Raw genomic sequence first — 61,148 nt, 5'->3', positions numbered from 1 at the left:
TCGTTAAAAAAAAGTTTACGGTTAAGCCACTTATTAGTGCTTTATTTACCAATTAATTTATTGTATAAACAATACTTTCAGCTCTCGAATTTGAATCCAGGAATGAGATATGCGTTGTTAAAAAATGGTGTTAAATCATTCAAAATAGAAGTTGCTAACGTAAATCTAAATTAGTCAAATCCAAATTAATATCCAACATGAGGTGGGGGGAAAAATTACTTCGAACGTGCTATTTACCCAAGATCAGAGGTTGAAGGACGAAGGAAGGGAGAAATACAAGAAAATGAAATTACAAATGTAGACTTCAACAAGTTTTTTCTAATGTGATAAATATTTCTACCATAAAGTGAAAATGATTTCTTTCTCTTTTGTATCAAAGTGATTTTCCTTCACAACTGTCTTCAACTCTTAACTTCATATTAATACTCCATCTATTTGGGGTGAGAGATAAAAATTAATAATTCAAAAATAAAATTTTAATATTTTATTTGGTGGCCAAGTTTGAAATAACTTATCACACCATTTATAAGTGATAAAATAAGTTATTCCATCAGTTATCTCATATACATGGTGGAATAACTTGTTTTCAACCAAACGACCTCTAGATATTAATATAAATATTTAGTGCTCAATTTTTTTATAAACAACACTTTTTGATTTGCAAATCCTTATTATCAATAACAAATCCTTTTTTGAAGAATTTGTTTTCTATTATCCAATGAAACACTTGGAAACTTTTTTCAGAAGAATATATTTTAAAAAGAAGTCATTTTTTAAATGTATTTCAAAAAAGTTGTAATTTTGTTACCAGAACAATAAGGGTCTTTTGGTACAGAAATAAGGTATAATAATTTCTGAATAAAATACAGAATTAATTTATTCTATATTGGATTAAAAATATTAATTATTTGTCTCACCGTTTTAGTTACCGTGGTCACGTTATACAGTATCTAACTTACTAGATTGTCTTTTATGATTGGCGCCAAAGACCTTTGAGTTTTAGGTCTTTTATATCAATTTCTTGAAAGAGAGATATGTTTTCAAAATTTCAATTATTATACCTTTATCATGTAAAAGATACAATTAATTTGATTCTTTTCTGTGAAAATTGAATTTTATTTCTCTTAAAATGTTGACATAATAATAGAAATCAAAAACTTTATTGATTAGCAAGTGATCTAATGTTGAATTTTTTCTACAAAACCAGTATATATATCCAAAGCAAAAGAAAAACAAACAATGAAGATAAGAACATGTGATGAGTGAGTTAACTGCACATCATGATTCACGAGTTTAAATTTTGTCACACACAAAATTGGTATTTAACTAGAGAAGAATGAAAGGTTGGTTTCGTTATTCATCAAATTTTAAATTATGGAATTTTCATAATAGCTTACTCCTAAAATTTAATAGGTCGAAATACCTACAGTTAGGTAATTACATTTTGTAACTGTAACTATAACAACTATTTGTATAATTCGCATATCCGTTTGTAAAATTCGTTGCGAATATACAAATTCGTTTGTATAATTCGCTGGCAATATACAAATAAGGTAAGTATATACAAATTCTATAAGAAATTTTTAGAACTTATACAAATCAAATGTATCAATATTAAAACTATATACATGCTTGGGTAAACATATACAAATTCTGATAAAGCAAACCTCGAATGACCATGAGTTAGAAGACAAGCGAAAAATATACCAAAAGAGACACAAATATTTAACGTGGTTCGGTCAACCGACCTACATCCACAAGTGGAGATGAGCAATTCACTATAAATATGAGAGTTCAAAATATTGAGAGAAATAACCTCACACAATTTACTCGGAATAAAAAGAGGTTCACACAAGTGATAACGTATCACTTGTGTCTCACAAATTCTTCCCATACACAATACTTTCAAAGGCCTTTAGGACTACATTGTAAATGCTACTATTTAGAAAGAATGAGCCTCTATTTATAGAGTCATAAATATTTTCCTACAATAAAAAAAGACCTAGCAAATATAGAAACTTTGTATTTTACTTTTAGAAAAAAAAAATTCAATTATACTAAGAAAATCAGGATAAGGATCCCAACATGTAGAAAAAAAATACATTTTGAAGGAGATAAAATTATACTAAAATACTACTTTTTCTAGCAAAAGCATCTTCATTTCAGTAATGAATAGATTGAAGAAGACATAAATATCTTTTTGCTTTGAAATTTGATGATGCCAAAATCATATGTTATTTTTAAAGTTTTATCAGAATCTTTTCGGAAAGTCTATCATATTTTATTTTTCTTCATGAGAAAGAACAAAGTAATGCACTGTCCATGCGATAGCCAATAATGAGACACAAGTGGCTGCTAATAGTCAAGCATGAAATTCCTATAGTATCAAAATCAAAAAGCTCTTTTTCCAATGAAAAGGAGCTAGAGCACTATAATTAAAAATCTGAAAGACTACTTTGGATTAGATGTTGAAGTTTGTCACAATCATTTTAAGCGGCTAGAGAAAGGATATTTTTATTACGTAATTACTCTATATTTTAAACATATTTTCTTTAATACAATTAGAAACTAATTTTTTTTTGTCTGATATGACTGTTTTATCTAGAAATTTAATGAGTTAATAAAAAAAAATATTTTTATTCATTTAATTATAAGACTTGAGACGACAAGCCATTGGTATCTACTTTAGCATATATATATATATATATATATATCAGTTGGAATCATATTGAAAGGTGTAGATTTTTCTGCGGACGAAAACAAAGGTGTTTATGTACCTTCTACAATTATTAGGTCCATACTGTAATGCTGCATTTTATCTTTCTTCTTTTATTTTTTCCTACTCAAATATATATCTAATGTATTCTCACTTAAGCAGGTCATACACCTGTTAAATGACCTGAGGGTTGGGGTTGAAGGATATATTAATCATCTTTTCAAATTATGTGAAAGAACTATGGCTAGAGCTTGACGTTTGCCTCTATCTAAAAACTTTTTGATTGTTTTGACTAGTATATTAAAATTTATAATAATGTTTAGCTAGCTTAATTATTAGGAAAATCTCCATCGATGGTATTTTTGTATAGTTTTTGATATATAAATTTTAATTGTAATAAAAGCAACAACGTAGTCTGACATAATTTTAGAATATAATCATTAATCACATTAGGAATATGGACAAAGAGCTAGCTGACATGATAAGAAGTATATATCTTATCTTCTAATTAATATTCTCCTTGCCTATGGCATATATAAGGGGTAAATCCAGTTGTAGTTAATTTATTACCCACCTTTCACAAAATTCAACAAAAGTTTCCTTAGTACCAAAGAATAAATCCAGTTAGTTTGTTATTCTGTTTGAGAACAGTATGTTTGTCACAATAGTTGCTATCCGTACTACAATAATCAACTTTTTCCATTTTCATATTTTCTGACCCATTTGTACTATGTTCTTTTGTCTTGCCTATTTTATGAATATAGACGCCTGTTAGGGTCATGTTCGACGGATTCGGGTCATCCCAGCCCATCAATCACTTGTGTCTCACCATAGGTTGGATATTGACGCTACCCAATAATTTCTATGGCATCCTAGGAAAGAAATAAAAACCTACTTGATCATAAATTTAACAAAATTTAAAATCTTATTCAATTAAATCAAAAGCTGAATTATATTACACCTATAGCGTTTGCTATCATTCACTAGAAAATGAAGCATTACTAAAATGGTTTAATAGAGTTCAGGGTGCTTTTATTAAAATACATAAGCCTTATTGCTTTAACCAGATGTTTGTTACAGGTTGTCATTGTCCAACATGTGATAAAATACTAACTTTAATGGGAATCATGAAATGTTGAATCACGAATAATGTTGGAAACGTCTTCGGATTCCGAATGAATGGCTCCTAAGACCTTGGGCTCACGGTCTGGTTACATGATCTGAAGGAATTGGCAGGGTATGAAGAAGAGTATGTCTTAACAAGAGGTACTAAGGATTGCACAACATCCGTCATTAACGGACGATAATCTGCTTCTGTTTGCACGCACATTGCTGCTATAGCAGCTACCTGTTTTAGGAAAGAAACATGAAACATTAGATTTGGTTTCATATATAGGACTATTACAAAGAATGAGGATTAAAAAGTACTATAATGTTATAATATTCACCTGGATTAGATCCTTCTTGGTGTATTGTCCTTGTAATGTTGGATCTACCATTTCAACTACTTTTTCTCTGTTTGTCAATCTTGGAAGAGCCTAAAATAACAGAGAAAATGGATTTGGGCATTGTATCAATTAAACGCCTGAATCTTGTATGGGGTAACAGTTTCCCCGATGATACTATCTTATATACGCTAGCAATATCAAGGACAAATTCTATACTATTAGGTCAGGAAGTAGGACACATAACGGCTACAAATTGTTAAGATGCATTAATGGGTGTAATGTATGGATTTCATTATTAGTTACTGACCCATGAGACAAGCACATGTTCTCCAGGAGGCCTCTTTGTGTCGATTGGTACACGGCCTGTCAATAGCTCTAGAAGAACCACACCATAACTGTATACGTCTGATTTTGTTGTAAGTTTGCCAGTTGAAGCATACCTGTTTTACGAAATTGAGTTGGTTAATGGTCACAAAATCTAAAAACGTTAGCTGTAGGTTGGAACAACTGAGGTGTGGATGGAGGACCACATTTGGTGGATTTTTACTTTAGGAAAGTATGTTAGTGTCAGCTGTAAGTCTTGAAGAAATAACAGAAAGTGACAATGTTTTAAGATAGAAACTGAAGCCTCCCCATGTGCAAGATTGTCTTATTTTCTCATTGATTGAGAAAGCATAGAGATGTAATACTCACTCTGGGGCCAAATATCCCGTGGTCCCTAATACTCGCGTTGAGATCAGACCGTTCAATTTGTCTGAGCCAATTTTAGCTAAACCAAAATCAGAAACCTTAGCTCTGAAATTTTGATCAAGTAGAACATTACTGCACTTCAAATCTCTGTGGATAACTGATGGGGTTGTGTGCTCATGCAGATACTCCAAAGCTCTAGCACAATCAAGGGCTATTCTCAATCTAACTCCCCAGTTTAATGAGTTTTTGGATTGTTTATGCGCGCTGTGGAGATGCTGCTGGAGTGAACCATTAGGCATATAGTCAAAAATTAGGAGCCTATGATGTTGGTCTGCGCAGTAGCCAAGAAGTTCAACCAAGTAAGGAGAGTGTAAGCGACTTAATAAATCCACCTGCCAAAATAGAGAACTAATCTCTCAAAAATTGAGATAAATTACAACAACAATTATCCATTCATTCAATCACGAACAAGTTAGAGTCAGTTATATGAATCCGTATTATCCATGTTAATACAATTAAAACATATTCATGTTTGTAAACAATGATAAAATTCCAACTTGTATTTTTGCTACAGTAGTGCAAACATAATATGGTTTAGTTACATTGTGATATTTATTTAGATAGTGAACATGGTTCTGATTGGTTTGACAATTGACATTCCTTAAATGCTTTAATAATTACTCTAGAAGCTGCCAAAGTACCATCACATGTGTGTATATGCTGTGCATGTTATCCTAGGGCCTTTTTCTATTGTCTTTTCCAAGTGATAAAAGATTTTATTACTATAAAAAGGAAAAAAAGTCAACACCTTTCGGAAAAAAAAATTTCACCCTCGAGTGATTTTTATAGACAACTTTAAAATCTACACCTTTTGTATATAATACATAGACCCTGTTTGAATTGAATTATAAAAAGTGTTTATAAGCCAAGTCAATTTTCTGCATGCAACTATTCTATCCCAGCTCCACAACCCCAACCCCCACATAAAACACAGTGAATGAATAAAAAGTTACTTTATATTAAAGTGTGAATTGGAAACAATGTAAGTGGATGAAGAAAGGGAAAGAAGAGGCTATAAATGAAGCGATGACTGACCTCCAATCTAAAAGAACGTTCCCATTGCTTGCCTTCCCTTTGCAGAACTTTAATTGCAGCCACAGTCCCATCAATGAGTACTCCTCTGAAGACAACCCCATAACCGCCATTCCCAATCACATTTGCCTCACTGAATTTGTCTGTAGACATCTCCAGCTGCTTGTATGTAAATACTTGAACTCCTCTCAATTTAGTTTCTGGCATCCGCCCTGAACTTCCTCCATGTCCAGGCAGACATCCACCCTTTACATCTGCCCATTACATTTTCGTATATACAATAAAATCAACCAAAAAATAAAATAAAATCAGACAACATTTCTTAAAAATTCATTTGTACTTTGAGCTGATACTTAAAATCTTGAAACATTTGCCAGTACTACTATGTGAACATGTGTACTTGAAGAAGTTAAAGTCATTTTCTGCACAGAGTAGTCGAATTCAGGATTTAAATTAGATGAATTTAGTTTTTTCAACATCTATGCTCTATGTAAAAATACTTGAACCCGAACATCACATTCACATTCACACCAAATAGAAAAGCTATGAATGAATGATATGAAGTTTGAATTCTTGTTACCTGGGCTTGAATGGATGTCGATGGTGCTGTGTGCAACGAACATACAATTGCTGTTGTTGCTTACACTTTTTGAACTATTCATTCCATTGTGTTTAGCGGATTTTATCCGCTTAAGCATCACAATGAGAAGAGATATTGCAATAAGCAAGATTATAATTATGATTGGAACAATAATCAACAGAACAGATGTTGAAGGGAGCATGTCATTATGCTGGTGGTTTTTATGACTTTGAGAGTCCAATTGATGATGGCTATGGCTATAGTTATCTTCCATGATCACAGAAAGAAAGAAAGAAAAATAAAAAATGGACTTTTTTTTGTGTGTGAGGAAAGAATTATGAGGGTGCAATATGAGAATATATGGAATTTGGTTTATGGGATTTGTAGATCATGATGTTGCACTTAGAGCCACATGATGAAGATGATTGCTTGAAATTTTACCTTCATAGGAGGTCATATTGCCCTACATACAATAGCCACATGATGACTCATTCACTCACATATAATGGTTTCTCTGTACTTCATTGTGTCCCTTCTTTTGTTATTATATAGAGGTCTAGTCTCTGTCTTGCTTTCACAGTAACTACTTTTTGGAAGGTCTAGCACCCAATTTCATTTTTGGGTCTCAAATTATTAGTAGCTGATAAATCAACTTGATGTCTGCCCATGTTTTGTTATCTCCATTGTGCAATCATCGAGGACCGTGGTAAAGATGGTTGTAATCTCTCCACCCTTAAAATAGAGAAGCTTTAGATAGAAATTGTTTTATCTCTGTCAGTGGATTTGCTCGATTCAAATCTGAATTGATCGAACTAGTAAATTCTGAACCCGAGGAATAAATTGACATATATTTTACCTATGGTATAGGGTGATGGATGTGCTAGTTAGAATTGCATGTTGACCGGGGAATACTTAAAAAGTTGTTAAAAGCTATGGGATCCGCAATTAGTGTTCATTTTAAGGTCAAATTATGCCCTGGATTTCAGGGTAACCTTAATAGGGATCTACACAGGACCTCTCTCTAGTCTCAATTGTATTTCATATTTAGTGAATAGCTGCAATTCTAGTATTCTACCACCTAACGATTACTCCTATTTACCTAATCGAAAGACCCGGATGACTAGTATTCTTCAGTATGCAAGATACATATGTATTATGTAACCACCATACATTAAAAATATATATATATATCACAAACCTTGTGGTTGTACACATTCCATTCAGAAAAATCTTTTTCACTAATTAAACCAACCCCTCAACTCAGTGTTGTAGGAATATGGAAATCCAAAACCTGTCACTTAAAAAAGTTCATATGTACAAATTACAATAATAGTAGTAGCACTTTACAACTTGAGTTGCACCATAGATTTGGTTCAGGTACGCCCAGATCTTAGCTAATTATCCTTCTTTTAGGCACAAAGCATATTTTTCCAAAATTCTATTCGCTCCAAAATTTGATATACTTTTTAAAGTACCCATTTATTGAATTTTGATGAGTATAACAAAGATCTGCAATAGCCCTTGAGTTTGAGAAGCATACCTATTAAAGGGTTCAATTTTCTTTTCTATGCCAACGAACTGATCTTCCCTTGTCTAACCCAACATTAATTATTTTCCTTTTTTGGGTGTGTGTTTTAATTGTTGTTTTTCATCTCTGGAGAAGAGTGGGAGCATATAATTTTGGTTCACATATTAATCACTTGTGTGTTGATGGAGGAACCGGTTGGCTTGCATGAAGGATGGGGTTGGCTATCTCTTGGAATATTCTTTAAACATAACTTGGGGTACTGTTTGCGGGTTTCCATGTTCTTTAAACATAAGCTAAACCAATAATAATAAACAATGAACAGTGTTATTTAATAAAATGGGCCAGTTTGGGTGACTAAAAGATGTGAAAAGGTACATAAGAAATGGGCCTGTTATGGTCTAAGACATGTCTAGAGGGTAGAATGGATCATATATAAGTTAGACCTAAGTTGGGTTGTCAAATTAAAGTGTAAAATAGGCCTACTACAAGACATGAAATATTCTAAGAAGATGGACCTAAAACAGGCTCTAAGAAAAACTTTGCCACAAATGGATTTAGTATTGTCCAAACTTCAATTTCAAAAGCTTCTTTTTTAATTGGAAAAATTACTTAATTGAATGCGTTTTCAAAAATATTTATCATTTTTAAACAAATTTTTATTTTATTATCATTTTTAACGATCAGTAACAATATTTTAATTAAATAAGACATTGTATACACTTTTTTATTTGGGTAAAGGAAAAGGGCGTTCATTATCTCTCTCTTTCTCTAAGGGTTTTTCTTCAGTTTTCTGCGTTTCTCTTCTCTTATTTCTTCATTCTTCCCTTATTCCTTATTTCTGCAAATCAATCTCCAGAAGAAGTTGGTGGTGAGGTTAATCAAAAATTTCAAGCATTGCATGTGAAGAAAAAATGCGGTAGAAGTAAGAAAAAAAATAGTGAGTTGAGTTCTAAATCTAAATTGAAAAGAAAACGAGTTGATATTGCATCGGCATCTAAGAAATTTGTTGACAGTGATGATGATTTTGAGGATTTACCTCCTCAATTTCAGTCAAAGAAAGTGACACTTACAGTTGCTCAGGAGAAAAATTCAAAAAGTCGAAATCGATTGTGCAAAAATACGATTCTGCCGAAGAGTCTATATCCAATATGTCATTCTACCAATACATTATTTAACTGATAGCATTTTCAATCTGTTTATGTGTATTTTCTTAGTTTGTTGTTATTTTGAACTTGTGTGCTAGATGTTGAAGAAAAAAATTGTGTATTTGATACTTTTATTATAGTCTAAATTTATTTGCTCAAGTTTATTATATCAGTGATTGTTGGGAGTTTTGCCAGGAATTGTTAGATTTTTTGTGTTGCAATTTATTTTTTTAAAAAATAAATAAATATAAATGAATTAAATTTTGAACTAAAATGTATTACACATATATTAAAGTTGAATTAGAAGAGAATTAGAGAGGAATGAAACATGTAGCTAATGAAAAAAGTCTTCAGTGATCTGTACACCACAAAAATGAATTAAACTTTGAACTAAAATGTGTATTACACACATATTAAAGTTGAATTAGAAGAGAATTAGAGACAGTGATTTGTAAAGAACAAAAGTAAAATTTTTTGTGTATTTGATACTTTCATTATAGTCTATTTTATTTTAATTTGTATATTATACTTATGTAGTCTTGACTGTGTAGGCATTTGTTCCGCATTAAACAAATCCTAATTATCTTGCTGTTTTGAAATCAGGTTGTTGTATCTTCCTACATTTTTCTGTGTACCAATTACTATCTTTTCTATGTTATGATACAATCAGTAAATTCTAACAATTATTAAGATAATTTTTGGATAAGCTCTGTCTTATCCTTGATTGATGAATGCTGATATTATCATTTGTTTGTTTGCTTGGTGAGATTTGTATGAAGCTGGATAGTAATTACCTTTTTCTCTGGCTGAATGTGCTTAGTTTTCTGGTTAAAGACAAGTCTGTTCCTTATTATCATTTTTCTTATAAAATGATTGGGTTGGATATTTTCGTTTTGATAGATTTATTGGTAGGTTAGATTAGAACAAGATTAGAGGCATGTTCTGGACAGAACTTTATAACGTGTCTATACTTTTATTGAACTAATCAAGAAACAATATTCTAAACTTCAATTAAGAGTATAAGGAAGAAGCCAAGGAAGAGTAAGAAAGATTTAGAGCCGAGAGGCCGGTCTAGAATAGATTTCCAGCGATATTCAAGTCAACAACAGAGGCGAAAACTTGCTCTTCTTCATAGTCATAGTTGGGTAGGATGTTTCACTAAAGGTCTGTCTTGTTTTATTTCCAAAGATAGTATTGGAATCTAGTTTGACTGTATAATCATCCTTCTGATATTTCTAAATAACATGCTCATATGATATTAAGATTCTACAAGTATACTGATTCTATTATCACGAGTATAGAGGAATGTATTCAGTTTTTGCTCTGAGGCGTAGTTGACAAATTGATTGAAATGTGGCTCCACTCGGTCTGTATTCAGTTAAAATTATGCATGTTTATGAGTTGCAAGCCTGTACTCCACAAAGTAGCCACATATATCTATTAGTCTTGCCGAACATTGTCACTAGTTTTGCTTCTGTTCGATTTGGTGCAAATCACAGACAACACATCTAGTATTTGATTGCTACAATGAGGGAATGAATTCATTCTTCTCAAATATATCATTTTTTCTTTATTTAAGCCGAGGGTCTATCAGTTACAATCTCTTGATCTTCAAAAGGTAGGGTAAGATTGTGTACACACCACCCTGTCGGATTACATTGGGTATATATTGTTGGTTTAATTTTTACTAGGATTTTCTCTAAGTATGAGCTGATATTTGATAAATCACTTCTATTATATACCCAATTGTAGTTTTTTCTTATAAAAGGAAATAAAAAGAAACAAAATGGTCCTTACTTTTGTTTGTCTGTTCTTTCTTGGCATGCATATTGTTTTCTAAAGGTATAAACTTATTTTTACTATTTTGTTAATGAATTAAACTTTGAATTATATGTATTACACACACATTAAACTTGAATTAGAAGATAATTAGAGACTAATGAAACCTGTAGCTAATGAAAAAAATCTTCAGTGATCTGTACACCACAAAAAAGAATTAAACTTTAAACTAAAATATGTATTACACATACAATAAAGTTGAATTAGAAGAGAATTAGAGACAGTGAATTGTAAAGAACAAAGTGAAAAAATTTGTGTATTTGAGTGTGATCAAGTTCTATGATAAGCGTCCTGAATTGAAGGCATCACCTAAATACAATGGAAAAAATGAGTTTGAGCTCATTGAATCTAAGTTCATAACTGAAGGGATTCCTAGACAACAAGAAGATTCATTGTAAGTTTAATTGTTTATCAAATAATTATTATCTTTTGTATTGGTCTTATTAAACTCAATAGTATTTTTATATTTTAAATTTTGTAGGGGCTGTGGAGTTTTTGTAGTTGCATTTGCGGAGTTATTAAGCAATGGTCAGGATATTGCAAATCAACAACTAAGTGCAGACAGTCTCCGAAAGAGGTTTGGGGCTCTACTATGGAATATGCAGTGAAGAAGCAAAAGAGTAACATTCAAAGTAAAGACGAAAAAACACATAAATAAAGAAATGTAGTTATATTAGTTAAAATGTCTATGAAAACTATATTGTCTAAAAATATTTTATAGCTGGTGTATTAGTTAGGCTTTGAAGATTGTTTTGTGTTAACTTTTTAAAAATAATTTTTGTTTATGTAAAATACACTTTTAATATAGTTTTTTGTTCATGTAAAATATATCTTTTTTTATATAATGTAATACATAGCTACGTTAATATTAAAGTGTTTCAGTAGTGTTATCAAGCTGAAATCTGCATTATGAATTAATGTTGTATTGAAAACGCCTTCAGTGTTCTATAGACCACAAAAATGAAACTTGAAGTAAAAATGAATTAAACTTGAATGAAAAATGAATTACATACATAGTAAAGTTGAATTAGAAGAGAATTCGATACGAATGAAAAGTGTAGCTAATGAAAAAGCTTTCAATCATCTATATACGACAATAATGAATTAGTCTTGAACTAAAATTATTATATACATATTAAACTTGAATTAGAAAAGAATTAGATACGGATGAAAAATGTAGCTATTAAAAAGGTCTTCAGTAATTCATAGAACACAAAAATGAATTAGACTTGAACTAAAAATGAATTACATACACACTAAAGTTGAATTAGAAGAGAATTAGATACGAATGAAAAATGTAGCTATTGAAAAAGTCTCGAGTAATCCATAAAACTCAAAATGAATTAGACTTGAACTAAAAATGAATTACATACACACTAAAGTTGAATTAGAAGAGAATTAGGCACGAATAAAAATTGTAGCTAATGAAAAAACATTCAGTGATCTGTAGAAACACAAAATTGAATTAAACTTGAACTAAAAATGAATTACATACACACTAAAATTGAATTAGAAGACAATTAGTCGCGAATGAAAATTGTATCTAGTGAAAAAATCTTCATTAATCTATGGACCACAAAAAAATGAATTAAACTTGAACTAATATGTTAATAATCTAATTTTGAATGTCAATTATTTTAATTTTGATCCTGAATTCAAAAATAAATTTAGAATCCTTAAGGTATGTGGATCTTGGATTCACTAATCTGTGAGGTGTTCTCCTAGAGAGCCTTTTCCTTCTGCCACACTTGGAAAATCTCAAATTCAATGGGAGTGATCTTCTCAAAGGAGTTTTACCAAAGCTCCACTGGAGAAACACTCTATTAATGGAGTTGGATATTTCTTCCATGGAAATCTCTGATCGCTTTTCTGATTCAATTGGCAACCTAACCTAAATTAGGCAGTTAGATTTAGGTAATAATTATTTCACTGGCCTCATTCCTTCAACAATTTTAAACTTGACATATCTTGAAATCTTGTGCTTGTCAAGTAATTCCCTATCCACTGAATACACATCACTTAATTCCAAAATTGAAGTATTAATGTTGTAGAAAGTTGTGGTTGAGAAGCTATGAAGGTAAGTATTGCCCTAATTTTGGAGAAAATTATGGGTGAGAAGATTGGAGAGAATATTGGTGTAGCAAATTTGGAGAGAAACAGGGGAAGAGAAAATAGCGGGTGAGAGTTTTAGAAGAGTAAGAACCTTACTTAATTTAATTCAAACAAATTGCTATATATGGTTAAAATAATTATGTTGCTTTATGTGGTAAATATTTTTTAAATATTGTACATTTAGGTGATTTACCCTTTTTAATTTTAGTCAATTGTCAAATATTATACAATCCCGTTTAAGGTAGATGTAAAGCTTCCTACACAACATCCTCTCTAGATCCACTTGTAATTATACTAAATCTGTTGTTATTGTGTCAAATATTATTCAAATGTCAATATTTTTCTGACATTTTGATAGATTTAATAATTTATACAACAACATCATGAATATAATAGGAAACAAAATTGTGGAAATCGTGATTATTAATTATTAATTTACGATATTAGTAAAATTAAATGAGAAGTAAACAAGGGATAATTATTGTTATATCCCAAAAAAGAAAATTATTTACCATTGGATACCCCATTACTTTCTTACCCCTTGTTTTTAACTATCTCGCGCATTGGATACCTCATTACTTTCAAAAAGTTTCGCTGAATCACTGTCTCTTCCTTCATGATACCATCAGAGTATAAATATACTCTGATAGTATCAAGAAGAAACTGCTTGATAAATTGCTTGATACCATCAAAGTATAATATACTCTAATGGTATCAAAGAGGAACAGGGAAAGGGGCACTGACATAAATACACGTTTGATACCATAAGAGTAAATACATATTTTGATGGTATCAAAAAAGAAGAGACAATGTTTCAGCGAAACTGGTTGATACCATCAAAGTACGTTAGCATGACGTCATATGCGAAATTAAAAAAAGAGAGAGTGGATAAGAGGGTAAATAGTTTGGACTTTTGGTCCAATTAGAATAAATAAGTTGGACTAAGTCTATTTTAAGTAAATAATTTACGATCTATTTTGTGTAAAAATACCAGTAAACAATGTATTTATTTGGGACCAGAAGGCTTCGAGACCCTCAATTTGCCGTCAAACTATTTTATTTGACGTTGATCAAGATGGTATTATGACATTTGACTATATAAGTTTAATCTCTTTTCTTTTTTCGTGAAGAAAACAAGCCAATAATCATCGTTAAAAAATTCATAACATAAGATAATCTATATCTTTAACGGAATGCTTCCTCTTTTTGAATAAGCTAAATGTTTTTCTGTTTTGTTTAGAAAAAGTCTTTATTATTTATTATTATATTTATAAAAGTAAACTGTATTCTAATAAGATCACACGGTTTTATTAATAAAATTGTGAAATCTCTTATAAAAACAAATATACTTCTAAACTTGGAACTTAAAAATAAAATAAAAAATTACAACTATAACTTATATTCTACTCGTAGAATCAAAACAATATAAAGTCAATTACTATACAAAGATTTCTTAACATAAAAGTAATGATTTTTGACATCAAATCATGGGGAAAAGTAAAAGAAAAGGCTGAGGAAACATCAAAACTATTTCTGAAGTTTTAATTTAACTTGGTGCCTTCAATAGCCAAACAAATTAACCTTTTGTATGCTTTGTGTTTGAAAGAGCAAAAAGGAAGGTTCATTGAGTTTGAATCTTAACAAATATAGTACAACAATAACATATAAATATTCCTTCACAAATAAGGATAGTGAATATAGCCAACATAACGACAATTTTTGATATACTTCTTTTATTTATTTTTACTTACTTTGAACTTTAGGCATATTTAAGAAAGAATAATTAATACTATGATAATAAGCCATTAATGTTAAAAGTAAAACAAATTGTAAATTGATTTCTTTAGTAAAACTCAATTTAAAAAAAAATATTTTTTCAACCACTTAACTTCCTAATCACGTCCCCTTAACCGCGTGGGTCCCACATTTTCATCATTTTCTCTTCTAATTCTTGCGCTGATTTCTTCAAAACTCTTCTTGTGCTGTTTCTCTCTACTTCTTCTAAGAAAGAAAAAAAAATATGGGAATTTCATGGAGTAAAAGGCATCAAAATCATCACATCCACCACCCACCTCCTCAGCCGCCGCCGCCGTCTTCTTCTATTGCTCCGCCCTTTCCTTCTCATTCTCCACCACCACCACCTCCCCACCCAACCTACTCCTTTCCTGCAACTTCAACAACTCCTCCCCCCTCCCGAAACCCTTATCCTTTACTAACCCCTCCTCCCCAACCCAACTACCCGCCTCCGTCCAATTCTTACTACCATTTTAATTTTAGTCAGTCCAGTTATGGTACTAGGCCTGTAGTCTGTCATAATCATTATCCTCCTTATTATCATCCTCAAAGTAATAACGGATGGGGTGGGTTTCGGCCTCCGCCGCCTCCTCCACCGCCAATCCCGGCGGTGCCGTATGTCGATCACCAAAATGCAAAGAAGATTAAGAATGATGTTAATGTTCATAAGGATACTATAAGGGTTCAAGTTGATGAGTTCAATAAGGATTTCCATTTGGTTTCTTTTACTTTCGATGCTCTTGTTGATGGAAGGTACTTGATCATGTTTCTCCTTGTTCCTTTTCATTTCTTTTGATTTCATTTCATTCTTCATTTTTTTTAGTTAATTATTATGTCATTGAGCTGAAGAACCTGCAATGGGGGATTAAAAGTGTATTTAATTGAAAATGACTTGAGTAATCTGTAACTGATCTTATGAAGTGAGCTGGCATGTTTATAAATTATCTGTTGTTAACTTGTTTTGATAGATTGCTGTGGTATGGTTAGAATTATGATCCCTTTCATAGTAACAGCTTTTGGTTCTATTGTGTGAATTTAGAACTCAGGGATAGAAATTGATGAAGCTGCCTGAGCGTTTAGAATATATGTGATGTTGAGTCATCTATTCTCTCTTAGGATCGGATAAACAATTTCCTTTCGTGCTGTTATTTGCATTTCTTTCCTAAGTACCTGACCAATCTTTTATTGGGTATATCAACAATAACCATGCAAATATTTGATTGCTTGTAGTGTTGGAGTTAACTATTGAACTTCCTTTACGTTGTATGGGAACTTGCAGTATATGCACTTTTGGGGCTTCCTTGTGTTCAACACTTCCCCTCAAGCTAGAGAGTGGAGGAACGGTTACTCCTAGCTTGCTTTGAAACCCAGCAAAGACTTGTTTTGTCAATGCTTCGGAATGAATAACTGCATAGTTAATTCTTGGATCTTACAAAAAAAACTGGCAAAGACTTGTTTTGTCAATGCTTCAGTATGAATAACAGCCTAGTTGTTGTTGATCTTGCGCAAGCACATACCAAACCAATTCAGTGTTCACTCCAGAAGTTGTATACCAACTATTGTTATTTCACCTGTGTAATAAATTTGTGGTAGTTGTTCAAGTTGAGGAAGATAATCTTCAGAGGCATTCAATAATGACATTGAATTTGCTTCTCTCCAGTTTTCTTGTAGTTTCTTCTTTGTGTTGTTGTCTCTTCCTTCATAGTTGAAGTTGTTGTTTCTTCTTCTCCTGCCTTTTTGGGTAGAGAATGCCATGTTAGAATTCCGTTGTGACACCTCTTCTTCATCTTCTCTTATATCAAAACCTGTGAGAGTATTAACAAATTGAATAAGAGTGGATATAGTGCCTTACCTAGCATGACAGTCATGGAGGTCTTGTATTAGAGACTTAAACCTCTAGCAAAATTGATTACTTTGCTATCTTTATCCAATGGTTTGTGTATGGCTACAAGGCCATCACATATGCCTTTGAATTTCTTAATATATTTATTAATCTTTTTGGTTCCTAGCCTAACACTTCGATGGTGGTATTTGAACTGAAACTCTTTATCTTTTGTTACTTGAAGATAAGTTTCTTCCAAGCATACCTACATCTCCTTGGCAGTTGAGCAGCCCACAATCACGTATATGCTTTCTTCTGTCAAGGTGCCTGAGATCCTACCCCTTGGCAACATATCTTTCTCCTCCCAAGCCACAACTTTCTCAGCAACTTTTCCAGTGGAATAACTACTTTTAGTTGGTTTATTCTCTGTAATGAAACAAGTTAGTCTCATCACGTGAATCAATTGCATAATCCATATAAGATAGTTTATTGATTTAAGTTTAATTGAGCAAGAGGCAATGAGGTGGTGAAGCGAGGAGATGGACAAAGTGTTGGTGGAGGTGGTCATTGCAGTTTGAACATGCGGAAGAGCTTTAATGCTCTGATACCATGTAGAATTCTCAACGTAAGAATGAGAGAAATCAAGGTTGTATTGATGACTAAAACTATAGAGTACATACTCTTTATATAGAAGTGAATTGTAGAGTCATAAGTTAGCTATAATTAGAGTCCTACTACAATAACTATTACTACTATGATAATATTGCAATTTATAAATAATATAATCCTAGTCGACTTCAGCTAGTACAAGAAGTAGTAGCCTAGTCGATATAGGAGTCTAGTCCTAGTGTGACTCGAACTCCAGTTGTACGTTGATTGGATCAGGTTGTTCAACCTGTTCCATATATATCTTCAGCTTCTTGTTCCATATATATCTTTAACTTCTTGTTCCATATATATCTTCAGCTTCTTGTTCCATATATATCTTCAGCTTCCCTTATCTTCAACAATTAGATACCAATGAGTATGGACTGGTCTTTGATTAGTAAAAAAGTTAATTATATTTTGTTGTTAAGTTGAAATTCCAAAGTTAAAATGGTCAATGGGAAAATATCAGACCTGTATTGCCTATTGTTGGTGGCATTTAGTGCTTTCTGTCAGGGTGATTGTAAGGTCTCTTCACAACCAGCTATTCTTTACTCGAATTTCATGATGTGCAGCAAATACAATCCTTGATGAAGACTAGATTCAAAGGAATACAAAAGATAATCAAATGAAAAAATAATTTAATTAGGAATTGTGGCATTTACAATATACTTCTTGACCAACTGAGATTACGTCAACTCATTTTCTTTTCCTTAGTTTCTTTTGTTTAAGGCTTAATTTATTTGGTTGGTTATTATATCAGTGAGTTGAAGATGATCATTGAAGCAAGTTGCACTACCAAGATGCTTAATATGGTTGGTTTGTATGTAGTTGAAAAAGATTATGTGAAGCTCAATCTCCCCACCAGATGTACCATATAGCCAAGAGAAATCAGGAACCAGAAGAGAAGACCTTGCCTCACCCATGAGTAAATATTTCATAGTAGCCTCATTAGACCATATATCTTTCTTTGTATATCTAGATAATAGGTAGGAGCATAAACTGAAAAACTTTGGGGCTACAATAATAGTTATAAATTGTTAGCACCACATAAAAACATCTGATTCAACTTTGCAAGATATACCTTCATGAAAAAATTTGTTGGATGTACTGCTTCATTGTATGATAAAACCACATTGTTTCCTTCGTTTTTTAAAAGCCCATGTTTCAGGGACAAAACCCACAAAAGATAGATGTTTCCAGTAGGCAGTTCCATTTTTTTTAGGTAAGGGTAACTGTGTATTCATAAAAGTCTCATCATCAAATAAACGATGAGCATAGATCACTTACAATCTCATCAGAGCATATCAAAACTACCCCTAGGGAGATTACAAATTGCCTATGAAATCAACAAAAAGTTCTATATCCCCCATCATATCCTAGTTACACCAAAAATACAAAAGGCTAAGGCTATTCATTCTAATCTTCTGAATGTTGTTACTCTTAAAGATCAGATACCTGGATAGCAAAATACTCGTTCGTATTTTGATTAACTATAACTGTATATCTCTATCGAAAACAACCTCTCTACCCCACAAAGGTAGAGATAAGATCTGCGTACATCCTACCCTCCCCAGACACCACTTGTGGGATTACACCGAGTTTGTTATTGTTTGTTGTTTATATCTCAAAGAGGTCATATTTTTTTGGGTTGGTAGTAACGGAATGCGTTCATTGTCTAAAATAAAGAGCATCTCCCATTAAAAGATCAATCTGATAGACTGATATCCTTTTTGTATTTCTATGAGAAGCTGGATGGAATGCAGTAAGTCATCAGCATGTCGCGCGAAACAAATCCTTAATAAGTACTCCCTCCGTTCTAATTTATGTGGCAAACTTTCCTTTTTGGTCTGTCCCAAAAAGAGTTTCACCTTTCTACAATCAGAAACGATTTAAGTTTAAAATTCCTTGATGATTTATAGTCTCACAAATGTTACAAATTTTAAAAATCTTCCTTAAATTTTGTGCCTATTTAAACTGTGTCGCATAAAATGGGACACAGGGATTAGTTTTTAAGGGCTGGGCCTCTCTGACCTTTTAGTAGACTACTTTTTTGGAGTCACGAATAGCATTTCAAAAGAAAAGTAGCCTTATCTCTTCAAGGTTTATATGGTCCTGAAGTTTCTCTTCTTTTTTTTTCCCCATGTTCTTGATGGGGCTTTGTGCAATAGAAATGAGTATATTTTGTTTATTTTTCTGTGATGAATCAGTTCATTGGGTCTGGCAGAACTGAATATAAATCTCTCTCCTGTCAAACTCCTAAGCTCCAGTTTTGCCATAGAATTTGAAACTGAAACTTGGAAATTTGAGTTTTTGAAGTTGTGATTTTTGGAACTTGTGTTTGGACATGTATTTTACTTGGAAAAAAATTGAAGTTTTGCGAGTAGAAGTGAAATTTATCCCAAAAACTGATCTGGGAACTTGAAAATATTTGATAATAAATTTTTAAAATCTTATCCAATATATATGGCCTAACGATAGCTAAATTTGCATGACTATATTTGATTGAGGTTTGGGCAATAAGTTTGTGTTTGTGTACCTGTATATAATATCATAGTTCTCCTGCATTTGCTGTCATGTTTTTTTTTATAACTTAGAAATCCCTGAGGACCAGTGGCACACTGTTCGAAACTCGATGGAATATCGGCCATTTTGTTGTCATGTTTGTAAACCCTTTTACTTAATTTTTGCAGAATATGCTCTCTTAGTTTATTGTCGTGTTGCATGGACTCTTCAAAATCCCTGTCCCTCCCATGTCAACACGACTTGGGTGTGGGTGCAGATCCATACTTGATTTGGTCAACTTATCTTGAGTACTTTGACCACATTATATGGCCGAGAAGTAAAGATTGATTGCGTATTTGGTTTGATTTTTGGGTTTATGTGATATATATATGTGTGTGTGTGTGTGTATACACACATAGTTATATAAAGTATGAGAATGCTTTTCTATTACGCTAGATAAGAATAAAATCGTTTCTAAAGAATGAAGTTTTATTAGTTTAGTTCAATAACTTAAATTCATCGAAATATTTACTTTATATGTCATTATGTACATTTATTGGTTGTACCCCAACATCTGATCCGCACTCGGATCCATATCTCCCGAATCCTAAAATTTGTGTGATGAAGAATCCGATCTTTAAATCCGAACCTGAGCTGAGTAACATAGGTTTCTTGGTTCCAATGATTGCTTCTTCATACTTATGTTAGTGGTGCTGGTGCTATGCTATCCTAGGTTGGCACTCATTTGATGTTTCATGGAATAACAATTGTTATTTTGACAAAATGAAAGAATAAAATTCATTTATTTCTTTTGTTCTTTGACTGCAGTATCACCATTTTCTACTTTGCTAAGGAAGGGGCCAACTGCAAATTCAGTCCAATATATCCTGAAATGAAGCCTGTTCAAATACCATTTAAAAAAGGACTAGGCCAAAAGTTTTGCCAGCCTTCTGGAACTGGAATTGACCTGGGCTTTTTTGATGTCAATGACCTATCAAAGCCACTCCAAGGAGAAGAAATTTTCCCTCTTGTTATATCAGCAGAGTCATGTCTTCCATCTACACCACCGGATGAGAAGTATGATGGGCAATCACTGGATAAATCTCTCCATTCACAGATAACTGAAGCTGTGCTAGTGAAGAATAATGAGGATCATTTTCAAGTGAAAGTGATCAAGCAGATTTTGTGGATTGAAGGAGTTCGCTACGAGTTGCGAGAGATTTATGGGATCAGCAATTCGGAGGAAACTAACGTCAATGATGAGGAGTCAGGAAAAGAATGTGTAATTTGCATGACTGAGCCGAAAGACACGGCAGTTTTGCCATGTAGACATATGGTATGATCATTTACTTTGACAGTTGCTTTATTTCTTCAATATCTCAAGGTAAAAATATATGACAAGTCTAGATAATTTGGTACATATTATTCTTGGCCCGTACTTTTATCAGTAGCCTGTTGAAAAATAACATTGGATTTCACACTCGTGTAAAGCTGTTCCTCTTAAAAATAAAAAGATAAGGAAAAACTGAAGGCTCTTTTCCTGATAGAGTTTGCAGGTGCATATTATGGGCTATAGGTTTTAGAGGATATTGATAACATAGAAGACTTCTAGAATACTTGGCCATTTCTGATGTCTCTGGTATTCACCAAAGCACATCCACTGATTGTTGTCTTTCATCTAGTATTAAAACTTTTGTATGAATCTCTTAGGTTATAGATGTTGCTTCAATACTTAATAACAGCACTAAATGCTGTTGCAATTTGGCAGACTTGGTACTCCCAGTAACGTACTGGAATCCAGACTTTATTGGAGGTTGACATTGTGGAATATATTGACCTCTAGAGCTGAAGTTTGGGATAAGGGCCTGAGATTTTAGAGGGGTCCAAATGTTTTTGATAAGTTTGAGAAGATGTTGCCTATACGTTTATTTCTCATTGAAAAAGCTTTAAAAAGATTTCACTACTAATAGGCTAATATGTGTTTAGAATGGTAAAATAATTCAAAGATAATAATTTGTTAAAATTTTCTTTTTTGATATATTATGTGGGATAAGTGGGAGGGAAGTCTTCCCTCTCAATAGAAAGAAAAGAAATAGACTTCATGTTTTATGACCATTAGATATTCACAAGAAGTGGAAAGGATATATTGTGTTTTTAGTCCCAGAGAGACTGAAAGCTAGCTGCTGACTGTTCAATGTCCTCCTGAAGCTATGTATGTAGTTTCTGAGAATGCTCTAAATTGTCCTTATATTAGTTAAAAAATGAAAAAGAAGAAACATACGAAAACAAGAGAATGAAGTGTTAAGTATACTATCCTAGCAGGAATTCTCGTTTTATAGTTGTGACCTCTCTTTAATGCTCACTTTCTTTCCTCTTTAGCGTCTATTAAGTATGGTATTTCAATTTTGCAGTGTTTGTGCGGTGAGTGCGCCAAAGAACTGAGGCATCAATCAAATAAGTGCCCCATATGCCGCCAACCCATTGAGGAACTTCTGGAGATTAAGGTCAACAAAGGTATACGTAGATGATGGAATTCATTGTTTAATGGCGTCAAACCCAATCTAAATATTTCTTATAAACAGGGAAATTTTATGTTTCTTCTGTTTTCAACTTTGACCTATTTTTTCCCTTTCTGCTTTGTAGCGGCATCATAAGCTGGGATATTGACAAGCCAGAATTGTATCAAGTCCAAGGTTTGTGTTTTTGGTCTACTATTCAGCTTGTGATTTTATAGCACAGAGATTGTACATAATGCAGTGAATAATACCAAGTTTTTGTCAACATTTTCACCTTTTTGTTAAAGGAAAGCTGTAGACTAATTATCTCTTCCCTTTATTTGTTGAGTTAAATTGCTTGAGGACAGAGGACCCCATTGTCTTTCCTCTTTTTATTTTCTTTTGCATTTCCCGTTTTCATATGTGATGGAGAAAAAGTGGGTGGGAATATTTGTACTGCAAGTAAAGTGGAGAAAAAAGCAGATGAAGAATCTAGGCTTTGGCTCTACTAGGATTTTGAGAAGACAAAAGGCTGAAATGTTGTCTGAAAGTATATATTTGAATAGGAAGAGATTGGTCTCTTGTGTAGAAGGGGAGACAATTTTGAATGACGTTAAAGCAAAAGTGTCTACGCTGATCCCAAGGTTTGAACTTTGACGCATCACTGGATCATGTTTCTCATGTTCTTGACACCAAAGGAGAAAAAAGTGTGCTTTGGACATAGTAGTAGCAACTTTAATTCCTGAATTCCTTTCTTTTTTCCACTTCCCTTTTTTGGGGGTTTTCGCAGAGTCAAATATAACTAGTGTGGAAAAGACATTGAAAAGAACCAAAAGGTTATATTTTCCTCTTTCATCCTTGTTAAATGTAAGCTTCCGATAGATATTTTTGATTCTTATTTTTATGGAAAACTACTCTTTCAGAGAATTAACAACTTAGAATCTTATACCAACTTGAAAAGAGATTAGGTAGTCATTCATTCGAAAAAAAGAAAGAAAGTGATTTCTTATTGATAGAGTTGCTACTTCGAATTTTATACGTGTGCGCTTTGTTTTCTCCAAACAATGTAAAAAAATTGGGTTGCAAGTGCATCTAAGTAATATCCATATATGTCATATTATTATGGCCTTTCATGAGTTACCAGTGAATAGTTTTTACATATTAATATGTTAAAACATATGGGGTGTCTGAATTAGGTTATGGCTTATCCACGCACTTTTCGTTAAAGAGTACGACTAAATATAAGGAAAACACTCAAATTTGTCCTATACTATGAACTGTTTAGCTTTATCCTCTGTTATACTTTTGATTTATTCATACTGATCTCGTTGAAAAAGCATCTCATGGTTTGGCCTTGCCATCAATGGAGCTCCAACGTACAACAAGTGGAAAAGGTCTAAATTTATCCTCTAGTTTTGACTATATGCTTCAACTTGGAGTTCTGTTTGGGGTCAAGCGCAGAAATCAGCTATTTTCTAACATATGTAACATTAGAATATAATCAATAATAGAAACTAAAGTTGCTCAATAGGAAAATTGATTGGGGGAATAAAAATGATGATAGAGATGATAACGAGAAACAGAAGAATTATGTTCAATCTGAACGAAGTGAAAAGATAATTAAATAGAACATGAAAAAAATATACTTTTCCCCATGTAAATTTTATTATTTGTAGAGAAAAAAAACTTTGTACTTGGGCAAAATTAGATATAAAATGGAACTATGTGCTTAAGCAAAATTGTGTAACGATAAAATAATATAAAATGGATTCCAGATTGATAGTGATAGAAAACCTAATCCAAAAGGACTGGCGTGAAGTTGGAACTGGCAACAGTGAGGCAAACAGGGATGTCTGTCCCCCGACAACAGTAGACGCGTCTCCTCCTACATCATTTGTCCACAAACATTAGTTGCGTTAAATTCTTATTCAGCTGAATTCAATATTTTTGATTTGAAAATTAATAAAATAATATATTTGAGCTCATAATTTTAAAAGTAAATGAATTAAGTGATAAATATTATAGATCAGCCTATCAAATTAAAATTTTGGATTTCCTTTTATCTCTTTATTAGTTTTGATCCATTGTTCTTTCTCTTTTGTTTTTATTTCAAACTCAATTATATTGCATAAATAAAAGTTAGAATGCGGATCCCACAAAACAAAGAACAGGATACTGAGCTTTCAAGTACCAAAAGTACCATCAATATTTTACGTCAAATATTATTTTATTGCACATGGCTACTATGTCAATTATTGATGGAGGAATAGCTGGCTTTTATTTTTTAAAATTTTTTCTGATTTGTTTTAATTGTAAATCCAAAGGAAAGAATTGGACTGTAGGTTGTTCTCTAGTCTCTTCAATGGGGGCCTCTCTCCTTCACTTTCTTATCTGCTATAATAATGAAGTGCAAATGAACATGATTAGTACCCATACTAGCTACATTTGCACCACATTATTGTGATAACAACAATATAATTTATTAATGGTGATTCCCTTTAATATGGGTCAAAGAAATGTCAAATTTGGTGGGCATAATGCTCAATTGATTTGAAATCTGTAGAGTAATTATTGAAAAGTGAAAAACAAAAATAATATAAAGTTGAGATCGATGGTGGTAGTAACTTCCAAACTTGCTTGAATTAAAGAAATCAATTAGAAGTTGTTTTTTAAATCTATGATGAGGTTCAAGATGGCATGATTCAGGTTGAATTGGAAATATGCATGGATTTAGAATTTTCACTAATTACTGTAATTTTTCTTTTTTTCAATTTAGCCCTCTGGTATTCGAACCTCACTCATTCGATTAATTCATATTTGAGCTGGACAAATCGTTCTCTATCGGAAAGTTTTTTTCTTTTCATGGCTCAAAGTAAAAATCTTTGATTAAGGGTAGCCTTAATTATATGTAATTGTCTCTAATTACTATAACTTTAACCATGAGACAAATTTAAGGAAATAGTTATTTGCAATTAATAGGAGTTTGTGGTTTTTTTTTTCCAATATACACATTGAAATCCGACTAAATTTGAATTCGCATTCCATAATCAAGGTAACTCATTTTAGGTGGACCTGAATACGATAATCCAAATTAAGAATGAATGGTATTACCATTCCACTCCAACTTCTTATTGTTTATAACATTTTGTTCGTGATATTGTCTCTGCGCTATTGATGTGAAGTGAAACAAATACAATTGTCCTTCAGGAAACAAGATGCTGAAAGCAGACTAAGACCTTTTCGTCTTAATATCTGGTGATTGATTGGACAAATAAAACTAGGATTCAAATTCTATAGATTTTAGATTTTGGGTTAGTAGCTTTAAAATTAATACTTTATATATATTCAATGAATTTTAAGATATATAGTCAAAATTATTGAATTCTTGCTGATACTATAGCTCAAAAATGGACTGATTGTGCACAGAATTTTGCAAAAAACAATAAAATATTCTTAACATGAAAGTCCAATATATGCAAACTATCAAAAAATTTCTTTTAATAAGTGGTGATTAAAGTATCATGTATTTTTCCATTTTAAATAATGAGCTAGTTTAGCTAATATATATAGCACTACTATCCTTTTTACAAAAAGAAAAGAAGATAAAATAAAAATAATGTTGAATGTCCTAACAAATTATGTTTTATTATTATTAAACACTAATGAGAATGTTAAGCATACAGGTTTAGTAGGAGTACTCTTTTATCCTTTTTTGCACTTGGACAATAAATCACATTTCTCTTAATATAGTAATTTATCACTCATGCCCTAGATTAAATTGATTTCCTCTTTTGGAACCACTCCAATAAATTTAACCTTTTCCCTAACATAGAAAACTTTATTCTTTCCTAGTATTCAAACCAAATTATGTTAATGCTTCACGGGTCCTAAGAAAAATGATCAAACTTGAGTATGAAAGTGAATGCACCAAATTTTTTCTGCATGAAATTGCATATTTAATTACTTATATTTCTTTACTTTTCTACTAAAAAGTAAAATTGAATGAAAGGAGTAATTGCAAATTAGTCACTCTACACCTAAATTTTGGCTTGATTCGATAACCTAGAGCATCTGCTTTTAATAATTTTATCAAAATAATTGATCAACTCCATTAAGTACTTTGACTAGTTGATGGCAAAAAATTATTGAGTGCTAAATATTTGGTCAATTAACAAAAAAAATAGCCGAATTTATTACCCAATACTGTTTCTTAGTCAAATGATTAATTTAGTAACATATAAGGTTGATTAATTTACAATACCTTCTTTAGGTTCGATTGATTCAATTATATGGCAGAAAATCCCAATTTAAAGATAAACTATTCTCTGTAAAAGACAATTTTATATTACTTTACTACAATTTTTGATGATACATAGAAATACTTGTCTATGCATATCTAATAAGACAAGCCATTATCGGGGGCGGACCCACTTGGTAATTAAGGGTTCATCTAAATTCTATTTGGCGTAATATTATATTATTTATATATGGTTAAAATATTTTTTATGGATAAATAGTAGATGTCGAACCTCCTTCGACTAATTTCTGTATTTATTTTTTTAGATTTTGAACCTCTATATTAAAAATCATGACTCCGCCACCGACCATTATGGTGCCTAAACCACTTTCTTATCATGCTTTAAATTGTTCTCAAAAACATGGCAATGGCATGTTTATGTTGTTGGATGCCAATTTGTTATCGCTATAATTTTTTTAAAATAATTAGTTGTATAATTGTAGAAGTAATTTAATATTTGATTTACTTAAAATCTTTAGTTTCTTAATTTTAGGAAGAGTTCATCACTTTATTTATGTGGGCTACTTAATTAATAAAATTCATGAGACATATTTCATTCATATTTTTCTAACTTTATTGCTTGAATCTTCTATATTGCTACTCTCGTTTCAATTTGTTTTATTTTATTTTTTAAAAAAATTATTTTAAAAGAAATATTTTATAAAAAAACTTCTTAATTTTAACTTTTAACGTGACATGTTAACATCATAAGATTGATTTTTCTCTTACTTTCTTAAATTACACATCAAATGAAACCAAATAAACAAATTGAAAGAGAGTGAGTAACTAATACTCCCTCTAATCCATATTAAGTAAATTATTGAGTTTTTTTTTCATACTTGAAAATAAGTGAAATCTTCAAACTTCAAACTTCCAGAAAATTGTTGGGACTTTTTTCATATTTATCTTTCTTTTTGACGAGGTTTTAAATTAATTTATATTTTCTAGAAGAATAATTAAAAGAATATTAATAAAAAGTATCCTTTAATTTTTATCTTTAATATTATTTTTTTAAAGTGCGTCATACCTCAACAATTACGATGGTCAGTCTCTTTTTTCTGTTAATTGTTTCTATTTCACGTTTGGCATACTCTGTATCACACGAAATAGGACAACCGGCGGCAGACTTGTATTTTTTTCTTGCCTATGTCTCAACACTTACGACACCGAATTTGTAACGTTAGGCGATACTTTTTTTTTATTATTATTATATTTTATATTTTAAAAAGGAATTATTCTTTTAGTCAAATTATGTCGAATCACGGGTTTTACTCGTGATTATTAGGATAAAATGTGATTAAAAAAGAAAATAAATATATATTTATGAAGAACAGGCTATTTTTGATCTATTAAATAATAATAAGGATATTTTTAAATTAATTATTAACGAAATTTTTTTTAGACTAAACTATTAATTGATGATACTTTTTTTTTCTATTTTGCACCATTCAAAGATAGTTTTGATTATTTTTTATTTTAAAAATAATTGACAAGTAAAAATAAAGGATATTTTAAATACTCACTCGATCTCATCTCATCTCTCACCCCCCACATCAGACCAAAGATGGTTTTCCAAGTGCCAAATGTCATGGGGATCGACGATATTATCCTAGGTAGGGGTGTACATATACCGGGTTGGTTCGAATTTTTTATAAACCAAAACAAATCATTTATGTCGGGTTATTAAATCTATAAACCAAATCAAACCTAAGTCGGGGTTTTCGATATTAATTTTTCTCCGATTTTCGGATTTTTTTGGGTTATTCGGGTTTTTTTTGGGTTTCTCGGATTTTCATAGTATCTAATAAAAAATAAAGAGTGGTGCTTCTTAAAAAGAATTCTAGTACAAAATATCAACATATAAGATGGAGGCAGAACACTGTTTGAAATTTTAACTTTATAATATAACTTTATAAGATGAGTTTTTTTTGTATATTATTTAGATGGGTTTCTCAAGTCCAAAACTAAATGTAAGAAAGAAAAAACAATTATGAAAAATTTTAAAAAAATATTTATAAATTACATTTTAATAAATATTTTTATGTATGACATAATTTAAGAGTACAACAACAACAACCCAGTGAAATCCCACATCGTGGGGTCTGGGGAGGGTAGAGTGTACGCAGACCTGACTCCTACCAATGTAGGACGACTGTTTCTGATATGACATAATTTAAGCGTAGTATATCTATAATCGGGTCGGTTTGGGTTCGGTTTGACTTTTTTTAGTTAAAATCAAATCAACCCTATAATGGTCGGATTTTTTTTCCAAACACCAAACCAAGTCAAACCAAACCATTAGTCGGTTTTTTTTTTCGGTTTGGTTTGGTTTATCGATTTGATGCGGTTTATCGATTTGCCCTGTACAACCCTAATCCTAGGATTGCTCTCCTAAGCCTAGTAAAGGATTAAAGTAAAGGCAATGTTTCAAATTCATCATAATTCAGTCTACAGGAAGTTGTTGCCCCTCACTTTTTCATCCATATAAAGCTTACCTTTAACACTTAATTATCTACTAATAATTCCTTCTTTGCTTTGAAATTAAATATAGTAATAGAACTATCATGAACTTATGGCGTACATCAAAATATTGGTTATGAATCCATCCTTTCTGTCATCTTAATTCTTTTCTTTGTCTATTATAAGCTAATATTCCATGTATAAGATCGATAAAGCAAATTGCCTTCATGATGTATTTTTTTGAAAGAGAGTTAACTTGAATCCAGTGTGCTAACAGTTTTAAACTTTTGTCACAACGCATATTTAATCCACTTTTACTATTCAATTTGATAATATTTCTTGGGAATATGTTTACCTATTTTTTGTTACATGTTGAACAGATATTTACATATAAACATGTCCGTTCTGCATCAAAATATTAAGTTTAGGTGAATTGGGTATGCAACGTCTGCATTGGCTTATGTTCATAACTCAAAGTGTTTGCATTTTATGTCAAAAACTAAAAATAAAATTAGAAGGCCGATTATATCAAAAGAAAGAAGTAATTTCAAGTTAACGAATAATTCAAATTTTGCCTAATAAGTTCTTCGATAGGTCGATGAACACCAGCACTTTTCTCCTCCGATCCTTCTACACAGCCAAGTGTAGAAAAGAAAATTTATAATAAACAATAAAACGACAAACTAAAATATATCTTCTCGTGATTGTTTAATCCATTAACCGTTGAAGACTTATCAATATCATACCACTCTCTCCGTCCAAATATCTTAATTAATTAAACTGAATACGAAATTTAAAAAATAAATAATTTTTTTTATTTGACTTCACCTTACATCTATGCTTCAACTTTAGTGTGTACAAGTAAGTATTTAAATTTATATAAAGTTGAATAAATAGACACTTGCATCTTATTACACGATATAATACAAATCAATTTGAGTGTATCTCTCACGAATTGACATATAGGAGACATGTGTCTATTTTATTTAATTTTATATAAATTTAAATATCTATTTATACCATTATACATATTTAAATTATAATAAATAAATATCAATTAAAATTAAATTATACATTTATATATAATACCTAAAAAAAATGTTAGGAATTACAAAACCATACGTCTCGATCAATATAAGAAAGATTTCCAAAATCACGATTTTAGGATATACTAGCAAAAGACGTTTTACAAACAACCAATAGTTGGAAAAAGCACAAATTCAATAAAGAAAGATTTTTAGGGTTTTGGGGTGAAAGTGTCCAAGTGAGTGGGTAGTTCTCTTTTGGCACCATTCAAACCTTCTTTATTTTTTGACAGAAAAAAGCGGTGCTTTCAAAGGGGGGCAATTAGGCAAAAAGATACCAAAATTTCTTCTCGGGGTTAGGCTTTCAAGGGAAGAAGAACAATAATTTTGGTAAATTATAAGAAAGTAGGTCCAAACCCAAGCCCAAGGCCAAGGGTATGATTTAATTGTGGAAAATCATCACATTTCAAACTCAAATTTTAACAAAGAAAGAAAAATTACTAGGTAAGTTTTTTCTATTTATTCGAATTTTACTAATCAAGTCACTATATATTTATACTGATAAAAGATAACATATATCATATGAAACTAATCGAGATGTATCTAATTCGATTCGAACAACACGGAGAAAATATATCCAAGCCTAAGAAAAACATATCATTGTCGAAACCAACCCTAAAACTCTTTTTTATGTCTCGACTCATAGTGGTTGTCTATATCAGACAAGGTATGGAGATTGGTTTTTGGATTTGGTGCCTCATTTTAATTACGTCTCTTTAAATTTAACAAGATATATTTTCTATAATGTTCGATCTTTCTTTTTGTTTTTCCTATTTTTAAAACTTATCTTCCACTCAAGTTACAATAAATATTAGAGTACTCCCTACATGAAACTTCTGAAATTTGCATAATATGTCCAACAGTTATAAACTGATGTCTCTCTGCCTTTTCTTGTATGTGGCTTCTTTATTCTATTTGTACAAAATACAATGTACAATTTTAGCTGTAAATTGTAACCTTATTATTAAGTGTGAATCATTTATACCAAAACTAGTCAATACTATATTAATAATATTGGAATAAGCTGCACTGGCTCTGACAGAATAATTTCTGCGGACAAAATTCATTTCAATTCACTGCATTTATCCCCCAAACCTTATCTCTTTCTACCTAGCTAGGTCCTCTAGTTAATTACTATAGACAAAATTTCGTGAATAATAATGACAAAACTTAATATAGAAACATGACCATCGTCTGATTTTAATAATAAGAAAAAGCATATAGTACTTTATTTTTCCCTGTCCAGTGAACATTTTTGTGATTTGCAATAGTAATCATATGCAGTAATAGAAGGATCAAAAGAAAGATGAACAAATTCATGTTATTATTTGTCCACATTCTGTAGTTTCAACAAAAAGTCAATTTGTTGTAATAAAGAGAAGTTTATTATGAAGAGGGCATAATGCAATTTAAGTTAGAAAGAAAATTCAGAATAGGAAATTACTTTAAGATATGCTTAGCCTTCTTACATATGTAAGCAACTTAAACACATCTAATTTAAATAATTTAGAAACTAAGACTCGTATTCTTATATTTTTGATAATACTGTTCAATTGGAGCATAAAAATGTGTATTCTTGGATACGACGTAAAAAAAGAAAAAGATTCTCGAACGCATAAAATGATCCAATGAATGAGTGGAAAGGCATGAGGTAGAATTACTATATGCTTAGGAGCTGGGAATGAATAAATAAGTTTGACTAGTGTAAGGGATAGTAAGATCTACCTGCTTTATTGAGCATTTTTATTCACTGAAGCAACTTAAACAAAAATAAAAGTAAAGAAGGAAATTCATTGACTTACGTGATAAACTGACAAGTTGATCACCAATTGTTATATCATGGTCCCATTAAAGTTAGGTTATATGTCAATAAAATTATAATACAATGCGTTTAATAGAAAGTGGTTCCATCGTTCTTTTTTTTTTTTTGGTTGAAAATATTGACACCATAATGAATATGAGAGTTGATATCGTATCATGTAGGTCAAAGTGTAACACTTTGAGGTTGACGAAAAAAGAAAAAGTGTAACACGTCCATTGATTCGTAATGGTCCTGTTCAAGCTAAAAAAATAATCTGTATTTCAATAATTTTAATTATCATATATCCAATGGGAACAAAAAGACTTTCTATTTGAACTTTATGCCACACGAGTAAAACGGCAACATTGGTCTCTTTATGAAAGTAATTGTCTTGCTGCAATGCGTTACTTCTCTGTCAATAATAAAGAAAATTCATGGAGAAGAGTTGAAGAGAAGAGAAAAGATTGAAGAGAAAAATATGAAATTTAGAATGAACTGCCTTGTATTCATTGGTGTTAGTTTTGATATTTATACAAGTCTCTAACCAATTATTGTTAATTATAATAACCAACTAACAAACTAGCTTAACTAACCTCTAATAAACTATTATAACTAACTGATGTACAAGTCAAGCTTGACTAACTATGTACAACCATGTGAAGCTATTATTTCTACACTCCCCCTCAACTTGGATGCTGAAATATATCTAATAAGCCCAACTTGGATAGCATCTCAGTATGCAATTGCTTGCCCAATGTCTTTGTAAATATGTCTGCCAATTATTCTCTACTAATAATGTATGTTGTTGTGATCGAATCTTCCTGCAATCTTTCTCTAATGAAGTGACAGTCAATCTCTATGTATTTTATCCTCTCGTGATACATAGGATTTGAGGCTATCTGTAATGCTTCTTTATTATCACAATGTAGCTCCATTGGCAACTCAACACTTGCATCTAACTCTTTGAACAATCATTGTAACCATACTAGTTTTGCCACTTTTGTTGCCATGCTTCTGTACTCAGCTTCTGCTGAGCTCCTTGACACTGTACTTTGTTTCTTTTGACTTCCACGAGATTAGAGAATCACCATACTTGATTTCAAAACCTGTTACTGACTTCTTAGACAACAAGCAAGATGCCCAATCTGTATCACAAATTAAAGTGACCTTTCTTGAACTGCTACTAATCATTAGAAGTCCAAGTGCATGCTGCTTCTTGATATATTTGACTACATGTAGAGTTTCTTCATAGTGTGATTTCTTAGGTGCATGCATAAATTGACTCAGATGATGTACTGCATAAGAAACATCCGGTCTTGTCATTGCTAAGTACAATAATCTTTCTATAAGTTTTTGATATTTCCTCCTATCTTCTAGTTCTGGATCATTGTCAATGGTTTCAAATGTTTTGTCATACTCTAAGCTAGTCAGTTTTTGATTATGTTCTAAAGGTGTAGCAACAGGTTTTCCTCTCCCTAAACCACATTCTGAAATTAACTCCAATGCATATCTCTCTTTGATTCATTAAAATTCCTTTTGATGATCTTGCAAATTCTATCTCAAGAAAATACCTTAGTTCACCTAGGTCATTCATCTTGAAGTTATGATTCAGAATTCCTTTTGCTTCCTGAATGAGATTTTTGTCACTTCCTATAATCAATAGGTCATCAACATACACAAGTATAATAAAAATTCCTCCTATAATCCTTTTAGTGAATAATGAGTAATCCAGTTTGCTTTGTGTAAAACTAGACTGAACAAGAGATGTAGTAAGCTTCAAATTCCATTGTCTGCTAGCTTGTTTTAAATCATACAGGAATTTGAGTAGCCTACACACTTTGGTCTCCCCTGACTACCAAAACCTGGTGGCAAATACGTATAACCTCCTCCAAAAGATCACCTTGAAGAAAGGCATTGTAAACATCTATTTGAGACAATGGCCAATGAGACTGAACAGCTATAGAAATCACTGTCTTAACAGTTACCATTTTAACAACTGGAGAAAAACTATTATGGTAATGCAAACCTTCCTTTTGGGTGAAGCCTTTGGTAACTAGCCTAGCTTTGTACCTTTTAATGGAGCCATCAGCTTGATACTTCACTTTGTAAACCCATTTACAACCAATGGGAGTTTTACCTGTAGGAAGATCCACAACTTTCCAAGTATGATTATCAGTGAGAGATTCAATCTCTTGGTCCATAGCTTGGATCCATTGCTTATCTTGGGCAGCCTGAGAGTAGGTAGTAAGTTCTGAGATAGATGAAGAAAAGGCTGTGATATAGGGTTTGTAGGAAGGGGATATATTATAGTAATAAAGATAGTTAAATATAAGATGATGAGTAGTAGGTTTGATGATGTAATCAGTATGCCATATAGATGGCTTAGTGGCTCTAGAGGATTTCCTGCAAAAAGGAAGAGTAAAAGGTTGAATAAGTGGAGAAGTAGATGGAGATGAGGAAGGAAGATCGATAATAGTTGGAGAAGAACTGATATCTGAAATAGGTGCAGGTGCATGAGTAATATTTGGTATAAAACTTATGTCTGAGATAGGTGGATGATTAGGTGGAGAAGAAGAGAATGGCAAAGATTTATTTAAAAGATGAGGAACTGCTGAATGAGATGGAAAAGTAGATGTATGAGAGGGTGCCAGAAATGTATGTTTGGGGTGTTCGAAAGAAAAAATATGTTCTTTAAAAATGACATTCCTGCTCACAAAGAATGTGTCAGTAGATATATTGTAAAATTTGTATTCCTTTTGGGTATCTAAATATCCCAGAAAAATGGAAGAAATAACTGTAGAAGAAAATTTGTCATGGAAGTTAGGCTTAGTAGCATAGCATAAACAACCAAAAACTTTAATATGTTCTAGATTAGGCTGATGACCATAGAAAAGTTCATAAGGTGATTTGTTGGACGAAGTGACAGAGGGTAGTCTATTAATGATAAAAGTTGTTGTAAGGACACATTTACCTCAAAAATTCAAAGGTACATGGGCCTGAAATCTAAGAGCTCTTGCCATCTCAAAAAGCTGTCTGTGTTTTCTTTCAGCAATCCCATTTTGCTGAGAAAAGTGGATACATGAGCTTTGATGTATAATACTAAGAGAAGTAAAAAGGCTATGGGCCTGTGACATTGAGCATTAAAAAACTTCAGACCATTGTATGATCTAACAATTTTAACATGCCCTAAGAATTGATTTTTAATGAGATTAAGAAAGAAAATAATGTTCATAATAACATCACTCTTTAATCTTAGTAAGTAAACCCAAGTCATTCTTGAATGATCATCAGTAATTATTAGAAAATATTTATAGTCATTGTAAGTACATTACTTATAAGGACCCCAAACATCCATGTGAAGAAGTTCAAAAGGTAAAACAGATTTGATAGTATTAGTAGGAAAAGAAAATCTAGTTTGTCTAACAAGAGGGCATGAGAGGCAGAAGCTAAACTCTTTATTCTAAATGGAGGATGTAATGGACTAAATCTTCTGAAGAACAGCAGCAGTGGCATGTCCAAGTATGAGATGCCAAAGTGAAAAATCAGAATAGAAAGTGGTGAAACATTATTGCGTAGCTGGAGTATAAGAGGAGAAATATGAAGATTGAATAAGAGCTTTCATAGGTGATGGCATGTTGGTAATTGGAAATAGATAGAGTCCTTCCTTTCCTTTACCAATCCCTTTCGCCTTGCCGGTGTAAAGGTCCTGAAAGAGGCAAAAATAAGGATAAAAAGAAACACAACATTGAAGTTCTTTGGTAAATTTAGAAATGGATAAAGGTTATATTCAAAATGAGGCACATAAAAGACATTGTAAAAAATACAATTGTCAAAAAGTGTTACTGTCCCTATGTGCTTCACTTCAGTGGTTTGACCATTTGGTAGATAGACTTGATTTGAATGAGAGGGTGCAGGTGAAGAGTTAACCAAGGATTCCATACTATAAATCATGTGATTGGTAGCTTCAATGTCAACCATCTAAGAAGGATTGTTTTGACCTGCAGAAAAACACTTTGGCTGAAGACAATCGATAGATGTAGAGATTGGAGATATTCCAGCCATGTTGGCTATGTTGTCATGTGGTGCAGTGTCATTGTCTACCATCTTCATGATGTGATTGTACTGATTAGGTGTGAAAGAAGGCACAACCATTGGTGTGGAAGAGTTATTCTAGTTTCCAAAATGGTGTGGTTATGACTTTGTTGTCTTTTATTCCAGTTTCAAAATCATTAGTGTATTGTGCATTGTGTGCTTGTTGTTTTCTATTTTCATTAAATCTTTGTGATCTATCCCCTCCAGATTTCTGTCTGTCATCTATATAATGTGTCCTTCTATCATTTCTATCTGTAGTATTCTTCTTTCCATTCTTGTGATCAGATGGATACCTTACAAATTTATAACAAAACTTGATTGTATGGTTTCTCATGTGACAATACTCACAATACAAATCATTTGATTTTTGAACTTGTTATACTGTGTAGATACTAGTGCAGTAGGATCATTTATTTCTAATTGTTGAAGAGGTAAAACTGATGCAGAAATCATGTGAGATTGAACCATTTGGCTCTTATCTTCCATAATCATATTGTAGGCTTGGTTCAAATTAGGAATAGGAACTGTCATCAGAATATGACTTCTGGACTGTGCAAATATCTCATTTAGACCCAACAGAAACTGTATGAGTTTTTGTATTTCCATGTGATCTGTATACTCTCTATACTTATCACATTCACAAGCTGGCAAAAAAACTAGTGAGACATATTCATCACAAAGATTTCTCAACCTAGAATAATACTCAGAAACTATGAGATTTCCTTGACTCATAGTACATATTTTTCTATGTAACTGATAGAGCCTAGTGAGATTTTTTTTATCAAAACGTTCTTTCAAATCCTTCCAAACATTATGAGCATTAGATGAAAACATAAGACCATTTGCTAGCTCTTTTGAAACAAAATTGGTAATCCATGCTAAGACGACAACATTACACCTTTTCCATTCATGCTCTAAATCCCCTTTATAATGATCATTTCGACAAGTACCATCAATGAAAGCTATCTAATTCTTAGCTAACAGTGCAACTCTCATTGAATTACTCCAACCTGTGTAGTTTTCTATGCCAGTTAATTGTTGAAAAATCAGAATTCTACCTGGAGTATTTGACGAATGAAGATACAGAGGACTTCTAGGATGAATATCGATGAACTTCTTGAATTGTGTAGAACTCAAATTTGACGGAGACTGAGTTACGAGATCTAATGACTGAGCTACTGGATCTGATGCATGCATCATCTTTCAAATTCCTTTTGGAAAATGAAAATTGAAAATGATGAATTCAAGGCAAATTTCAATCTCAATTCATCAATTGATAGTCGAATCTTCAGTTTTCTTCTGGTGTGATCTCTTTAATGTGTTAACTGGAAAAGTTATGCTTCATATCGAGTACCTTGCTCAGATACCATGTTGAAATTAATTGCCCAGCTGCAATGTGTTACTTCTCTGTCAACAATGGAGAAAATTCATGGAGAAGAGTTTAAGAGAAGAGAAAAGAGTGAAGAGAAGAATCTAAAATTTAGAAATGAACTGTCTTGCATTCATTGGTGTTAGTTTTGATATTTATACAAGTTCCTAACCATTTTTTATTAATTACAATAACCAACTAACAAACTAGCTTAACTAACCTCTAACAAACTATTGCAACTAACTGATGTACAAGTCAAGCTTGACTAACTAAGTATGTATAACCATGTGAAGCTGTTATTTCTACGGTCTTAGTAGACACTTTGCAAGAATTATTATTTTAAACTTTTTTTAAAGAAAAAATAAACAAAAAATAGATATATATGAGGAGCATTTTCAAGTAGTGCAAGCCAAGCAATGACACATTACTTTCTCATGTGCAAGTTAATTATATGAAATTGAGTTGGATGTCAAAATCACAAAATTTCTTTGTGAAAATAGTCTAAAATATTACGTATTTAACTTAGTCATTTGATAGTTAACAAGTGCACACAATTATTTTTGATTGATTGAGGTAGGCATTATTATAAAAGTAAGTCAATCGAGCCAATTATTATGGTTGGATGGACGGAGAAATAAAAGGAACAAAATTTCTAAGGTCAATTTTTTATAATTAATGATAATTTAAAACGATAACGATTTATAATTTATCAAATGAAAAGAAAAATTCGACTTTCACAATTTACAATAAGCGGTGGCTAAGTTACTGTAAGCAAATAAGTAAGTTTCATGAATATTTGAGTGTAACTTTATATACTGATAATAATAATGAAAAATAACTTTTAAAGTATTAAATTACTTTAAAAAAATCATTTGCGGTAAGTAAAATTAGTTACCCGGAGATTAAATGGAACTTATCTTTAGTTGTAGGTTTAAATAGTCCCTTGAGTATCAACTCTACAGTTTTAATTTTTACGTTTGTCAAAAATGGACATTTTTGTTGTTGTTATATATATATATACTTAATTCTTAACAGTTAAATTTACTTCATGACAAAAGATTAAGTAGATATCAGAATCTTTTGTCAATTTTTCAAAAAACGTAATATAGAAATTACACAAACACAAATAATTGGCAAAAATTAGTAGAAATAGCACCTCAAAAAGTTCACACCAAATGTGAGCTTCCTTTAACATTGTCAAAAGTAAACTACTAATACTCATGACAAAATTTATACTTTTAAATGTAAGCTACCTTTAATAAATATTTTTTCTATTTTCACAATTTCGATTAATTTTAGAAATCATAATTTACTAAATACTTGACAAAATTGAAAGTGCTCACTTTAAATTTTTTAAAACAAAATTAATACTTAAAAGACTATTTTAAACGTACGTACCACCAAAAAAATAAAAGATTATTATTATTTTCTCCTAGTTATATAATGGAGCCGGAGAAGAGTATAATACTAAATATATTTTTAGTGGAATAAGTAGCCAACCCAAAAGAAAAAAAAGAAAACATGGAGCCTAGAGGTTCGCCAATTCAAGGTTGATGAACACAAAAGGTACAACTCAAAGTTCCTAAGCCCAATGTTATATAATCCATGCTTTGTTAGTGGTCAAATTTTCTATTTTAGTTCACATGAAAGAAAAGGCAAAATTCATTAAAAACACATGGTAAACCCCAAAAGATACAGTACTATAATCTCACCGTCTTATTTTACGTTATTTCATTTAATTCAACACAAAATAGAGAAAAAATAACATCAAATTTTATATAAATATAATCCTTAGAAAGGTATTTATATATCTAATCATATAGTATTGAATATCAATCAACAGATAAAATATTAGATTATCACTTAATATTTATAATAATTTATAAAGTCTTAAAAAATTATTTAAAATCTTCTTATAATTCTTTTTATTTTACTTAAAAATCATCTTTACATCATGATCTAATTTCTTTTATAAATTATAAAAAGAATCACTTACTAAATAACCGATAAAAAAGGGATAATTGGCAAAATATTTTGACCAATAACAAAATAAAATAATATTAAAGGAAAAAGGAACAAACTAAAACAAAAGATGCCATATAATTAATTGTTTAGCATGACAAGAGGAAATTGTTGGTATAGTTATCATATCCATATTCAACTCTAATATTGTGAATTCGAATTCACCAAGAAAGAGTTACAAAATATAAAAGGAAAAATTAAGTTATAGGTGTAAACCAACTTTTTTTTTGATTTATAGGCTGTTTTCAACATATAAATTGCTTAAAATAAATTCATTCAAATAAATTCAACTATTTATTAAAGTTTACTTTAAATATAAAATAATTTTAAATTAACCAGCCAAATACTTAAAAAAAAACTACAAACAACTTATAAATCAATTCAAACGGTCCGTTAATCATATAAAGCAGAGGGGGCCAAGTTGCAAGAGGAACAGTGTCTTCTCTTCTTTGGGATGAAGCGGACATTGCTCTTTACTGTGACAGCTCACTCACTCCCCCTTTATTTTCTTTCCCTTCAAATACCCCCATCAACCTAAACCGACTTGTTTTAAACATTATTTTACTCCTCACACCACACCGCCCTTCCTCTCCTGTTCCTCTTCAAATCTCAGCTACTCCTTTTTCACTTTCTTTTAAGTGCCTAAACCAACGTTCAAAGCATCATATTTTCAACTACTACTACTCTCCATCCTCTCCTAGTACAATAAGAAGAGGTCTTTTTTTTTTTTTTGAGTGTGTGGTGTCAAATCTTGGAGGGTGTTTTTCTTGATATTCTGCATCTGCTGACAGAATGAATAAACAAGAAATGTTGAAGACTCAGGTATGACTATGACTAATTTCTGCTCATTCTGTTATCCTATTTGTTTGGATTTAATTTGTCACTGTTCATATGCAAGTTGTAGCAGGTTACTAGTTTCATACTGTCACTAATACAAGTTTTTAACTCTATTTCTGTTTGCCTTCCTTTGGAATTCTTCTCAAGACTCATTTTTTATGACTCTGTTTCTCCGTTGATGCCCTTTTTTGGGATTTCTTGGTATCTTGCGTTATATTATGTGAAACCTCCTTACTCTATTCTTAATTTGTTGAGTGTTTTTTTTTTTGGGGGGGGGGGGGGGTGCAAGTAGGTCTGTAGTCTGTTACCATCTTAACTAGCTTGCCATTTCTTGAACACTTATATAAATATATTTTGTGTGTGTTTTTAACCGTATGGTATCTTTTTTCTTGCAGACTTGTGTTCTTAAAGTAAATATACACTGTGATGGCTGCCAACAGAAAGTGAAAAAGAAATTGCAAAAGATTGAAGGTAAGTTACTTCCCCATATGTTTAACCAGAATCATTTAGCAGACATTTCGACAATAAAAAAATTAGATGGCATATTCACATGCATTGGGGAGCCTAGGATTAGATCTCTATTTTCCTAAATTATTTTATTGTTTTTTTAACAGGAGTTTACACAGTGAAGATAGATTCAGACCAAAGCAAAGTAACAGTGACAGGAAATGTTGATCCAGCAACACTGATAAAGAAGCTAGTAAAGTCAGGGAAACATGCTGAGCTATGGGGAGGAGCACAAAAGGGAGGTTCTAATTTGAATATGATGAACAATCAGTTCATAAACATGCAAATGGACAACTTTAAAGGTGGAAAAGACAACAAATCTCAAAAGGGTGGTGGTGGTGGTGGTGGTGGAAATAAGGAACCGCCAAAGGGAAATGCACAACAGTTTCTTCAGATGATGCAGAATCTCAAAGGGTCAAAGGATAATTTCAAGATGCCCAATGCTCCTAATCCCAAGGATCAAAAATCTGTGAAGTTTAATTTGCCTGAGGATGATTTTGATGATGATGAGTTTGATGATGAATTTGATGAATCTGATGAATTTGATGATGAATCTGATGATGAGTTTGATGGTCCTCCGCCTTCTAAGATGGGTGGGGGTGGTCATGGACCCCATGGGCTTAATGCAATGATGATGAAGGGTGGGGCTATGATGGGTAATAATGGTGGAAATGGTAAGAAAGGTGGCGGTGGCGTTGAAATTCCAGTACAAATGAAGGGTATGACTGGAAATCATCATGATGGTAAGAACAATAATGGAGGAAAACAGGGGAAAGGAGGGAACCAGAATCAAAGTGGTGGTAAAAATGATGGTAAAAATGGTAAAGGTAACAATAATGGAAGTTTGGGAGGTAAAAATAATGATAATTGGGGAGCAGCAGCTCAGAAAGGAGGAGGGGGAGGAGGGAAAATGGATGGAGGCCTAATGATGAACAGTATGCAACAAGGGCCACATGGTATGATGAGTATGGGCCAAAAAAGCATGGGCCCAATGGGTAATCACCCGATGGGCCATATGCCGGCAGCTCAAGGACTACCGGCTGGTGGTGCTGGTGGATACCCTGGGATGGGGATGGGGATGGGGCAGGGTGGCAACAACCCTTATAGCCAACAACAACAGCAGTACATGGCACAAATGATGATGAACCAGCAGCGGCCTGCCGGATATGACATGTACGGTGCCCATCCGATGATGTACGCTAGGCAGCATCCAGCTGTGAGTTACGGGCCTCCACCACCTATGGGAGCTCCGGTGCATGATAATTTTACTCATATGTTTAGTGATGAGAATACAGGCAGCTGTAGTATTATGTAAATTGTTTTTCAAAAAAGGTGTCTACTTTGTTTTGGTCTTGGTCTTATTATGAAGTGATGAAGGAATGCTTTTGTCTTCATAAAGCAAATTGTAAGAATTTTGCTCTAGCTATTAGTATAGCCTGTTACTACTTTTTACCAAGTAATTCTGGTGATTCACACCAAGAAAAACCAATTTTGTTCAAGTAATGACTAGTTCAGTGCTTTAATTTAAGACGCTAATCGAGATATTTTATTAAATTGACGTATGTTATATTTGAACCCAAAAGCAGTTTTGGTAGTCACAAATTTAAGACGTATTTTAGTCTTGGAAATTGGAAAGGAATCACTTGGGGAAGCAAAGATTGTTTGAACTTAAAAGCTTAGGCGTAAGGCAATGGATCTTCTGCTTTTGGCGAAGTTTCACTATGTTGGTACAGTAACTAGGAAGTTTTGGCTAAATCTTCTCTTAGAAATCACTTTATTATAATGTAGACACAGTTCCCTAGAAAGAAGAGGGAACAAAAAACTACAGGAGGGGATGAAAAATACTATTCCAATTTTATTATTATTATTTTTTAAAGAAAAAAAGTAGTCGCAAGATATTTTAAAGATAGTAGTGACAGTGTTGACTAAATTGGATATAAACATCAAATTGATATTTTTGGGGCAAGAGGGCGTAGTTATAATGGATCTGGCAAGAGCTTTAATTGCACTCATGTGCACTTAAATACATATTACTTACAATTCTTGGGTTAGGTCAAAAACTAATTAATGAAATTTACGATGTAGTAGTACATACGTTTTGACCAAACACGTGAGTTCTGGAATTCTGTGTTATGAATATTAAAAAAATAAAAAGATTTGCAGATATTTACTCTGCAAAGATCTTTATAATAAATTACAGAAAGGAAATTGCAATTTGGTTGTTAAAGAAATGAAAAACTCTGCGTTGTCTTTGTGATAATTAATGAAAACACATGCAACCTTTGTTATTATATTAATCAATATGTACAGTTATGGTCTGTGAAATATTTAATTGTTTAGTTATTCCTTAACGTGAGTTTCTCAGGTTTGGGTTTTGAGTCCTCTTTGTTAGGAAGCACTTTACTCCTTAATATAAAAATATTTGGTGCAAATTTAAATTTAATCGGGTTCAATATAACACCGAACACCGTGGAAGAAAAAAAGGGAGGTTGGGGGGGGGGGGGAGGGGGGGTTTACAAGTGTGCTCTTTCAAATATCAATAGATGGAGGAGTTAAGGTTGCTTATGGCTGGGTCTGCTAGTGGGTTCATTTTCATTATCATTGGGCCAAAAAAATACTTTAAAATCCATAAGCCCATTCTATCTTTATTCCTCTTGACTCTGGTTATGAACAACTAATGGATGGATGTTCCATCTTTTTATATTGTATATTTTCATTATTGTTTTTTCATAATTTTTCTCTATCCAGTACTCTCGTATTTTCTCCGTCTCAAACCAAGTGTCACATTAATAAATTATATTCTTCAAATTGATTGTGTTCAAACCAAGTGTCACCTTTTCGCCCATTTGCTTAATTATGTAGAACTTGGATAATCTCTCTCATGTCTTCAACTGTATTCAGAGCTTGTTTTGATTGATTTGATTTGATTATTTTAAGTGTAAGTTAAAATAGTTTTTAAGCATTTATGTGGTTTGGATTAAAAATATATATTTTTAATTTATGATTTTGGACTTATAAGTCAAAAGTTATAAGCACGTCCATGCTCAAACTGAAATTTTGTCTTTTATCGAGAGCTGAAACTTTTGTCTTTTATAAGTTTTGGATTTTATTTTGTAAGTTGAAGTAAATAGTTTTAAGTTATACATTTTATTAAAAAAATATTATAAATTTTAAAACATTCGCTAGGCTATAAGTATAAGTTCAAAATATTGATACTCGCTATTGATTCGCTTCATGGTCAGAAAAATTTCTTGGAGAAGATGGAAAATATTATTTCAATTTAATTTGATTTCTAATAGTTATTTTTATGTGTGAATCTTTCTTTAATTTCTTGAAATGTAAAATGTGCAACCAGCTTAATCAACTATGTCATCCTTTTGTGTTGATACACACATTAATAGAGTCAATTCATGGAAACAATTAGGGCGGTACAGGGCAAACCGATAAACCGCACCAAACCGACAAACCGAACCAAACTGGAAAAAAAACCCGACTAGTGGTTTGGTTTGACTTGGTTTGGTGTTTGGAAAAAAAAAACGGCAATTATAGGGTTGGTTTGGTTTAAACTAAAAAAGTCAAACCGAACCCAAACCAACCCGATTATAGATATACTACTTTTAAATTATGTTATACATAAAAATATTTATTAAAATGTAATTTATAAATATTTTTTTAAAATTTTTCATAAATTTTATTTTCTTTCTTACATTTAGATTTGGATTTGAGAAGCTCATCTAAATAATATACAAAAAAAGCTCATCTTATAAAGTTATATTATAAAGTTAAAACTTCAAACAGTGTTCTGTCTCCATCTTATATATTGATATTTTGTACTAGAACTCTTTTTAAGAAGTACTGTTTTGTGCATTTTATTAGATACTATGAAAAACCCGAGAAACCCAAAAAAAACTCAAAAAACCGAAAAACCCGAAAAAACTCGAAAAACCCGAGAAAAATTAATATCGAAAAACCCGACTTTTATTGGTTTGGTTTGGTTTATAGATTTAATAATCCGACACAAATGGTTTGATTTGATTTGTAAAAAATCCGAACCAACCCGATCCATGTACACCCCTAGAAACAATAATCTTATCAATTCAGAGCTCAGGAATTCCTATAATGATTATGTGATTAGTATAATCGATAAACCTCATATATTTATTTTAAAAAGATTTATGAGAGAATCTGTTCCGTACATGACTTCTAATGACACTTTATCGTATTAGTAAGGGTAGAGAAGGCCAAGAACAATCCAGATGAGTTTTGTTGGAGGCATAATCGTGCTAATCATAAAGTGCAATGTCATTAAAATTTACAAATTGTAAATCAGTGAAACAAATATATGTCTCTATTCAAAAAAAATATTAAAATACTAAGTCCGAGCCATTATTTATCAAAAATACAGGTCTCCACAAAGTCATTACACCATATATGGAGGCCTATCTAGTTCCAAAAGGTCAAGAAAAATGCTTATAATTCGCGATATTAAAAATCATATAAAAAATCATGTATTATGAAAATATTATAAAGAATCATAAAGCTATTAGAAGCTTTATTAAAGCCTTAAAGCCGTTATTCGAAGTATGAAAATGACTTTTTGCTAGGATATTACACATGAAGAAAAAAGAGGCATACTAGAAAAATGAAGTACAAATATAAATAAACACGTAAAGCGCGGACACATGCCATGAAAAATGATATATTATGATATAACATCAGGATACAATTTATGCTTAACCGTTTTAAATAGAGAAAATACATAAAGCGATTATTGAAGTTGTCTTGATTTTTTAAAAAATATCTTAATTTTGCGGGTGTCTTATTACCCCACAAAATGTATATTTATTTTGGATTTAGATAGTTTTGTGGGGTAGAAGGGGAGCCTTGGAGTAACTGGTAAAGTTGTTGCCATGTTACCAGGAGGTCACGGGTTCAAGCCTTGGAAACAGCCTCTGGCAGAAATGCAAGGTAAGGCTGCGTACAATAGACCCTTGTGGTCAGGCCCTTCCCCGGACCCTGCGCATAGCAGGAGCCTTAGTGCACCGGGCTGCCCTTTTATAGTTTTGTTGGGTAATAAGACGCCCGCAAAGTTAAAACGTCTTTTTGCAAAATTGGAATAACTTCAGTGTCTTTTCTCTTTTAAATAAAAGAGGCAAGCTGAAGTACAAATTATGGCTTAAAGCTAAATTTTTAATAAGTAGTTTGAATTTATATAATAAAATTTGTATGTTTTTATTTAAACTTATTTATAAAAGTGATATTTGATCCATCCTGCACTTCACACATCTCTATCATTAAAACTTGTATTGTAATATATTAGAAAAATTCAAAGTTAATGCAATATTTTAAACTATAATAGTATTTAACAGATTTTGGAGCTACATATCATACCTCCCAATTACAACAAATCAAAACATTTTTATAGTGCTAGAATATAAAATATTGCACCTTTCAAATTCTAGTTTTGGATGCAAATGAACCAGATATAAGAAAAAAAGGTTCAACTCCTAGAAGAGTAAGTTGCATATATTAGCACAACTCCATGACTAAGCGCTTAGATACTACTCCCTATACAAGTAATTAATCCTTTAGGTTTGATAGTTAAACAATTATATCCATACCACCAATTGATTAACACAAAAAATAGAACATTATTATCAAATGGAATAGATTAAAAATTAAAAAAATAAATAATTAAAGTAGTGTGATAACACCCTTAGACCACCAGAACTAGGGAGAAGAACTTCGATATATTAAAGAAATTGTCATGAAAAGCTCAATCATAGAATATGTGATGCTAGGGTTCAATATTCAAGTTGCATATTAATTTCTTGTTGTGGTTAATTCTCATGTCCAGAAAAAGTTACATAGTTAATCGCTCCATCAAAAATATTTATAATCACTAGCTAATATACATTTATTATTATTATTTTCTAGAGAAACAAAAAGGATTTTTTATTTTTTTATTTTGTTTGTGTGTGACAGAAAATTGAAATCATAAACGCTCCTTACTCAAAACTAGTACACTTGCATCTTAAGACGAAAAAACAACAAAAGATAAACTAAAATTACACAGACCTTAAACTATATCACAAGAATAAAACTTTAAAAAAGAACATAGAGAGAGTCATACTTAGAATATTAAACTTAATTTTCTTCAATTTTCACTCCATCTCATTAACGAAAGACGATTTGGAGGTGAAATTGAAGTTAGAACAACTAGTGTTACGTGACACTAACGAAGAGCTTAGACCCAATCTTGACCTGACCAAATCAAACTGAACAAAATTATCTTCCAATTGATGTACCCCTATCACAATTGTAGCCTTTGGATTTTGTCCCCCGTCAACAAACGCCAAGCAAGACACACCTGGTCGTGCTTCAACTACTGAATTTGTTCCAACAATAGTCCATGTAACATTTTTGTTGTGCATGACAAAATCAATGTTTGGAACATTTGTGTTCGACAAGTTGTTGGAATTGAAACATAGTCCGAATGGTGATATTGGATTCACTTGAGACAGCCCGGAGGATTGGTTCGCGAAAAGCTGAGTGAAGGCTGTGAAAATGTTATGTTCAAGAGCCGTGTAAGGTGCTGTAGTACTAATCATCGCGCCACCAAAGTTTCTGCTCCTCGTTGTAATTAAAGATGAACGGTTCAATGGGACAGGCTGCTTGTTTACGCGAATTGACCTTACTGGGATGAAATATTCTCCTTGTGAACCGATGATTATTGGCGTGTAGGTTAAATTTCCGGTTTGTGTTACATTCAAACCACTACTCCCAAAAAAGATTGCACCATTTTTTTGTGTGGAAGAGGGCAAGCACAAGGCGAATTGACGAGGGAATCCGAAATGAGAAGCAAGTTGAATTGGGAGAGAGACTGAATCATGGCCTAATCCAGCTACTCCTTGGACATTTTTAGGAAAAGGATCTTGTAACAAAGATGAAGGTGAACAAGCAAAAAGAAAGTGTCGAATAGTAACTAAAGGGCCAAAATTTGGACCAGATTGAGTAGTGGATTGAATTGAGAGAGAATCCTGAGCAACTTCGCCGGTTGCAGTTTGGCTAGTTAAAGGGTTTGTGATTGCAACAGCACAAGTGTTGTTATGGCAACCAGGCCTATGTGTAGTGGAAAAACATTTGTTGCATGAATGAGAACCAACGCGAGAACATTGAGTTGAGTGACAAAAGGGGGCAAAGTAGGTTGATGAGAGGTAATTTTTTTCACAATTCAACCACAAGAACCTGCCATTCAAGTCAATCAGCAATGGGACTGATTGCTGGGGAGTTCTTTTTGTGATGTTGGCTATGTGAAGACCTGTGGCAGAATCCTTAAACACCGGCAAAGCAAGGCCGTCAGGTTTGAAGGGAGCTCTAGTAACTTGTGACAGTGATAACAAAACAAGATTTGAGAGTGCCAAGAAAGTAACAAGAAAGTTAAAGACTGGTGATGCCATATTTAGAGAGACTGATTAGAAAAGAGAAGTTGTTATTACCCTCTATGGTGATGAACAAGTGTGATTATACTCATTTATAGTGTGGGAAAGGTCTGTAGTTTATCTATAGTTAGGGATAGAGACAATATTTGAGCTATTTTGTCATTTTTCAGGTGATGATGAATGTCAGGCTTGCTTTGGTCTCTCATTAAATCAATGACGTTAAACAGGGGATCGTGTTAACAAGCTCAGTTTAGCATGTCACAAAACAATTTGTGTGTTTTCGAGGTTTTAAGTGAACGTGGTATTGATGATAAACTTCATTCTTATCAGTTGCTTTACAAGTATTTCCGCACATCCCGTATAGTCTTGTCATTGTTATTTTGTTTGTTCCTTCTCAATGACCTCCAATTGATTCATCATAACCTTATCACATCTTCCCTCAACAGTAAGAAGTCTCCGACTCAAGAAATGAAAACCTTTTCCACTTTTTAACACATTTTACTGCTGAGGCATCATACACAAAATGGCCTGCAGTTGGAAACTTCACTAATAGCTATCTCAACAAGCTTCTTTTAGTTTCAACTTCCAATACTTCTATCCTATATTGTCCAAATGCCTCCTATGGATCTCCGACCCGGAGAAGAAATGAAATATAAAAGAATCATAAAAGAACGGGTGATGTCAAAGGTCTAAAGTTCCAATATTAGAATTTGAGGCTGATAAATAGCAATTCTGTGACATTATCCGGGACAAAATTATCCTATTCATCTCATTTAAGCACATTTCCCCTTCCTATCAGTGGAGGCTAAAGTAACAGATAAATTGGACAGAGAAAAAAATTCATCATCTGTATGTCTCTGGCAAGCGGTAACCAGTCATCACAAGTTTGTTCGCAGACATTTTTCCAGTCTTCGGCATAACGTGCCAATGCAATGTTAGGTTAAAAGCTTTACCACGGAGGTTGCTTCCCTACAACAAGGAATAAGGTACTTATGAAAATCACGAGATGACAAAGAAAGAAGAATAAAGTAAAATGCTTCAGAAACTAACCTGATCAACAAACCGATACTTGTTTGTGGTGTGGATCAAAAATTTTGCATGTTCTTTACTGGGAATAATACCATCCCACAAAGATATCTGTTGGTAAAACAATCAGATCAGTAGGGGAGCAAACCAAGCTCTCATCTGGTAGGGAAACAAGATACAAAACAAATTCTCAAGCAGGTTCTAAAAGATTTAACGGGTTAGAGTACACCCTGGAGCTTCTACAGCCTGCTCCTCAAAGTAGGAGAAACAGCCCCACGAGGTTTCACTAAGCATATACTCAATACTTACAGGAAAATCCTACCACTGACAACGAAGTACAGGACTGTTGATTTACAAGGAGAAGCAAAGGACAGATATGTCGATACATACTGCTAGGACTTACTTTCAGTTGCAATACATTTATCAGACAATGACGTGAACCTCAAACAATATCTAACAAATAAACGTAAGACAAGGAAGATATTAATTATATGCAGTTCTAAACCAATGAAAGATAGACCTGATTTAGAGCGTTCTTTGGAGTTTCATACTCAGCTGCCAAAAATACAAACACCTGCAAATTTTAAGATAATTAGAATTGCACACTTGCAACAAGTAACTGTAAAGACGATCCGACCAACAGACAATCTGACCGATCAATGCCAAAATATATCTTGAAGAGTTTGAAGTTAGAACCACAAAATTTTGAATTCGACATCTAGGGAACTTATTGAAGTCATAAAATCACTTGTGACAACAGAATCCCAGAACAGGTAGTCTTGTACAAATTGTACAAGGCGGTGTAGATTTAACTATCTGACACTGCTTTATATAGGTCACTAATAGCCGGGTAAATCTCTGTATTACATTCTATTTTCCAATTTCCACATCCTATAATCCAGAGTATTGGCTGTGGCATCAACATCTAATATGACCACCTCTCATCACCACTCTAGTGAACTCCAGTGTTTGTGAAACAGGGATGAAAAGTATATATATGTGTGTTTTTGTGTATATATATATATATATATATATATATTATGTCCTCGAGATTAGCTTAGCGGAGCATATGATGTATATACACCGATACATCCACTCCTTCATCCTTAAATCTACATAGAGAAAATCAGACCCACGTATAGGAATAAAATTGTAAAATCCAAACTATGGTGCGAATAAAGTAGACAGCAAACCTGCTTCGTATTCCACGTGAATAATGACTGTAGATCTGCTGATATGTTCAAGGTCAAACTGACCTGCATAAAAGTAAAAGTATACATGATATAGTCAAACTTCTTTCAAAAATTAAGTTCATAGAACCACTTAATCAACGATGTTAACTAGGAAGCTTAACATGAGAGCAGATACCAAGTTCATGTAGATCAACAAGATAAAGAAAATAAACCGACACCTTAGGCAATATAATATGCTATAGCATGTTTTTTTAATGATATTTCAATGATTAACAGATCTAAAAAAACATAACATTGTCCAGGCAGCGCATACTCCACACTCTTTTTCCAACAATAATGGGTTCTTGGCTGCAATTTGGCAGGAACTAGCGGGTACACCGGCATTCTCAGCAAGATCAAGAGGAATACATTAGAGTTCAATGCAAAGTGCACTCAAAGTAAGATCTTGTGCTCTCTGCTGGAAATGAGAAAGGGTGCTGTCAGGGATTTATTGCTGAGACCAGATGAAGTTGAACAGGTCGAGGCACAAGTATACATGTAATTTTTGTGTAGTCTTCATATGAATGTCAAACACTTGGAATACAGGAAATGAGGTTGGAATTAAATACGGACAGGAATCATCTTGGACAAACCTTTAAGAGATTCCTTGAGTGAACTGCGTAAGCTACATTAAGTAGACAAAGGTTGGGTGATGATTGGGCTTCAAATTCAGAACTACACTAGGAGCCAACAAGCATAGGTTTAGATGCAACTTCATCGTTTCAAAAACAAAGCCTCCGGAGAAAGCAAAACCTATCAATTTGAAGGCCTAATGAGTAAGGGGGATTTGGACCAGGCTACATATTCCAAGTATTGGTCCAGATCACAGGAGGTGTCTCAACCTAAGGAAGGGTGTCATATCCTACTCTCAATTTTTTGACTTGGTCCAAAGTTAGTTGGAAGATATGGGAGTGTATTCTGGGATGCAAATAAAAAAAATTGTTTAAGCACCGACCGTTTATTCAATTCAATAATAAACACATAATAGATGTGGTCTAGGTTCAAAGTTGGTCAAAACCTAAACATCACTTTCAAACCTCGTGGAGATAGAGAGGTTGTTTCCAGTAGACAGGGCCTGCCAAACAGTTTGCACACGGGAACACATAAATGGGAGCAATAACAAAAACAATGCAAAATAATGCAAAAATGGAGAGTATTACACAACAAACAGGAGAACAACCACCTAACCTTCTACCCTAATCCGCAAACTCCAACCTCTATCTAAGTCATCTCCTTGGTAAAATCAAGGTGTGTTAAGTCCTATCTAATCATTCCCCCCAATACTTCTTTGGCAAGCCTCTACCTCTTCTGACATCCGCCACTGCCAACTGCTCATACCTTCTTACTGGAGCATCTACACCTCTATTCACATGCTCAAACCATCTCAGTCTTGCTTTCCTCATCTTCTCTAGCGTGAAGTCCACTCCTACCTTGTTCCGGATATCTTCATTTCTAACTTTGTCTCTCTTAGTATGCTCACACATCCACCTCAACATTCTCATTCCGCGAATTGTATCTTTTAAAGATGAGAGTTCTAAATAACAGTAATAAAAGAAACATAGAACACTTGGAGAGAGAAGACAAAGCCATCAAATCGCTACCTATTACGAGGTATGTTCAGAAGAGCAAATGATAAGAGGAAAATATTTTCTCTTCTCCGTCATGGATGAATAGATTAGGCAAGAATTTTGCCTTCAAGAGTTGTTGAGATTGAGAAGGATACAGAGAAGAAGAAACGAGAAACAACATCTGAAAACAATGAAGGAAGTGGTGGGCAGAAACAATCTACAACGATGTAAGATCTAAGAAGAAACTAATCCTGAAGTGGGTGTGTTGAAATCAGTGATGAAAGAGAGGGAGGGGTTAGAGAGAGAAACAACTAGAGAGAGGTTCAGAATTTGATTTTAGCACACAATGCATCTAGTGAACGTAAACTTGCAAACCATTATATTGAAGAAAAGGCAGCCAGTATACTCTTAACATAGAATGACACAAGTTTAGGAATTTGATAAGATTTAAGGTATTTTATGGGGGTCCATCGGAATAAGATAAGGAACTGATGATACAAAGAAACATGATGGAGTAGAAGACAGAAAGCACAAGTGAAAAGGACAAACGGAATGCATATAGGTCACATGGAATCATATAAAATTACTCACAGAATCCAGCAATACCCATATTCACGAAGCAAGGATACAGTGGATTTGAAATAGGAATTAGAAAAAAGTCAATCCACCCTATTTCAACTAGTTTTTGCCCTAATTCCCAATCTCAGATACCAAATTCAACAAAAATTAACCCGAAACTAAAAACCCAGAAAACCCCCCACATCAAAATATATAGATACATATGTTTTGACAAAGAAAATACCTCGTCGTCCCCATCAGGTTTCTTCTGGAACCAATTGATATTCAACACCTGCAGATAAAAAGGAAAACATAAGAATCAGAAGAAAATCAATCGATCAAACACATGGGTTTTTTACAAAAACAACAGATCTAATTATAATTCAACTAGGGTTTTAAGAGTGTACTTGAACTTCTGTTGTAGGAATTGGAGAATTGAAATTGTCGGAGAAAGAAGCTATGCCACACATAATCGCCAGTATAGTGATTGCCAATGTTAACAAAGCATTACCTCTGTACCCAAATGAATGCATCTTTGCTGCCTTCTTTTTTTTCTGAGCAAGTCGAATATGGGAATGGGGCTTTTAAATGTGAACCAACTCTTAAGAGTTGAGACTTAGAGTCAAATCTTGAAAATTTTATCATGTATCAGACACAAATATTATGTGGCGAAAAAAAAATTGTATGAGGCTCCTCTCAGACTTTGCCAAGTGGATTATTGGGTCCCATTTCAGAAAATGGCTCAAAGTCCCCCCCTCTCTCTCCTCCTTTTAACTTTTTTTACTTTTTTCCATTAATTTCTTTGTGCAATTAATACTATATTTTTTTCTTCTTGAAATTTAATTAATATTTTAAAATGTCATTTTTATTATATTAATATTAGAAGAATTATAATTTATAGTATTTTTATATTATTTTTGAATATCTAAATTTAATTTTAAATCATTGAGTTAATCTAATCGAAATTAACTTCAAAGATTGGTTATTGACATTTAATAAGCGAAAAAATAATATTAATTATGTCACTCAATTATCCGAAATTACCCTAACAAAAATCATATTCCTTTTGTTAGCAATATAAAAGTAAATTTAGCTATGCTTATGACACTTCGAAGGTCACTCAACTAACACATATGTATCATCCACTATAAACTTATTACTTCTTTTGTTATGAATTAACTAACTTGACAATTTTATAAAGGAAGAAGAACAAGAGAATATGTATATAGAAAGTATTAATAGAGAGTAGTAATATAGAGAGAGTAATAGTAATTCTTTCTTTTATGTGTTTGTGTATTTTACATTGAAGTTTAAGGCTATATTTATAGCCATATTTACAAGTGGAGGAAAATATTAATGGGCATTTTACCCACTTAAAAAGTAAATGGACTATCCACCATTTTAAGTGGACAACCATTTTACTTGGTTGATATTACTTGGTTGATAATACTCCCCCTTGGATGTCCACGAGAAATGTGCCTCGTTAAAACCTTATTAGGAAAAACCCAGTGGGAAAAAACCTAATGAAGGAAAAAGAGTACACATATCTGATAATACGCCTTGAGTGCTGCCTCATTAAAAACCTTATCAGGAAAACCCAGTGGGACAAAACCTTGACTAAGGGAAAAAGTGTACAGCGCGTATTTTGCTCCCCCTGATGAAAATATCACTTAATATCTCGAAGACGACGCATTCCAATTTTGTATCTCATTTTCTCAAAGGTTGAAGTTGGCAATGCTTTGGTGAACATATCCGCCAAATTGTCACTTGAACGAATTTGTTGGACATCTATTTCACCCTTCTTTTGAAGATCATGAGTGAAAAAGAATTTTGGTGAAATATGTTTTGTTCTGTCTCCTTTGATGTATCCTCCCTTCAGTTGAGCTATACATGCAACATTGTCTTCATACAATATTCTTGGAGCGTCTTTTGTCAAAGAAAGACCACATGTTTCTTGAATGTGTTCAGTTATTGATCTTAACCAAACACATTCTCGACTTGCTTCATGAATGGCTATTATCTCTGCATGATTTGAGGAAGTGGCAACCATAGTTTGCTTTGTTGAACGCCATGATATAGCTGTACCACCACATGTAAATAAATAGCCTGTTTGCGATCGACCTTTATGGGGATCAGATAAATATCCCGCATCTGCATAACCAATCAATTGTGACGTGGAATCATTTGAGTAAAACAATCCCATATCAATGGTACCTCGAAGGTATCTGAATATATGCTTCATTCCATTCCAGTGTCTGCGTGTTGGTGAAGAACTAAATCTTGCTAACAAGTTTACTGAGAAAGCTATATCTGGTCTAGAATTGTTGGCAAGATACATTAATGCACCAATTGCACTAAGGTATGGTATTTCAGCACCAATAAACTCTTCATCATTTTCATAAGGCCGAAACGGATCTGTATTAATATCAAGAGATCTCACAACCATTGGAGTACTCAATGGGTGTGCTTTATCCATATAAAATCTCTTTAAAATATTTTCAGTATATGTTGACTGATGGACAAATATCCCATTTGTAAAATGTTCAATTTGTAGACCAAGACAAAATTTTGTCTTTCCAAGATCTTTCATTTCAAACTCCTTTTTCAGGCATTTTACTGCCTTTGAAAGTTCTTCTGGAGTTCCAATAATATTTAAATCATCAACATATACTGCTATTATGACAAATTCAGATCCAGACCTTCTCATAAAGACACAAGGGCAAATTGGATCATTTTTATATCCTTCTTTTAGCAAATATACGCTAAGACGATTGTACCACATTCGCCCTGATTATTTCAACCCGTACAAGGATTTTTGAAGTTTTATTGAGCAATTTTCTCGAGAATCCTTGTATGCTTCAGGCACTTTGAACCCTTCGGGAATTTTCATAAAAATGTCGTGGTCCAATGAGCCATATAAATAGGCAGTGACCACGTCCATTAACTGCATTTCAAGCTTTTCATGAACTGCCAAATTCATTAGATACCTGAAAGTAATTGCATCCACCACAGGGGAATATGTTTCCATATAGTCAATGCCAGGTCTTTGCGAAAAACCTTGGGCTACAAGTCGTGCTTTATATCTTACGACTTCACCCTTTTCATTTCGTTTACGCACAAAAACCCATTTGTGCCCTACTGGCTTGATACCTTCAGGTGTTCGAACTATTGATCCGAAAACTTCACGTTTTTCAAGTGAAGTTAACTCTGCTTGAATTGCATCCTTCCATCTTGGCCAATCATTTCTCTGTCTGCATTCATCGACAGATTTTGGTTCAAGATCCTTATCTTGTTGCATTATTTCAATGGCAACATTATAAGCAAAAATATTATCGACCATAATATTATTTCGGTTCCACCGTTTTCCTGTCGACACATAACTTATTGAGATTTCTTCATTCTCATTATTTTCAGGTACTTGGACCTCCTCGGTGGTATCACCATTTGTTGTGTCTCTGGGCTCTTCTTGAGCACTCGCCTCCAAATTATGATCATCTTGATCATTCATTCCTTTCCTTTTTCGAGGATTTTTATCTTTGGAACCAAATGGTCTTCCACGTTTTAAGCGTGGTCTAGATTCATTTGCCTGAATAAGTTGTCCTACCGGGACATCAACTCGAACTTGAGCATTAGCAGCTGGGATATGCGATTTAGTAACCCGTGGAAGGTTAGTAAATGCATCCGGCAGTTGATTTGCAATATTCTACAAATAAATCATCTTTTGAACTTCTTGCTCACATTGATTTGTTCGAGGATCTAAATGAGATAGTGACAATGAATTCCAATCTATCTCATTTTTCATCTGCTTATGTTCTCCCCCTAATGTTGGGTATACTGATTCATCAAAATGACAATCAGCAAATCTTGCCGTAAATAAATCTCCAGTCATAGGTTCTAGATATTTTATAATAGAAGGAGATTCATACCCAACATATATTCCCAACCTTCTTTGGGGACCCATCTTTATGCGATGTGGTGGAGCAATTGGGACATATACCGCACACCCAAATATTCTAAGATGGATATATTTGGCTCCCTTCCAAACGCCAACTGTAATGGGGAAAATTCATGATAATTTGTTGGCCTTACGCGCACAAGTGCTGCTGCATGCAAAATAGCATGCCCCCATACTGAAATAGGAAGTTTTGTCCTCATTAGCAATGGTCTAGCTATCCATTGGAGGCGTTTAATCAATGATTCCGCTAGACCATTTTGTGTATGTACATGAGCGACCGGATGCTCAACTTTTATTCCAATCGACATACAATAATCATTAAATGATTGAGATGTGAACTCACCAGCATTATCAAGACGAATTGTCTTTATTGCATAATCTGGAAATTGTGCTCTTAACCTTATAATTGGGCTAACAATCTCGCAAAAGCCATATTGCGAGTTGATAATAAGCACACATGTGACCATCTTGTAGATGCATCTATCAAGACCATATAATATTTAAATGGTCCACATGAAGGGTGAATTGGCCCACATATATCACCCTGTATACGTTCCAGAAACGCAGGGGATTCAATCCCAACCTTAGTTGCTGATGGTTTGATAATCAGTTTTCCTTGGGAACAAGCAACACAAGAGAATTCCTTAGATTGAAGAATTTTCTGATTCTTCAAAGTGTGCCCATGTGAATTCTCAATAATTCTGCGCATCATATTATAACCGGGATGGCCCAACCGGTCATGCCAAATGATAAAATCATCAGAATCAGTAAACCTTTTGTTTACAATGGCATGTGATTCAACAGTACCAATATTTGTATGGTACAACCCAGAAGAAAGTGCAAGTAATTTTTCGTGCACAATTTTCTTCTCCATATTTATTGTAGTAATATAAAGGTATTCAACCTTTCCTTCATTTGCAGTCTCAATATGATAGCCATTTTGGCGAATAACCTTGAAACTTAACAAGTTTCTTTGAGACTTACTACAATATAATGCATTATCAATTACCAATATCGTTCCTCCAGGTAGTAATAAGGTTGCTTTTCCAGAGCCTTCAATTAATTTTGTACTACCAGATATTGTATTGACATAGTCTTTTTTCATAATCAAATGACAAAAATATTTCTTTTCTTTTAATATCGTATGAGTTGTGGCACTATCCAAAATGCACATATCTCCATTATTCATCTTGAATCCAATTGAAGACTGATAAATTTATTTATTTTCATAAAATAAAAATGCATTGTAAGAAATAAAATAAGTAACAATTTTGCTAGAAAAACATAAGTCCCTTTTTTTTAAAGTTAAATTATGGTAATTTAGAATTTAAAAAATTATATGATTCAATTATAATGAATGTTACAATAATTTAGTTTATGGAATTATATACTTATTAACCTTAAATAAATATTATACACAAGTATTAAAAACAAATATAAAATATTATAAAACATTAATATAATATTATTCATCATGTATAGATAATTTGTTTATTGACAAAAATAATACAATCATTATATATTATTAATGTCTAAAACATTAACAAGAATAAATAGTTATTATAATGACATTAAATAAGGCGAATATTATTTTTAGTAACAATATGATATTAAGATTAAATAATAGCACACTAATACTAATTAATTACAACATTGTAAAATAGCACAATGTAATAAATAATATACAATTATCATAAAAATGTAACCTTGATTTTTTTTTTCAAATACATAAACGTAAAAACACAATAATTCGAAGTACATGATAACATATTGAAAAACATGAAATTAAACATCAATTAAGATCCTTAAAAAAATCTTCAACCTCCAAATGAGTAATATCATTGAGGTCATTAAAATCATCATCCCTTAAGGCCATATTTGCTTCAATATTATCATTATTCAAAGGCCTTGCCTCAACATTATTTTCGAACGCCAAGTGTGACTCTATCCGAGCATTAGAAGAAGAGGCACCACCTCTATTTGCCTTTCTTTTAAAAGAATTTTGATAAAGTCTTACAAAATGCTCAGGCGTCCGACATTCATTTTTCCAGTGGTCTTTCATGCCACAACGATGACAGTTACTTTTTGAAGGGCCATTTTGAGAACTGATATTGTTCTCCCTTTTATGTTGACCACCACCACGACGATTATTATATCGTCCTCTGCCATTGCCACGCCCACGCACATTATTGTGACCTTGATATTTATTATGTCTTCTTTCAGACTGGCCATGTACTTTTACCATATTTGCCTCCGGTAACGGAGCAGTTCCAGTGGGACGGGCTTCATGATTTTTCATTAAAAGGGCATTATGTTGTTCAGCCACCAGAAGGCATGATATCAATTCAGAGTATTTTTTAAAACCCTTTTCACGGTATTGCTGCTGTAATATTACATTAGAGGCATGAAAAGTAGTTAGTGTCTTTTCTAACATGTCCTCATCATTTATATTTTCCCCACATAATTTTAATTGGGAAGTTATTCTAAATACAGCAGAATTATACTCAATTACGGTTTTAAAATCTTGAAACCGTAAGTGCATCCACTCATAACGAGCCCTTGGCAATACCGTTGCCCTGAGGTGGTCATACCTCCCTTTTAAGTCTTTCCACAATTCAAGTGGATCTTTCACTGTCAAGTATTCCATTTTTAGGCTTTCATCTAGATGATGATGGAGGAAAATCATAGCCTTTGCTTTATCCTGACTTGATGCTGTATTTCCTTCAATTATAGCATCACCAAGACCCTTAGCGGTAAGGTGAATTTCAGCATCAAGTACCCATGACAAATAATTTTTACCAGAAATATCAAGTGCCACAAATTCCAATTTTGACAAGTTTGACATGATGAAAATTAATTTGAAAGTAACAAAGATAACTTAAAAATTAAATTTCTTTAGTAGATATATCTGATATAGAAGTTAATTTTCTGAAAAATTAGAGCTTCGTGCTGATAACGTGTTATGAATTAACTAACTTGACAATTTTATAAAGGAAGAAGAACAAGAGAATATGTATATAGAAAGTATTAATAAAGAGTAGTAATATAGAGAGAGTAATAGTAATTCTTTCTTTTATGTGTTTGTGTATTTTACATTGAAGTTTAAGGCTATATTTATAGTCATATTTACAAGTGGAGGAAAATATTAATGGGCATTTTATCCACTTAAAAAGTAAATGGACTATCCACCATTTTAAGTGGACAACCATTTTACTTGGTTGATATTACTTGGTTGATAATATCTTTCACTTTTATTATAGCATAATTTTTTAATCTATATAATTGGACCTTGTTCAAGAAAAAATAAATCTATATATGAATAAAAATATTAATTATAAGTAGGAAGAGTTAGGCAGGTAACCGTTAATAAATCTTAGTGCACTAAATTTGTTCTCCAAATAATATGTTATTAATTTACTCCAAAAGAGACTTTTTTTCAGTTTTACAAATTTTATTTACACATTCAAAATAAATTAATTGTTAAGATAAAATGAGAAAAAATTAATTAATTATATCTTGATTTTATAAATTGACAACTAAATTTAAACAACTATTTATAATAATATGGATAACTAACATATGATAGAAAAGAAATGTCAAATATTAAACTCAAAACTTATATATTGATCACAAAAAATTAAACCAAAATTCACTATATTAAAAAAAACGTAAACTAATTAGATCAGCTAACCAAATTCCTGAAAGATTTGGTTAAGGTAAATCTTAAAGAAAAAAAACATTCAATAAAATAGAAAAACAAAATATTTTGAAAGCGGAGTAAAACAAAACAAAAAATAATGGCGGAGGGGAATTGAGATATCCTTTTACCCTTCTGTTTTTTTTGTCTGAAAATTAATGTTTTACCTACTATTTTTCTTTCATATTACTATTATATACTACAATATTATTTTTAAATCTTTTTTGGGAAGATATTGGATATACAATTTAGGGGATTTGTTTGGTTTGAGGGGAAAGAAAATATAATAACAAGGCATAATACATAAATATGTCCTTTAACTTGACCTCATTTGAAATTTATGCCCTCCAATTTTGAATGTGCACAAGTAGGCACTTAAACTTATATAAAATTGAATAAGTAAACACACATGTCTACGTGGCACAATACATTTAGGATGCCATGTAGGACACAATATTGTCATGTAGGACGAATATGTTTATTTATTTAAGTTTTGGATAGTTAAAGTGCCTACTTGTACATTAGTAAAGTTAGAGATCATAGTTGCTAGGTAAAGCCAAGTTAAAAATCATATATATATATATATATATATATATATATATATATATATATATTATGCCTAATAACAACAACCACTATACTTCAATTTCAAGCAACACCAAGGATTATGTGAACCTTCGCCATCCAAATCACATATTATAAAGTTAATAAGGATTAATACATGAAAATTCACACACGCAAAATTAATAAGGATAGTAAACCCCAATATAATTTGGTATTACTAATACA

The 61,148-nt window shown here is 32.4% G+C and overlaps 5 protein-coding genes across 5 annotated transcripts; 2 read left to right on the top strand and 3 right to left on the bottom strand.

The window, feature by feature from the left end:
- Positions 1–3,711: 3,711 nt before the first annotated feature.
- LOC129886226 (probable serine/threonine-protein kinase PBL7) lies at positions 3,712–7,059 on the bottom strand. The gene is made up of 6 exons (XM_055960811.1): positions 6,527–7,059; positions 5,950–6,200; positions 4,858–5,246; positions 4,472–4,604; positions 4,165–4,254; positions 3,712–4,064 (listed from the first exon to the last, which is right to left on the bottom strand). Exons 1-6 carry the CDS (start codon positions 6,798–6,800, stop codon positions 3,903–3,905), a joined length of 1,299 nt encoding a protein of 432 aa, XP_055816786.1. The 5' UTR covers positions 6,801–7,059; the 3' UTR covers positions 3,712–3,902.
- An 8,023-nt stretch (positions 7,060–15,082) lies between these two features.
- Positions 15,083–23,325, top strand: LOC129886225 (probable E3 ubiquitin-protein ligase LUL4). The gene is made up of 4 exons (XM_055960810.1): positions 15,083–15,697; positions 20,745–21,252; positions 22,328–22,430; positions 22,560–23,325. Exons 1-4 carry the CDS (start codon positions 15,171–15,173, stop codon positions 22,568–22,570), a joined length of 1,149 nt encoding a protein of 382 aa, XP_055816785.1. The 5' UTR covers positions 15,083–15,170; the 3' UTR covers positions 22,571–23,325.
- A 16,680-nt stretch (positions 23,326–40,005) lies between these two features.
- On the top strand, positions 40,006–42,293 carry LOC129886224 (heavy metal-associated isoprenylated plant protein 32-like). The gene is made up of 3 exons (XM_055960809.1): positions 40,006–40,359; positions 40,770–40,845; positions 40,989–42,293. The coding sequence occupies exons 1-3, from the start codon at positions 40,330–40,332 to the stop codon at positions 42,194–42,196; spliced, it is 1,314 nt and encodes a 437-aa protein (XP_055816784.1). The 5' UTR covers positions 40,006–40,329; the 3' UTR covers positions 42,197–42,293.
- Positions 42,294–47,045: 4,752 nt separating this feature from the next.
- LOC129883990 (gamma conglutin 1-like) lies at positions 47,046–48,369 on the bottom strand. Its single transcript, XM_055958380.1, has one exon. It carries the CDS (start codon positions 48,339–48,341, stop codon positions 47,046–47,048), a length of 1,296 nt encoding a protein of 431 aa, XP_055814355.1. The 5' UTR covers positions 48,342–48,369.
- Positions 48,370–48,999: 630 nt separating this feature from the next.
- LOC129886223 (signal peptidase complex subunit 3B) lies at positions 49,000–53,326 on the bottom strand. Its single transcript, XM_055960808.1, has 6 exons — positions 53,115–53,326; positions 52,952–52,999; positions 50,543–50,605; positions 49,870–49,923; positions 49,374–49,460; positions 49,000–49,292 (listed from the first exon to the last, which is right to left on the bottom strand). The coding sequence occupies exons 1-6, from the start codon at positions 53,238–53,240 to the stop codon at positions 49,167–49,169; spliced, it is 504 nt and encodes a 167-aa protein (XP_055816783.1). The 5' UTR covers positions 53,241–53,326; the 3' UTR covers positions 49,000–49,166.
- Between the last annotated feature and the right edge of the window lie 7,822 nt (positions 53,327–61,148).

Source organism: Solanum dulcamara, chromosome 4 (genome assembly GCF_947179165.1).
Source record: "Solanum dulcamara chromosome 4, daSolDulc1.2, whole genome shotgun sequence".
Taxonomy (NCBI): domain Eukaryota; kingdom Viridiplantae; phylum Streptophyta; class Magnoliopsida; order Solanales; family Solanaceae; genus Solanum; species Solanum dulcamara.
The sequence above is the reverse complement of the archived record's forward strand: the minus strand, read 5'-3'. Positions and strand labels throughout refer to the sequence as shown.

Bases quoted from the DNA above. Each gene is read 5' to 3' on its own strand.
- LOC129886226 (XM_055960811.1), bottom strand. From the start codon at position 6,800: ATGGAAGATAACTATAGCCATAGCCATCATCAATTGGACTCTCAAAGT. The intron at 4,255-4,471 runs GTCAGTAACTAA...CTGTTATTTTAG, and splicing joins AACATGTGCTTGTCTCATGG to GCTCTTCCAAGATTGACAAA. The intron at 4,065-4,164 runs GTGAATATTATA...TTCCTAAAACAG, and splicing joins CCAAGAAGGATCTAATCCAG to GTAGCTGCTATAGCAGCAAT.
- LOC129886225 (XM_055960810.1), top strand. From the start codon at position 15,171: ATGGGAATTTCATGGAGTAAAAGGCATCAAAATCATCACATCCACCAC. The intron at 15,698-20,744 runs GTACTTGATCAT...CTTTGACTGCAG, and splicing joins GATGCTCTTGTTGATGGAAG to TATCACCATTTTCTACTTTG. The intron at 21,253-22,327 runs GTATGATCATTT...TCAATTTTGCAG, and splicing joins TTTTGCCATGTAGACATATG to TGTTTGTGCGGTGAGTGCGC.
- LOC129886224 (XM_055960809.1), top strand. From the start codon at position 40,330: ATGAATAAACAAGAAATGTTGAAGACTCAG. The intron at 40,360-40,769 runs GTATGACTATGA...TTTTTCTTGCAG, and splicing joins AAGAAATGTTGAAGACTCAG to ACTTGTGTTCTTAAAGTAAA. The intron at 40,846-40,988 runs GTAAGTTACTTC...TTTTTTTAACAG, and splicing joins GAAATTGCAAAAGATTGAAG to GAGTTTACACAGTGAAGATA.
- LOC129883990 (XM_055958380.1), bottom strand. From the start codon at position 48,341: ATGGCATCACCAGTCTTTAACTTTCTTGTTACTTTCTTGGCACTCTCA.
- LOC129886223 (XM_055960808.1), bottom strand. From the start codon at position 53,240: ATGCATTCATTTGGGTACAGAGGTAATGCTTTGTTAACATTGGCAATC. The intron at 53,000-53,114 runs GTACACTCTTAA...TTTTATCTGCAG, and splicing joins TTCCTACAACAGAAGTTCAA to GTGTTGAATATCAATTGGTT. The intron at 49,924-50,542 runs GTTTGCTGTCTA...TAAAATTTGCAG, and splicing joins TCACGTGGAATACGAAGCAG to GTGTTTGTATTTTTGGCAGC.